The 72089-nt window shown below is 40.0% G+C and overlaps 1 protein-coding gene across 1 annotated transcript; it reads right to left on the reverse strand.

Moving 5' to 3' along the window:
• Window positions 1-13510: 13510 nt before the first annotated feature.
• On the reverse strand, window positions 13511-30438 carry WDR75 (WD repeat domain 75; the record flags this gene model as incomplete). The annotated part of the gene is made up of 21 exons (XM_079539169.1): window positions 30305-30438; window positions 30107-30236; window positions 29785-29850; window positions 29587-29680; window positions 28803-28927; window positions 28306-28376; window positions 27465-27581; window positions 26832-26920; window positions 25622-25780; window positions 25221-25280; window positions 25017-25132; window positions 24393-24562; window positions 23526-23689; window positions 22089-22272; window positions 20332-20426; window positions 19834-19929; window positions 18748-18917; window positions 17818-17877; window positions 16616-16756; window positions 16443-16534; window positions 13511-13718 (listed from the first exon to the last, which is right to left on the reverse strand). The coding sequence occupies exons 1-21, from the start codon at window positions 30388-30390 to the stop codon at window positions 13511-13513; spliced, it is 2493 nt and encodes an 830-aa protein (XP_079395295.1). The 5' UTR covers window positions 30391-30438.
• Between the last annotated feature and the right edge of the window lie 41651 nt (window positions 30439-72089).

A 72089-nucleotide genomic window follows, 5' to 3' on the forward strand; every position in this document is an offset into this window, starting at 1 on the left:
TTAGTTACTCATTACTTTGATCAATTGATGTTTGTTTAAATGCAAACACAGCTGTTTCATGTGTTTGGTTGGTTTCTGTTTCTTTCATGATGGACTCGTGAGATGAGCAAAAAATCGCGTTGGATTGACAAATCTTATTTCTTCAGAACACTCAACCCAAAATGACAGACATTTTGTTCTCCAAATGGCAGGAAAGGGAAAGAATTGTCACCTTATTAGCTGGCTTTTGGTTTGCAATTTAGACTCAAAGCTGTAAATGTGAACAAAATTGAACTCCCAGCATCTGCTTTTAAGATCTATCCAGTCTCCATCAATGAAATGCCAAAAGGCACAGACTTTTGCCCCCTTAAGAGTTTTTCTATGAAAAAGCACCAGAAAGGCCTGCTTCTCTCCAGTGACTGTTCCTTCCTACAGAGTACTTCTGCATTTCTGATTTAAGTTTTTCCACAAATGTCTAACAACCTAGCTGCCTCTCTTTAAATATACATTTCCCTCATTTCATGCTCCTCTTTCTTTGTGAGCACCTTCTTGATAGTTTGAACAAGCTGTAAATGCAGGATTAGCAAACTGGCACAATGGGCTGGTTCACATTTCTTCCTTTGCAGTGTGATCTCACTAATGAATAGTCAAAATGAATTTGGAAAATGAACATGGGATTAAAAAAAGGCTGCTTTGTACCTCTCAGATTCTACTTAGGAAATGATTAATGTTGACTGGGTTTCATTTAGTAGCTTTTAATTTATTACTTTAAATTGAATGTTTACTCTGAAATTCTTTGTTCTTCTAATTTCTTGAGAAATAATAATACCTAAAGATTCCGAAATCACTGCTGTGGGATCCTGCTGCTTTTGTTCTTAATAAATTCTATAGATCAGAGCCTACAGCTATTCTGAAACTTGAAAGAAAATGACAATTAAAGTGATTATTTAAGTAAACTATTAAGAAAATTCACCCGATCTCTACTATTAAGTGAGCAGATTTTCTCTTTCCCTATGGAGAAAAAATTTTAACAAATGCCTCATTAGAAGATTTTGTTTTCTGAGTTCTGTCAAGCTGTTTCTTTTTTAAATTTTATTTAGATTGAAACTAAGTTTGTATTGGTCAATATGTGTGGGTTTTTTTCAGTGGCTCTTGGATCTTAACTAAAAAAACTACTATAGGGATTAGGTTCCACAATGGAAGCAACCTACTTCCATGGCCCAATTCTGTTTTCTTGGTGAACAATACTGGGCACATCTAACAGGCCGTAGGTCTGTGTTTGATGATGGCCGTCCAGCACCGAGCGAACACTTGTAAATCCTTTGTGGCTATGGCAGTTGGTTTGATCAGTATACAGGTGCTTCTGCATGGGAAAGGTTTGCATGCTTTGAGAGAAGTTTGCTACTCCTGGCAGGTCTTTGATTGTGCAAGGGTAACTTGCTCATTGATTACAAGTACTACAGATAGGAGCTTGATTCCATGCAGGCATTAAAAGAAAATCAAAACACAGTGATTCCCAGATGCAATCTGTATCTTCCTTTGGAGACCCTTTTCTTCTCTGCAATGTTTTTCCTTTTCTGAAGATCACTATTTTGGTTTTCGTTCCTGTGATGATCAACTGGAGGACTGCAGACCTGACAGTTATTTCCTGCAAATGGGCTGAGGTGCCATACATTTCCTATGCTGCATTCCGAGAAGAACTCTGCTCTGGGAGCAGTGTCCCCTGTGAACCTATTCAAAATAACAAGACACTCATCATGGTTTTGGGTTACTTCTGGCTGAACACCTTGATGTTCATGTGAGCACAGTTCAGCTGGGCCTTGAGATGGGACTCTGGTCCCCATGCAGTAGCAGATGATCGTGCTGGTGCTGCAGGCAGCCCTGTGCAGTGTGAGGCACAACAGCCTCTGGCTTGGTATGACTGCTTCGTAGGGAGTTACATAAAAAGAAAGAAAACTGATTTCTACATTGGTTCCATTCAGAAAAGTGAAACTTTGTTGAATTCGTCTGTGCGCATCTCCCTCTTCTCCCCACCCAAATAACTTTGGAATGCTTTGGCCACTTGTCACCCTGTTTAATTGAGAGGCTGCACTCCTCTATGCTCGTTGGGATGAGCACTCAGTGAGAGGAAAGGTGCTGTGAGCGTGCTGCTGAAAAGAGCACCAGAATAGTCAGATGGAGAGCGCGAATGTTCTGTGTAAAGCAGCAGCTGGCAGAGCAAATGAAGCTCGAGAGCCCCAAATTACAGTGCTACGGGAAAACCAGCAGCACTTTGTCGTGCACAGAGTTTCTCTCCTTTAGAAGCTTTTAGGCATTGGTCTCTTATTTTGTCTCTTCCCCTCTGCTGTTCCTTGCAACGAGGGCAGGTATCTGTGAGTCTCCACAGATTTGTTCTTGATTGACTTACAAAGAGTTAAGCCTATAATCTGCTTAAAATATATTCATTTGGTGTTGAATTTCTGTATTGTACATCACACAATTGTGGGTAGTTTGAGAAACTGCTTTACAACTTAGGAATATTTTTTGTTGCAGGTGGGCAGCTGTTTGAATTGCTCCTATTTGAACTGATGGCCACTTTTAAGTTGAGATCTCAAGCCCAGCTGTGGTATATACATAGCATAAGATATTTTTGCAGGGTTATTGCCAGCTCTACTGGACAATTTGCCTTCACTATGTAACTGGCTTCTTGTCTGACTAAGCTGAGAAGGGCTGCAGGAAGCCTCCACCATTTTTATGCCGTAGTCCATCTTGAAATAGTTTGTAACTAGTTCTACTTACAGCGCACTATTTAAAGTTGGAATGTTTTTGGAACATTCTTTGCTGGTTAAATGGAAATGTTTCATTTATTGCATCCAGGTGATTTTTAGTGATGCATGTCCAGGGTGGCTTTCTGGGTTGAACTAAACCTGCTGATTTAGAAGTGGCTTTTTATTTTGCAAATAAGTTTTTCTTTCCATTCAGTCCTTGAGATCAGCTAGTAGATTTCACACACTGGCAGCTAAACTTTCTTTTTCTGTATCCCCAGTCAGCTTGCCGTTAGCAGTCCAGAAATAACATACTGATGGAGAAAGCAATGCAAACTTTCCTTTCCTACCATATGTGATAGTTCTCAGAAACCCAGCTTTCCTTTCCTCTACGGCAAATGAAAAAGGGCTCTTTTCAGCATAGGATATTTTGGGTTTTAAATAGTCTCTTTGTACTGACAGTGTATGTGCTCCTTTTTACATTTGTTCGTACTTGTGGGAATTTACATCTGATGATTTTTAAGTTGCATGGGAAACAGCAATCTGCAGTCAGTCAGTCTGTGAAAAATAAGAACTAGAGACTAAATCAGGGCACAGAGGTGCTTGCACATCTTGGCCATCTTGATTGCAGCAGAGCACTGCTGTTGGTCTGCCTCCCACACAGCAGAAGGTGGCAATTTCTCCTCTCTTCCAAGTTGGGCCTCTGATCCTAGGAGATGGTTGTCTTTCATCCTGGGAAGTATTATTTAGCGTAATTATCATGAATCCGCTGAACCTCTTGAGAAATTTAACTGAATTTTCAAAGTGCCAAAGTAGGAGGACTGTGACAGATCTCTCATCCCCCCCACATCTTTTCCTTAATAGAACCAGAGCTCAAAGCAAGAGAACTCACAGCCATAAGATACTCTAAGGACAGAGTAAACTTAACCTGAACAAAACCTTTGAGTGCAGAAGCATTCCACTTGGGATAAAATTGCATACTGCCTTAGAGTAACAAACCGCAGGACTACATGGCTGCTCTTTCCTTTAGTATTTCTGAAGCGGTGCTAAAAATGAAAGGGATGACATCTCAGATAATGGTGATGGCTTTCTTCGTTTGTGCTGCTGGCTTGGGGCAGAAATGAGAGCTCCTTTGGTTACTCAAAGAAATAAAACGGCCAAGGAAGCTGAAGCTTTGAGCACAGTACTGAATCTGAAATACAATAAACGAAGTAGCATTACAAACAGACACAAGTTGAGGCATGAACAGCATAAACTGGTAAGTTTTTATTATTATTTACTTATTTCAGTTTTTATTAAGGTATTTATTAAGGTAATTTAGAGTCTGTGCTTTTTTTTTTATAAATCGAGGAATTAGAAGTATAAGCAAGGCATTTTGAAAAATACACAACAGAACTGGTTATTCTGGGTAGATTCTGGGTAGTACCTTGTTTCCTAAAACCCACTCTCATGAAGAAATTAGACAAACTCACAGCTGTTCTTGCAAGATAAACCTAATTCTTAACAACACAGATGGAGCGGCGTAGGTCAGTAGAGGACAAAGTTCACAACTCCAGCACAATAGATACTTCATTACCTGCTTGAAACCTCATAATTCTTTAGCTCATTTTGTTTTAGAAGCTAAGAAAAGACTCCCTCTCAGCAGTTTAATGCTGTGACAGCATGAAAGTAGCCGCTTAGAATTACAAGCTGCTGCTCTGTATGGAATTTCTCTTCCCTGTTAGTGCAGTTAAGGTAGAAGAGGGTAGAAGAGGCAGTTGGGCTTTGCTGCAGCGCTGGGTTGTCCCCTCGCACAGACGCCCTGGGAACAGCCAGGGCCCTGGGTCTACAGCAGCACAGGGGAGAGGCTCTGTGTCACCATGAGAAAGGAGTGGGATTTTGCATGCTTAGCATGGGAACATGGTCACCTGAGCACAGAATAAGCTCTTGAAGCAGAGTCCTCTATTGTTCTCAGTAGAATTTGGCTGCAGCTCAGTGACCACCTTCATGCATTTGTGTATCATCCGGGATAGTTGAAAGCCAGATTTCTTCTGGGCTAGCTCAGTACAGGGCAAGGGAAGCTTGAGCCAGCACACAGCTGGCAGTGATGCGAGAGCAGAAACAAGCAGAGGATGTGAGCTTGAAGGTGGGAAGGCTTCTTTCCATGGCAGACATTCAAAACATCCAAGAAACCTGCAACCTCCGAAAGTGCTGAGCAGCACATTCCCAGAGCTGTGGTAACTTCCTTACACCTACATCTTATTTACCTCAAGGGCTTCAGTCCGTACAAGTAACTTTTCCTTAACCTAAGCAGCTGGAACCTATCTGTTTAAAACAGCATGGAAGAATTCAGTACTTGCTGTGTGTTTTTTGTGCCTCCGGGGTGTCAAGTCAGACTGGGCTTTGTCAGTGATTTTTGAAGAGTCAGGATTTCACACCGAACAGCTTCACAGTAATACAGTGTCCCCAAAGAAGTTCCCGAGGAGCATTACTGTGCTTCTGCTAACAGAAAACAACCCTGAAAGGCTGAGGAGCTCGTTTTTCCCCTTGTTGCTGTTGTTTAAAGGAAACTTAGAAGCACAGTGCCTGCTTCTACTTTTTAAAGATCAGTAATAAAGAAGTTTACAAAAAAAGGTGAAAGGAAATACATTTTGCAATGATAACACTACTTTTCTGAGAGTAAACATAATTGGAATAGGTAAGCATTGAACAGATGACAGACTATAGAATGACCTGCAGAAGAGATTCACAAAATCAAACAAATATCTATCAGAACTAAGTATTTTCTGCTTCAGGGGCAGTTTGCAGCAGTTTCCTGTCTCCCTGAATTATATTTCAAGCTGTTAATTTCCTCTTATTCTCTTCTGATTCTCCTCCTGGCCATTACCTCTTGCCTGTTACAGACTCCATCTCCATCTGCCCAATCCCAGTAATCAGCATCTCCAAGAGGCTCCACAAGGTCAAATAACCCAGCAATTGTTAGGCAGAAAGACATACAAAGCACAGTTCTGGATGATACTAAAACATCCCTGCACAAACTGTAGTTTGAACTTTTGCCCCGTTCTTGAACAATCGAAAAAAACCTCTGCAGCCACAGTTTAGTAACATCTAATAATAACCTCCTGGGAAAAACATATATACAGCTCTGGAAGGGAAATGGTAGCCACATCATCTCCTGCCCCTTCACAAAAGGGATACCACTGTAAGAACAATACTTCTCAGCCTCTGTGCAACTAGGCTTGCTGGGAAGCCACTACCAAGCAAATTAACATCACATTTCTTTAGGGCAACGTCTGAGCAGTGCAGCAGGAAGGCAGCACCACACTCAAATCCTGCTGGTGCAGCCTCATAAATCTGTTCATTTTTTATCAGACTTGTCATAACTACTGCGGCTTCAGGTCCCAGTGTTTAGCTGACCACTTGTCTCGGTGGAAAATGTTGGAGGCAGGCAATTCCTGCCCTGGGCTTCTGCCCATGCTCCCTGGTCTATGCCTCAGCCCAAGTGAAGATGTGACTACTTCTGTGAGAGTCTCTGACTAGAAGGGTGCCAGAGCTACTGCAGAGATACTGAACGCTGACCTCTACATAACACACAGCTATTGGGTACTTCTGGTGTTTCTGCTGTAATTGGAGTCACGAGATTAAACTCAGTAGTTTTCTCAATGTTCTTTTGTGTCAAATCTTTCTGATAAAGAATAGCAACATACTTAGAAAGAAAACCCTCACAAAAATAAACAAACAAGCTGTGGAGGAACAACAGGAAGCTATTTAAAACTAATACATTCTAAAGCAGCCACATTTGGAGCAGACCAGGCGTTTACGTTCCAGCTGCCTCTCTGCATTCTGCATTCACATAATTGCCATTTCTTTCAATAGGCTTTTTCAAATTAATCAGTAAATCAGTAGAGTGTGGCTACTAAATGTGGTAGAGCTCTGAACAGAAATGTACTTACAACAGTACAAAGTAAGGATGTGCTGTGATCCCAGTACATGCGATGTGCAGAGATGAAACTCATCAGGAAAAAATAAAAATAGATGAAAATTTTCTTAATGAAGATTGTTGATACGCTTCCCCAACCTGAATGCCATCTAAATTGTCTCCTGGTCATACCTGATTACTTAACAATATGACACTTCCACAAGAATACACAAACTTCAGAAAAAAAAATAACAACTTGCTAACAGATATTGAGATTTCCTTCTCACCTGTGAAGCCTCACCTGTTATCAGCACAATATAGAACTGGGCTGTGATGCAGCAAGAATTTTTGAAATAATGTGGACAGGTTCCTCTATTCATTTTCTCTATGCTCATTCCCCCCCCCCCCCATCTGATATCTGTTATTTAAGAAAAAGACTTTGCAGGCCTCTCCAGTATAGAGCATGCTTTGAAAAGGGGAAACACGTTGACCTAGCTTTCTTTTTCTCTGCACTTCCTAATTTTAAAAACCTCCAAGCTATCACAACTCCTGCCCTTTGTCAGTTGGACACTGAACACACTTTCTCTATCTGTTCTGTTGAAACTTTTAATTACAAAAAAAAAAAAAAATCTGTTGGGTCCAAGGTTCTGAAAAAGAAACATCATCTGTCCCAGATCTGTAAATAAAGGACATAGGATTGAAAACTGTAGAGTATCTGGAGAGCTGAGATTTTTCTTTTTGAGTAGCTGCACCCGACAGTTACTAAACAGCTGCTATTAAAAGGGAGAAAAACAACAGAAAAATGGCCTTAGCCACACTCTATCTAAAAGCAGCGTTGTGGTTCCTTTCTCCTCCTGTAAGTTTTCAAGATAGAAATAATGATACGCAAACCTTCAGGCAAACAGAACTTGAAAACTCTCTACAGATCCTAAAGTGTACAATTTCTCTGCCATACCAAGGGCTGTAAACAACTCTCAATGCCAAAAATATGAACAATTTTCTTCAATATTCAAATTCATAGTAATAGTAATCCCAACGTAAATAATCTGTGGTAGAAAAGAACACATTGTCTGCTGTCCCTCACAGTCGTAAGTAATACGTGGTCTGAAGAGCTACAGTGTACAGCTTTTGTATGAGGATGCAGAAGCCCTTTGCTGCCAAGCAACAAAGTCAACCCTGGCCAATTTAGTCCAAAACTGTAACAATAAATTACAGTTTTATCACATTAGTCTGAGGAGAAGAAAATTTAACTAGTATATAGTGCGCTGTTGGACACCTCATGGAAGTTCCACAAAACTCCTAATAGCACTGTAGGCAAAGCTGTGCCTTTATGCAAAACATTTGTATTTTCCACATTCACAGGTTGACACCCATCTGACTCAATTTGCAGAATTAAAAAATGCAGCCTTTTTCCCATTTTTCTAAACTAGTGAATTTTAAACTAATTTTGGCTTAGATTCAGCCAGTACCCAGATTTATTGGTAGATTTGTTTTTAAGGGTTGTTTTCAGCTCACAAGTGATTACCATGGAGGAAGTAGTTTTGTCTCCACCTGCTCTGAAACAAACACAGTGCTCATATTCATGTGCACAGAATCACTCAGGTTGGAAAAAGATCTTAAAGATCGAGTTCAACCACCTCCTAACCATACTACCCTAACTCTAACAACCCTCTGCTGAGCACCACATCCAAACTGTTTTTAAACACATCCACGGATGGTGACTCAACCACCTCCCTGTGGAGCCTATTCCAGTGCTTAACAACCCTTTCTGTAAAGAAATGTTTGCTGATATCTAACTTGAACTTACCCTGGTGCAACTTGAGGCCATTTCCCCTCGTCCTGTCACCAGTGAGAAAGGACCAACTCCGCTCTTGCTGTAAGCACCTTTCCAATACCAGATGAGAGCAGTAAGGTCTCTCCTCAGACTTTTCCCCAGACCGGACAACCCCAGTTCCTTCATTCTCTCCTCATAGGCCTTATTCTCCAAGCCCAACTTCACAAGTCTTGTTGCCCTTCTTTGGACCTGCTCCAGCATCTCAGTGTCTTTTCTGCATTGAGGTGCCCAAAACTGAACACAGTACTTGAGATATTTGGCTTTGGTGAGGCCTCATAAGGGCAGGATGACTTCCATAGTCCTGCTCACCACACCATTCCTGATACAAGCCAGGATACCATGGGTCTTCCTGGGCCAAGTGCTCATCTGCCGCAAGGATAAGCCTAGGACATCAAGATCAGCAAGCTGTACACACAAAGGCTCAAGGAACAGCTTTGGTTGTATAGCACAGCTGGAAGGCAGAGGATCTGCCCCTCTGCTGAGCAGGCAGCGCAGTAACTGGCCTGCTGGTGAGGCCCCAGCTTATTTATGACCCTGACAGCCCCAACATCCCCGCAAGGGACAAGGAGCCTGCCTACCTCGAGGTAATCCTGCAAGATGGCTACACAGGAAAGGGAGTGCCTGACCACAACTGTTCCTTTGCAGAACTCTGGTGATTTACAAATTTTGCCAGAACAGCTTCTGTACTAGATTTAACCAGGAAATAAGACCAGGGCACGGAGAAAAGTAACACGACAATATGGTGTTTCAACTACTTGATTGAAGAAGGTACCTGAACTGCTTCTGCTGTGCTTCAGCCCAGGTTTCTGACAGTTAATTTTATCTACTTTACTCTCCTACATGGAAGCTCTTTAACAGAGAAACAAGGAAATTACCACGTAACATTTTCCATTTTTCAGGATAAAGAGCTGTGTAGAAGGGGGTCCTGACTGCCTCCTCCTCATATCAGCCTGCTGTCTATCTGCAGCTTGACATACCTGAGGGATAGCACACAATCCAGAGTGACCTAGGCAGGTTTGAACAGAAGGCCCAGGTGAACCTCCTGAGGTTCAGCAAATGCAACAGCAGCGTCTTCAACCTGAGTTGTTTCAACTCTCACCATCAATACAAGCTGGAGGATGTAAGAATGGAGCACAGCACTGCCAAGGACTTGAGGGTGCTGGGGGATGGAAGCTGGATGTGAGGCAGCAACATGCCTTCAAAGCTCACTGTATCCTGGGTCAGAGGGTCCAAGAAGATGATCCTGTCCTCCCACTCTGTGCTGGTGTAACCTCACCTGGAGGTACTGCATCCAGATGTACAGGAGAGATGCAACCCTCTTAAGAGCACTTCCTGAGGAAGACCACAACAATGACCCAAGGGATGAAACACCTTCCCTACGAAGACAGGTTGAGAGAGCTGCAGCTTCAGCCTGGAGAAAAGAAAGCTCCAGGGAGACCTGACTGTGGCCTGTCAGAGTCTGAAGGGGGCTATAAGAAAGAAGGGGACAGATTCTTTGGCAGGGTCTGTTAGGACAGGACAAGGGGAAATGATTTCAAAAATAACAAGTGTGAAGACTTAGATTGTTGTAAAACAAAGAAACAAAAAAACAAAAAACAAAAAACACCAAGGGTGGTGAGACACTGGAAGAGGTTGCCCAGAGAGGTGGTGAAAATCCCAACCCTGGAGACATTCAAGGTCAGACTTGACAGGCCCTGATCAAGCGTAGGTGTCCTTGTTTGCAGCAGAGTAGGACTAGATAACCTTTAACAGTCTCTTCCAACACAAACAATTGTATCATTCAATGGAGTAACAAGTTAATATTACCCGCCACACTTCTGTCCACATAACCCAGCTTCACTTCTGCTAGGGTTGCATGGAGAAGCTAGTGAAATAACCACTTCTTCCAAACAACCCTTGGCATTTCAACAACACGTATTACAGACATAATTCAAGTAGCTTTAGGAGTTTGTTTGTCCTCTTAATAAAACTGGGCTCAGAACGAAGTACTCATTCCTGCCAGGATAGTTCCTGCATACAGAACCACAGAATGGTCAGGGTTGGAAGGGACCTCAAGGATCATCAATCTCTGCAGGGTCACCAACCTCCACATTTAATATAAACAAGGCTGCCTAGGTCCCCATTCAGCCTGGCCTTGAACACCTCCAGGGACGGGGCATCCACCTCTCTGGGTAGCCTGTTCCAGCACCTCACCACACTCACAGTAAAGAACTTCCCCCCCGACATCCAACCTAAAACTTCCCTCCCTCAACTTCAAACCATTTCCCCTTGTTCTGCTGTTATCTATCCTTTCAAAGAGTTGATTCCCCTCCTGTTTGTAGGCTCCCTTTCAGTACTGAAAGGCTGCAATGAGGTCACCCCACAGCCTTCTTTTCTCCAAGCTGAATCAACCCAGCTCCCTCAGGCCTGTCTTCGTAGGGAGGTGCTCCAGTCCCCTGATCATCTTCTTGGCCCTCCTCTGAACACTCTCCAACAGCTGCCTTCCTTGCACAAGGGGCTCCAGACCAGTATTCCAGATGGGGCCTCACAACAGCAGAGTAGAGAAGGACAATCACCTCCCTGTCCCTGCTGGCCACCCCTCTTTTGATGGAGCCCAGGACACCATTTGCCTTCCGAGCTGCAAGAGCACACTGCTGGCTCACGTTAAGTTTTCCATCTATCAAGACCCCCAGGTCCTTCTCCGCAGGGCTGCTCTCAAGGACCGCTCCTTCCAGTCTGTATGGACGCCTGGGACTCCTCCGGCCCAAGTGCAAAACTCTGCATTTTGCCGTGTTGAACCTCATCAGGTTCACCTGGGCCCACCTTTCTAGCCTGTTGAGGTCCCTCTGAATAGCATCCTTTCCTTCTACCACACCAACCACACCACTCAGCTTGGTGTCATCAGCAAACTTGCTGAGGGTGCATTCTATTCCCCCACTGATATCATTGATCAATATGTTAAGGAGCACCAGTCCCAAAACACTGTTCTGTCATTCTAAATAATCCTACAACATTTATCAAATGCTTTAAACAGATGTGAACAATTGCTCATAGTAAATAGCTGGCCAAACAACTACATACATATTAAAGTACAGAAAATTATCCTTACAGCAAAATCACCATACTGTCCTTTCCTCGATGCTTGATTAAGAATTAAGAGTAGTCCATGCACATAATGAAACTATAGCTTTTGTCAAAAAGAAGTTACCATCAATTACCTTTCTATTTCTGGCGTTAAAAAAGAAGATAAAGTGTCATCCACTTTATTTTCAACACAGTACTGAAATCAGTAGCTAAGTAGGGAAAGCATCACTTTCACTGCCAAAGAATATTTGAAGCATCATTCCTGTTTCCAACAGTTAATCTGAATATTCTTCAGCATGGCTTCTAGTGCTTAACCCAACTTCCAGCAGCTTGCCATTATATAGCAATATGACTGGATACCATATCCATGTTTAGCACCACACCATAGAAGCTGCAGCTACAGTGTGAGAGGCTCAGTAGTACAGCAGTCAAGAGAATCACAGAATTGTAGGGATTGGAAGGGACCTCTAGAGATCGAGTCCAACCCCCCTGCCAAAGCAGGTTCCCTAAACCAGGTCACACAGGTAGGCGTCCAGGCGAGACTTGAACATCTCCAGAGAAGGAGACTCCACCACCCCCCTGGGCAGCCTGTTCCAGTGCTCCGTCACCTCACCGTAAAGAAGTTCTTGTGCACATTGGTGCAGAACTTCCTATGCTGCAGCTTGTGTCCGTCTCCCCTCGTCCAGTCTCCACATACCACTGAAAAGAGACTGGCCTCACCACAATGGCCTTAAGCAACATACCTTAGATATTTATAGACCTGGATCAGGTCCCCTCTCAGTCTTCTTTTCTCAAGGCTGAACAGATCCAGTTCACTCAGCCTTTCTTCATAAGAGAGATGCTCCAGGCCCTTCACCATCTTTGTGGCCCTCTGCTGGACTCTTTCCAAGAGGTCCCTGTCTTTTTTGTACTGGGGAGCCCAGAACTGGATGCAGTACTCCAGATGAGGCCTCACCAGAGCAGAGTAGAGGGGGAGGATCACCTCCCTCGACCTGCTGGCCACGCTCTTTTTAATGCGCCCCAGGATGCCATTGGCCTTTTTGGCCACAAGGGCACACTGCTGGCTCATGGCCAACCTGTTGTCCACTAGGATGCCCAGGTCCCTCTCTGCAGAGCTCCTCTCCAGCAGCTCATCCCCCAGCCTGTATTGGTGCATGCAATTATCCCTCCCTAGGTAAAAGACTCTACACTTGCTTTTGTTGAACCTCATCTGGTTTCTTACTGCCCAGCTCTCCAGCCTGTCCAGGTCTCACTGAATGGCAGCACAGCCTTCAGGCTGTCAGCCAATCCTCCCAACTTCATATCATCAGCAAACTTGCTGAGGGTGGCCACTATCCTTCATCAAGGTCACTGATGAAGATGTTGAACAAGACTGGACGCAATTTCCTTCAAGACTGGAATGTAGTTTTCATTATGGCCAAATACACACAAGCACTATAAACACCAGTAAACACATTAAAACCACAACACATGAGGTAAATACATTCTAGACTCAGAGGTATTAAACCACCTGTCCACCATCTCAGAAGCAGACTAACCTCTAGGGAGACTTGTTACTCACCCATATACAGCACTTTTAAGAACTATCCCAGATTGCCCTACCAGATCTTGAATTAAATAGTCCAATTAAATAGTCCATTAAAAACTCAAGTTGTTTGCTGCTCTTCCTTGGGCCTCAGTGGCCCAGTCTCAGCCGAGGAGATTCGGTAACCGATCACAAGTCACATAATAAATTCAGTTTTGCTAGTAGCCTTTTAAATGCACTTGCAAGGGGAAAAACACGGGAAAAAAAAAACATTTTCTAAGCTCAGAGAAAAATCAGTCATAAAGCTAAGATCAGAGCCATTTTTTCAAAACTTTAATCCCTCCCCTCAGTTCTCTTTCCTTAGGGCAGTAAAAGTTGCTGAAATTCACAGCCAAACAACTGAAAGATTTCTGGAAGAATATTTAATCCACAAAGCTTCAACTTACACGGTTAAAAAAAAAGCATGTTTAGAAAACTGATATCCAACTAAAGTCTGTTTTTCTTATTTTTCGCAGTTCTTTTTCCTCGGATTTAGACAGTTTATGTGTTGTCTCTCCTAATGATTCCATAGGCATTGTATCATCTTGTTTCATTTCAGTAGCAGCGGTTTCCTCATCTGAATCATCCTCTGCTTCTTCACTTTCCATTTCTACTTCAGCAGGAGCCTCTTCAGCACTGTATAAGGATACGATTGGCAACAAACAATGATGTTAACAGACAGTTGTGATACTATAGACTGAGTTATTACAAAAATAACTTGGAGCACTGGAATTTTTGTTCTTAAATCTAAGACTTCTGAGAAACTACTGTACTTCTCTTGCCATCTCAATTACAAGGCTTTTTCCCCCCAGTAGCTACATTAAGTAAATTTAACAAGCATACATTCTCTTTCTCTAAAGCCAAAACAACTAACACCATCAGAACATGCAGATTAGTATTACATAAAATGTTATCACTTCAACCCCTGTAAGATTAAGAACAGAACAAGCCAGCAGATGAGACAATAAATAAGGAGGCCAGTCTCCTCTTTCAGTCCTGAAAAAGGTCATTTGGTCTTAAAAGTCACTACAGTACCTAGGATGCTCTTAGGAATTTTTATTTTACTTTATTTTTTTTGAAATACAGAGTGGTTTTTTAAGCAGCAGTTCCCTTCTGACTTGGCGTACTCAGAAGAGTTAGACAGAAAAGTTACCATTTGCAATGTGGTAATTATACACTATTCAAGTGTCTGTCGCTTAAGCCTTATTTTAGATACCATTGAAAAAGTTCTACATGGTAGAAGAATACTCCTAAATATCATCTGTTCTAATAAACTCATTTACCATGTGTAAAATCTAAACTGAAGGTACAGATGTAATACATTATAATTATACTTAAATGGCAAAGAGAAACATCAATCAGGAAGTTATTCTACATAGCTATCTACAGTTGCCCAACCCTCCAGTGCTTAGACTCACACGCAACTTTAAAAGCGCTGGTGACACTAATCACCAGTGTCAAAGTACGAGCTCTAGAGCAGCAAATATTTGCACAGGCCAATGAACTCCTAAACTCGAGTCCTGGAACTGCATGCAAATTTCTACATGATCTTTGTATGCGATTTTTACCACTTTTGTTGTTATCACAGTAGTTTTACTTGGGTAATCTCATAAGAAAGCTAGCCATACGAGCTACCACAGCAGAACTGATCACACTGCTGTAGGAGCAGAATACAGTGTACATGTAAAACGTACTCAAACCAGCATTTCTTCTGGCTCTATCAACCATCCTTTCATCTGCCTGCCAATTTCAGATGGCAGCTGATACCAGTGACATACTTTCATCTGCAGCTTGGTAGAGGATTATGAAACGCTTTAAAGAATAGATCATACAAGCAAGTAACAGAACTACCTGGTTGCATTCAGTCTAAGTGTCAAGATATTAAGGCAGCCTTATATTCGGATTAATAACCTTTGCGTTGGCATCCATTTTCTAGAACTTTACACTGATCTCAAAGGAGCAGGCATCCACACATTTTAAGTACTTATCGAATCACTGCATTAAACTGGGATTACAGTACTGTCAAACAAGCTTGCCTGTTTTCACAATCTTACTCTGTAGTTTCACTAGGAATGAAATTTGAATTCTAAACCTACTGTTAAGCGAAGACCTTAAGTTTAGGACTAGCATTGTTTAACATCTTCATTACAACATATTCAGCAGGAATGAATAGAAGCTTGGCAAATTTGCAGTCAGCACTAAGCTGAGTGAGGTTGACATCCTGGAGCAAAGAGAAGCCATCCAGAGGGATCTCATCCCACCTGAAAGCTGGCCCACACAAACCTCATGCAGTTCAACAAGGCCAAGTGTGTGGTGCTGTACCTGACTTGGAGCAAACCCAGACATGAATACAGCCTGAGCAGAGAATGCATAACAGGCAGCACTCTAGAGGAGGGCTTGCAGGCATCAATGAATGAAAAACCTAATATGAGATCAGCATGTGAACTTGCAGCCCAGAAGGCCAACTGTATCCTGGGCTGCATCAAAAGATAAGTGAGCAGTGTGAGCAGCAGGGAGGAAGGTCAAAGTCTCCCTCTATTCTCAGGAGACTCCACCTGAAGGACTGCATCTGGGTCTGGGGACCACAGCATGAGAAGGGCATGGACCTGTCAGAACGAATCCAGAGGAAGCCATGAAGATGATCAGAGGGCTGGAGTACTTACTTCTCTTACAGAGAAAAGTCAAAGGAGCTGCGATTGTTCAGACAGGAGAACAGAAGTCTTTAGGGATACCTTGTTGCAGTCTTCCAGTTCTTGAAGGGAGCTTAAGTTTTCCCACAACCTGATAATAAGCTAAGGGGGAACGGCTTTAAACTAAAAGAGGGGAGATTTAGATTAGTCGCCAGGTGGCAGTTCCTTTCTCAGAAGGTCACCACAGGCACTGGCACAGACTGCCCAGAGAAGATATCGATGCCCCATCCCTGTAAGTGTACAGGACCAGGTTGGATGGGGCCATGGGCACCTGACCTAGCGAGCAGCAGCCCTGCCCACGGCAGCAGGGTTGGAACTTGATTATTTTAAGGTCCCTTTCAACTCAAGCCATTCTAGCCTTCTACAATCCTTACCTGGAAATAAAGTTCAATTGACAAACAACTTTGGAGTATCTATGTATACGTTCTGCTTGAAAGTACATTATGCCAAACGACAGGATAACTAACAACAGCAATGAAAAGGCCCACATGTTAAGCAGCTGATCTTGCATATCTGAACTTTTTTTTTTTGCTTTATGTTGCCTCTATGACATGTTCTACTCGCCTGTATGAACAGAGTAATGAATCATACTAGAAAACCAGTCTTACACTTTAAATAAAGATGTATTTCACCTTAAATAACATGGATGAGTCCTTCCAATTTCTCTTACCTTTTCTTCTCTTTGGAGACAAGCAATGAATTAATAAATATGGGACACAAGAAGGAAGCAGATGGCAAAACATGTGCTGGAGTATGCAGGAGCTGAAGAGAAAAAAAAAGAGGCTTCATGAAAGTTTTTGCCTGCCATTATTTTGCTCATATTTTTACTGTAATGACTCCTACCTCTTTGACAGCAGGGGAATCTTGCTCATGGTGATGGCGAACAATTTTTCCAAGGTCTACATCCCCCTGTGACTGTTGATGTCTGTGCTTTCCCAACAGCAAGCTAAATGGGGTCACAGGAAGACTTTCTTCTACTGCCAGCTTGAAAAAAAAAAAAAAAACCAACATCTTGTAATTGAGAAAGGACAAAGTTTTAACTAGAACTTAGTAACACAGATTTAAGTTCCACCTCATTTTCTGTTACCAAAACTCAAGTAGAATTTAGAGTCAACCCAAGTGACAGAGTCTCATGCTCAGGTTTAACTCAGCTGAGCTATATAACACAGCTCTTTGTACCCATTCTCTCCCAGGCATCCTTTCCAATAAATTCCTCACAGAGCTAATAGAACTCTCTACAATCTGAATTTTTGCTCTTCTAGCAGTATGAACACCAGATGTTAGTGCACTGATACACCAACTAACTTCCAAAACCAGAAGCTGGTGCATGTGCCAGAAAAACTGAAATATGGCTTTTACATGCCACTTCTCACTGAAAGATCACTTATACCCCAGTATCTGCTGAATGAGCCAATTGCCTATCTTGAGGTACTACTTGGTAACTTCCCTTCTGCCATTTTTCTACATCAGCAACCCTCACAAACAAACATTGCTTACAACCACGTTCCAATTGAATTTTATCTAGGAAAGATATTAGCTTCTATTTTCATCTACTTTACCTAACCAATCACTCCATCGAGTGCCACTCTTTTATTTGTCTCAGAAGGCATGGAGCAATTCTTCAGTGTGAATTCATAAGACTGAATTTCCCATACTACCTCTCCATTTAAGTACATACTGAAATTATTTCACAGCTTTTTCCCCACTCGTAAAACAAAACGGACTGACAACGTTTTCACCATCACTACAAAGTTGCTAATGTGCCATATTCTAGATTCCAAGCATTAAAGAGACCAAATTAAAGAGCTTGCTTTAGATCAGGAAAATGAGAGTGTAGCTTCCTAATACTTGATTTTGTTAAGGTTTTATGAACAGTAATTCTGCCAAAGTAAAGTAAGAGCTGCCCCTTCAGATAATTGCCTGTGGCTTCATGCCAGGAAGTGGTATGTCCTTCAGTGACAAAAGGCATTTGAATCTGACAATTAAACACTAAGAGAATTTGGACCTGCTCCACCTACCCCTAAAAGAACTTTTGAGAAAGTTACCTGCTCGCTTGACAGCGTAAGTCTTTCCTCCAGAGACTTTGTGCTAACTGTCATTAGCTCCTAAAATAAACAATGATGTAGCAGAATTAAGAAACAGGAAACTGCTCTTTGTATTTCAGTAGCTTGTCTGCCGAAGTTTGACCCAAAAGCTTTTGTTGGTCAAGCAGAAGCAGCAAACGTCTTTATTTTAGAAAGAACCCAAAGGAAGCATGAATGGATCTAAAGGCTCTGGATAGCCTTTCTGGGTGGAATAGAAAGCAAACAAATAGCTAGCACCCAAATAAAACAGATAAAATGGATTATCATATGAATCATTTGCTTAACTAGCAATACTACTTCACATTTAAGTTTAACAGCATAAAGCTATAATGGGATAATAATAGCACAGTAGCAAAGTCACTGGCTGCAGAGAATGAGAACAAGCCCAAATGCAGCACCACAGATTCAGAAATAAAAGAGTTGCTTAACTTGGGAAGGCCTCTGGTAGGCAGGGATCTCCAGCTAAAGACTCCCTTACCTCCACTGCCAGCCCTTAAAATGAGGTCTGGGAAGGGGTGGATCCAGGCTCCTCCCCTCCCAGTCACTCAGGTGCATTGCTTACACCTGATCCTCCCTGGGTTGACCTTGTCTTCCCACCAGGTGCTCAATCACTGCTTCAGCCCATAACTTAGCTTTTCCACTACAAAAAGCATAGGCAGCATTCCCATGCCACTTAGTTTCCTGCAAGCACAAAGCAGTGGAAACTCTGACTAGTAGAAAACCAGTAAGTAATCAATGTTAAGCTATATTAGCATTGGAAAGTTTTTACATAAAAATTAAGTACAGCTTTTTCTTCTTCGAAATCATAAAGGTAAATTCTTACACTTGGCAGCAGTTGTGTACCTATTTATCCCCTAAGAACCACGTTCCCCACCAGTGACTATTTCTTACTTGCGTATCCGTAAGAAAAAATAGTTGGGATCTTCTTAGCCAAAGGTATTTATCTGAGCCAATTGATTCAGGTACATCTCTTGGAACAAAGGCAGCAAACTGGATCTTTTCCTTACAAATTTTTCTCTGGATACAGATTGGCCGTGGCTCATTTGGCTTAAATACAAACACTGCAAATACAAGAACATCTTCGTGTGAAGTCATGGCATTCTTGCCCTTCTGGAGAGTTGTCAAAGCACTGTGCATCAAAGCCAGAAAGTTCTGCACAGGACTGCCTTTAAACAGGAATTATGCTCAGATATGCTTAACACGTAATTTATGGTACTTGTATAATCAACGATTATACAGATGTTATAATTAAGATATATACAAGAGAGTTTGGCTAAGCAAGTTATTACACCAAAAAAGAATAGATGGAGGGCTTATCCTTATCCTGGGCTCACTGGAAAACTCCAAAAGGAGGGATCTCCAGAAAAGATCCTTCCCACTGGCAGTCAGCTCTTAAATGGGTCTAGGAGAGGTGCAGCCTGGCTCCACCCCCTCCTGCAGCACAGGTGAATTGCCTCCACCTGTGCTCCCATGGCTGACTCACTGCTCACCTCAGGCAATCAATCAGAGGTTCAGGCCACAAGTCAGCAGTCCCCATACAGTACTTTTCACATTATTTCAATCCCAAGAACATACTTGGAAATGAAGTTTACTGTAGAACAGTAGTTCTGGAAAGATTAATCTTCACTTACATCAGAAGTCTAGTACAAAGCTATGTAATTCAACCATGATTTTGAGCTTCAAGGTGAGAGTTGAGACCACACAAGACACTCATCCAGAGGACAGTTAATCTTACACTGTGCTGGAGACAAACTATTGAAAGAGAAGACGGGGAGCGTGTTGTTTAAATACTGGAATTTACCTGTATTTAATTGCTGCTTCAAAACATAGCTCAGTTTTCCCTGGGTCAGACACAGACTCAGGTCTGTTTAATGGCTTTAATGGAGCTGAATTCTAAGAAAATCTTTTATATAAATCATACTTTACCAGTTTTAAGTTCCACTGACTATTACTTGTCAAAAAAGCCTTTGTACTCACAGCTGGACTCTTTAAAGAGCCAGGAGAAAGCAGCAATATGTTCTGAAAAGGGATCAGGTTGCAGAACTACAACGTTGAGGTGAGTGCTCCATTCCACTGAAAAGCAAACACAGCAATAGCAGGATGTGAAAAAGAATTCTATTCAGGTGCTTTGCCAAATAAAACTTAAAATGGAAAAGACCCACAAGGCTTAACCTCTGCAAGAGCCATACAACTTCAGTTATTCTCAGATTAATGAAAACATGATCAACCATTTGTAAAAATGAAGGAAATACTAGCTGCTATTGGGTTATCCATCATCTAAACTAGAATTTGCTAAGCACATGCATACGGGGTGAGATACTATCTATACTCAGGTACAAAAAACATTACAACTCCACAGGCCATTTTACAGTGGGTCAATCTAGAATCAAATTAGAATTACTTTAAGTTATCATAGCACATTCAAAGGTTAAACATCATTACTTTCACTCTAGCATGCATTTAAGCTCATCTTACATGCACAACTGAGCAGATTCCAGCAACAGAGAAAGCCATGATCAGTGGCACCAATCAGGTATTTGGAACATGTTTGTCTCCCAAAGCAGATGGTCCTGCAGAAGTAAGAAGTCAAAACAAGTCCATTATCTTTAATTTCTGTTTCTCAATGCACTTTTGATTCACAAGTCACAAGAACATTCATTAAAGATTTAATTCTGATAGTTAATCAGGACAAGTTTGCATTTTGCTTTCACCTCCAGTAGCAAGGAACTTTCACACACAACTACCACACATAGATGTGGGAGATTTCAAGTATGCATGAATCTGTAAGGAGGACAGAGAATTTCGAACTGTTCATAAATCATTCTGACTTGAAGCAGCAATCTTAGGTTCATAAATTAGTAACAAATCTTTAATTACTATGAAATGTTAACACTGGGGTTAGGGGAAAAAAAAAACACCTCTATAACACCTAGCATTGTGCCAAACACTAGAAGAAGAGAAATGGAATAGAAATAAAATCAGTTACATTCTCGTAGGTTGCTCTGACTGAAGAAAACAAGCAATTTGTTTTCAATCACATGAATTTCTTGTTCTTGTTACACAACCAAACAACAGATTTCTAATGCTACATGAGAATGCTTTCAAATTCTCTTCATTAAAGCATAGCCATTTGAACTTACATAACAGTCATTTAATTGAGTACACAGAGTACCTTATTTTGTTTTAATACAGCATATAGCAAAGGCTTCAAAAGGAAAAATTCCCAAGGGAAAAACTTGCCACTGTACCAAGCTGCCAAAAGAGACATTTCCCTGAGATGCAATGGAGAGCTAACACGCTCTCATGTTTTTCCTACAGAACCCACTTTAGAATCATACTTCTCAATTACTACTCTTGGAGAATCAGTATGAACGAAACGGGCTTGTTTCAAAACTGACAACAAATCTCTTCTTTCAGTGATACTTTATTTCAGTCTTTAAAACACTGCAAATAAGCAGTGTTTTGCTTTTCATTCTACATGTTCTCTGAGTATATTTAGAACCTTTCACATTATCCCAGCAACTGTGTGGAGAGCTAGACAACAACTGAAAGAGAATGCTACCATTCAGTTGTAGCATCTTCCCCATTCAGAATTTATTTAGATATCTGGTACAGAGCTTAACTGGATGAAGCAGCGAGGCCACCTACTGGCCTATTTTTCTAAGACAACTGCTAAGACAGGTACTTTGCCTGGATCACAAACCACTGCAATAACTGCACAGCCCTAGAAAGCTTGTATAGAAGTTGTCCTATTCTTTGAGTCTCTACCTTTTTGCCTCACCACAGATGAATGCCATTCCTCATTATGTTTATAAAACAAAATGGTCTCTAGACCTTCTGGATATCTTTTCTTGTTGTAGCACCTAGCAGAAAGTGCTGGGTTGGTCTGCTGGGCAAACAGACTTTCCAGCAAAGGCTAGCAAGTCAAGACACACACACTGTAATGCAGACAATAACATCAGTACAGCTTTACAGTTTGCAAATAGGAGTTTTATCAGTATTCAAGAATAAAACACTAACAAGAGCATAAATTTAAGTTAAGACTTTTATTTTTTCAGTACTTGGATTCACCTCCAGATTAATAGGAACTTTTAATTATGCTTCCCTGTATATGAACTTAGACTATTAACTCAATGCTTATATGAACATATTCAATCTTAAAACACTACAAATCAATTCTTTCTGTTCTGAGAAGTTCAAATAAGAAAGAATAAGCCAGATGACAAACATACCTTATTTTTCCAGGTGGGTGGCAAAACGTACACTTCAGATCCCAAGTACTAGAATCCCATACAGTGACAGTTTCTTCAAAGCTAACGGCAAGCAAAGAGCCATCTTCTGAGAAACAGCAGTTGGTAGCCTGGTAGCCATGGTAGCTGCCTACGAAGTCACAGCTCCAACTCAAACTTAGCTGTGCTGCATTGAATAATTAAATTCATTACATTCAGGTCCATACACGAAGAGTTCAAATAGTAGCACTGAAAAATTGGCTCAAGAGAAAGTAAATTTTCTTTCAGAAGGCATAATTTTTTGTGAAGTACAAAGAACCTACAAGGAGCATCCAATAGGTTTTGCATCTCAACAGCGAATCCCATGATTGATATGGTACAGCATAAGGGTAGATTTAGCCAACAAACAGGCAGACAGATTAAAAAAAAGCTACTCCAGTACTCCAGTTCAACATATACTATTTTTAAGTATCTTGTTCTACCAAAACTGTAGCAAGAACACGAGCATTACTGGAAGTTGGAACACAGGTTGCATTTGATTCCAAGAAAGCTTGTGGCTCATTTGCACAAAGCTTCAGGATAGCAAAGCAACCTGTCAGTTTGCTTTCTTGTCTTGTTTAACCTGCCAGCCTGTTCTGCTTAGGTCCTTTTTCTACAGTTGATAATTACTCTAAAGTAACAGAAACAAATGGATGCATTTACAACCTAACACACATTTTGAGTATCAGCAAACTCGTATAGCCGACCTTAACAACTTACGAACAAGATAAAGAAAGGGAAGAAAATAAGTTCAGCCCATATTCAGATGTCCTTTACGTAAAAGCTGTGAGCTGGCACTGAAAAGACCTTCAAGGCCAGACCCAGTTCATTACTTTAACGGCACAGCGCCATCTAGCGGCACAGCGAGCAACTAGCTACAAATAAAAACATCAACACAGTCTACATATTAACTAGTTACTTTATCATTTGCTGAAAAAAAAGCTGTGACATGCCAAATCCTTCTGGCTACACATTTCTTTCCTTCCCTGGTCAAATACAAGGGAATTCAATATCCACGTGTACTTCTACGCATGCCATTGAACATAACTCTGCCCTATATCCTTTTTTGATCTGGATTCTAAATGACTATACCCACTCCAGTTTCCTAGAGTGGAGAAACCATGCTAAAAACAATCTTTTAAATAATGAATATAGGCTGCCATGCCCTCCTGCAGCAAGCTCTGTGAAGTCTTTATAAGGAGGTTCCTTACACTGCCAATCTCATATTGTAAAACTACGGCAGAAGTCCATGGCAGAGGATGCTCAGGAGAACATGCAATAGCATGAATAAATGGGTAGGAATAGATGACCTAGTTTTGAAGGGATTAACTTTGGGTCAGCATTTCTATAGCGTGTTATAAGGAGACAAATAAGAGCATATTATGCTCTGACCTTACTTACCCTCCGGATCAGTGTCTTCTAGTATCACCCAGACCTTAAACACACAGTCTCTCCCAGTTGTTACCAGCATCAGAGAGTCATCTTCCATTTCATCCGTGTCACGGAAGCACATCGCCGTTATGTGATCCTCATGAGGCATGCTTACTCTAGTATTCAGTCTAAAGCTGCAAATAAAGAATCAAAAAACTTCTAATTAGATAGCTGAAGTGCTATTGCATTTACAGATCCATCTTCTCTAATTAGTTTCACTCCTCTATAGACAGCATCCTAGCAGCCAAATTTATTACTTAAATGAACACCAGTCTCAAACATCCAGCCTGAAATCAGGGCAACCTTTTCCTTATTTAGTTGATCAGTCACACTTCTACTACTATTACACGCGTCAGCATTATTTTGCTTTGTTTTCTCTTTAAGGTAACTTTTAGACTACAAGGGAAATGTATGAACCAGAGGCATATTCGTTAAAGACGACCCAAAAAACTGAAGTAATTATTTCATGTAACCTAAAGGGACTGATCAATTAACAATGGACTTGAGAGGGACTGGAAAAACCAAATATATCCATTTCATCCAGTCCACTATTTTAGTATCAAATAAATACAGGAATTAAAGCCCCCAGATAGCCTAGGCAATTATTATAAGACAATTAAATTCAAAGCAAGTATTTACAATTGCAATTAATTTTGTTTATGGGCTTTTACAAATGTGTGTGACACACACGGTAATCCCTTCCTCAGGTCTTCTCTATAATGCCATCAGTTTATTTGGAAAACCTTGCCTTTTCAAGACAAGGACTGTATAGACATTTGCATGATACTTAAAAATACAAACTTTGACACCCACAGGGCCAGCTCCAATTATCATTACCTTTGTGTTTTCTCATCAAAGAGCCACAGCTTCAACTGTAACTCTAGGTCAGTTTCTTCTCTCTCTTCTACTGTTGCTAACCACTTGCCTTCAGCACTAAACGCAACTCTGGACAAGTCAGATTGGTTTAAGCCTGCTTGATGGATGTACTCTTGCTGAACAATATCCAACTGCAAAACCAATCAGAGTTTCAAAGTTTGAGTGCAGATTTATAGATACCATCCACAAAACAAAGGAGAAAGGACACCCAGAAAGCACCGATTAGAACTGAGCAGGCTGTAGTATAAAAAAAATTTGGGAAAAGCAATACTATAGCACATAAATAACACAACATTAAAAGCATACTGCATGGGAAATTACAGATTTTTTTTTTTTTTTTAAACATTGAACTTATGAGAGGAATAGGACATTAGCAGGTGAAAACATCTTTCCAAACAAGGTTTACCTTAAATACTCTTCTAGAATACAAGATTCTCATAAAGGAAAAAAAATCTCAGGCTGGAATCCAGTCCCATAGTACAGTTAATGGCTTTTCCTTGTTTGCTATATACAGTCCTCAAAGAAATTCTCATGTATAACTCGAATTAAGAAATGAAAAGGTTAGCACAGGCCTGCCCAACTTACACTGTATAGCTGTTTGTCACTTTGGAGACAGTAGAACTGCAAGTGGCCAGGCTCTCCATTCAAGACCAAAGCTTTGGTTCTAGGATCAACCACTAGACCTGTCTTGATATCCCTGGCTGGGAATGAAAACAAGGTGAAAGTGACCTCTGATTGGAAGTGACACATTCCACACCATCAGCAGAAAATAAACTTCAGTGCACATACCTTTAACTAGCCCTTGAATGGTTTTGGAAAATCTCAGGTTGCTGTTTATTATTGTAATTCCTGAAAGGAAAAGCATATTAAGTCTTGCAAAAAGTTTCCACAAAGTAACTGCATCAATGGTGGAGAAGGGACTGTAGTTATCTCTATTTAATCCTACATACACATATATATATGTGGGATAGACATTCATCTTCTCACAATCTGTCAGACTCCTGAATCAAGATGGGAAGCTAAGCTACAAGCAGACCTCACACAAAGACCTCAGACAAACGTGCACAACTAAAGAAAAAGCAAAACACTGCTTTAAACATCCATACACAACACCTTGTTAATTCACCCGAAAATAACGAAACAGAGCCCGTATAGATTTGCAGTAAGTGGTACTTAAAACATAGGCATACTGTTGTCTGCATGAGAGGTGCAATAGAAAGTGCCATCAGGTGAGATGGAGACGTATTCAATAGCAGATCCCAAGCGAGGAAGAAAATCCTTCTTGCAGTCTGATCCACTGTGCCACTGAACTAGAACAGATTCAACTCCTCCACTCAGCAAGCTGGTTCCTTTTCAGATCATAAACATACAGTTAGAGGTTTTAAGAATATCACCAGTTACAATGGCATACACACAGATTTCTGAAGAACATTTCTTAAACCATCACACATGGATGAATTATTCTTCATATCTAGCCTGGGCAATACACACAGGTAGATTTCTTGTTATCCCAAGGAAAACTGACACAAACTTACATAAATAACAAGAACTTCCGCCTGCAATAGAACTTAAAGAAACGCTTGGGAATATTAAATTCTATCACTTGTTGAATCTGTTGAGTATTGTGTTAGAACACACCTTGTTAGTTTTCCTTCTATAATATGTATTTTGCATTAAGAAGTACACCAAGAAATACATTCACATGAAAACTAAGTGGATTTTCACCACTAGGTTTAAGCTCAGTCAAGCCTGACTTATTTTGGATTCAGACAGACTCTGGAAAAGACTCATGAGTATTGCTGGTGAAAAAGAAGAAGGTGGTAGGCAGGGTAGAAGATATAACTGGTTAGATTTTACATTCTGTTAAAGGACAGCGTAATGCTCTCATGGGATGATAATAGCAGGGTGGAAAAGTCTCTGGCTACAGAAAATGCGAACGAGCCCAGATGCAGAAGCCACAGATGCAGAAGCGAGCAAAGAGAGCTACTTACTTCTGGAAGGCCTCAAGTAGGCAGAGATCTCTAGCAAGAGATGCCCTCACCTCCACTGCCACCCCTTAAATGAGGGGTGGATGCCATCCCCTATGAAGGGTGGATCCTGGCTCCTCCCCTTCCAATCACTGCAGTACACTGCATGCACCTGAGCTCCCCTGGGTTGGCCCTGCCTTCCCACCAGGTGCTCAATCACTGCTTCAGACTGAGCATTTCTATTACAGGCAGCTATTTGACATTATGAATGTTACAGTATTACAAAGAAAGCACGGCTGCTCTCACTCATTTCAGATCCACCTTCAACATATTTAGAATACTAGAAATTAGTTTGTTAGTAAATGGATTATTTTGAACTTCTGTTAATTTCTCTGTTTGTAACTCTTAATCTTTTAATGATTTTTGTACTCACCTTCTACAGAAAAAGCTAGATCCAGGACTTTATCGTGATGCCAGTGCAGTGTAGAGAACGTGTACTCTTTTTTGTGGTTGAAATTCCTCCTGTGGAGAAGGAAGAGAACAGTTCTTTAAAGGTAGTCATTGACAACAGAGCAAACAAATGCTAATAGTGAATACCATCCTTTTTTCCAATCTCTTGACTATAGTTTCATTTATGCACACGGTGCAAAAGGAAGGAATCACACCAGCAGCTTTCCTGATGCACCCTATACATCACTACCATACTTAGCAAGCTGATAATTCTTTACCACACAGTTTCCCTAGTGTGCTGTCACTAGGACTCCAGATGCCCACAACCACTAATTCAAACTGCTCTGACCTTTCCAAATACATTTTAAAATAGCAGTGTAGCTTAAAAGGAATATTTTCCCCCTTCATGTTAAACTGAAGCTGTACTCTGAAGTCAACATCAGTATTACGGGAAGTTACAGAGGATTTTCCATTCTTTGCTTTTTTTGATTTCTGAAAATCACAATGGTAAGAACTAACAGCTGCTCTGCTCAGGTTTCACTTAATTCCCATGGTCAGGGTACAAAAGTAAATAGTCAAATATTCTAATCAAATAATCAAATCAAAATAAGCATACCAGAGACGAATCTTTCCATCAGCGTGACCAGTTGCAATACAATCCTCCTGAGGATGGCAGGCTACACAAGTAAAGACATTGTTTCCACCTTTTTTATTTGTTGCTCTCAGAGAAAACCTTCAAAAGTTAGGAAAACAACAACTTCAGTTACACACGGTTTTTTTCCTTTTTTAAAAACAAAGCTTCCAAAGGACCAACTGATGCACAAATGCACATAAAAATAATTCCGAATAGCAAAATTAAGCGCCTCCAAGTTGTTATAAACCAACATATGTACTAAAAAAAAAATTAGTGACAAGTTTTTTACTTTATTAGATCTCCGTACTCAATCAAGCTGCAAGCCTTTTATGTGTTCCACCCTCTCTGCCTTGGCCAAACCATCACTTGTTTCAGCCCAACATCAACTTAAATGTTTACATACATACACCTCACCAGTAAATATGAATGTTATTACATCAGATTGAAGCAATACTTGTGTAACTATCAGAAAGATCAACACGATGAAAAGGTGATACAGGAAGCACAATGACAAAGGAATTAACATGACAGAAAGATGCTACCAAGGAAGGAAAAGAGAACTGCTCACCCATCACTGAAAACCCAGGCTCAGAGAGGACAACTCCACAAAGGAGAGAACTCCAGAAAAAGATCCTTCTCCAGTGGCAGTCAACCCTTAAGTGAGGTCTAAGAGGTGCAGCCAGGCTCCACCCCTTCTGGTCACACAGCTGAATTGCCTTCACCTGTGCTCCCAATGCTGACTCAGTCCTTTCCCCAGGTGCTCAATCAGTGGTTCAGGCCATGACTCAACAGTTACCATACAACTTGGCATCTTCATTCTTACCTGTTCAATTGCTTCTGTTTAAAGAAGTAAACTTGGAGACTAACATCTTTAACTGATGCCACATATTCACCCTGTTAAAATAAAACATTATTCAAGAAGTTAGAACATACAGATTGTGTACTCACATGTGAAAAAAAAGAGAAAATCGTGTTTCACTACAAAGTACTTAAAAATGGAGACAACATAGAAGCTGATGTTAAACAAATTGTTTCCTGTTATAAATTGTTTTTTTTTTTTCCTTTAAAGAAAACATAGTACTTAACAGATTACAAAATCATTTGTTTTGTCAAATGGAGCTTAAAAAGCTTGGGCAGAAATCAGAGCATGCAAATAACAGAATAGGGCCAAAGAAAGGTTCGTAAAATTATTATTTAAAAAAAAAAAAAAAATTGGATTAATGAGTCTGAAGTTCTGCTGTACTTCTATAAACACATAAATGGTATATAGGTTACTTGAAAAGTAAAGAAAGAAGCCAATCCTCCCAGAAGCGGATATACCTCTCTTCCAAATGCAGTACACTTTGGGGACGCATCCACACCCTCCAAAACCACAGACAATTCCTTGGCTTCCATGTCTTGGCCTGCTGCTTTTGTCAGCTTAACTGAGACCAGTTGGAACGTATCTGGCCAAAGGAAAATCTGTTATCCAAAGACTTCTACATACAAGTTTATGCATGTTCACTATAAAGGAGATTTGCAACCATTATACTGTAACACATTAGTACATTCAGTATTTTTGAACAGAATACTTTTTCAAAAAATAACTGTGTTGGAGATTCTAATTCAAACAACAGTGTTGAAGTTCAAGGTCAGAATAGTGGATTCTGGTGCAGCTGTGAGCAGGAAGCAAGAAACGCTGCATAACACGCTCTGAAGTGACGTGCAGAAACAGAGTAAGGCCAAGGTACGTTTATGTTTATTTCAGGAAGATCCCACGAAAAAACTATCTACATATGCTGTTAAATTGAGAGAGGAGTCTCGAATACTGTGTGTATGTACTGCCACAGTAAGGATTGTGTAAAGATTTGCCACATCTCCAACATCACATATGTGCGCTCTGTGCTTTAGAAGTGAGGATAAGCACTCTTGTAGGCAGGTACAGAATGCAGATCCCACAGAACAAAACTAAAACACGATACACAGAATATATAACAGCAGCTGTTCTGCTGTTCACAGAACATCAAGACTAATACATAAAAGCACCTGACATCATACCGCTCAGCCAGGTACCACAGCTCAGGCTGACAGCAGCACTGTAAGGATGAGCCAAAGCACACCGTACCTCTTGCACCCCGCTTTGGAATGATAACAAACACACAGTCCTCAGCAGCAGGCAGCACATACAGTGCGAGCAGCCGATGTCCTACAGTGAACGTCTGCGGGAGAAACACAAGTCCACCAATTACTACACGAGAGCACATCATCTTCTACAGACCAAGAATAACGCTGATATTTACTCAACAGGAACAGCTCAACGTACTTTAATGAGAATCCCATCTGTGAAGTCCCACAGCTTAATGGTGCCGTCAAGGGAGGAAGAATAGAGCTGAAAAAAAACAAAACCCAAGTTACAGCAATACGCCAAAGTCAGACTTTACATCAAATCCCCACTTCGCGCTGAAGCACCGATCAACGCACTGAGATTAGACGCGGCTGAACCACCGCAAACAGAGAACACGAAAAGCTCCGAGCCGCCATCGCAAAGCGCTCCTGCCCGCACAGCGGCCCGGCCCGCGGCTGCCGGCGGCACGGCGCGGCACGGCGCCCCTCCCGAGCGCTACCCCGCTGCCGGCCCGGCCCACCTGCAGGCGGTTGTGCGGGGCGAGCTGCACGCTCGTCACCAGGTCGCCGTGGCCTCGCAGCAGCCGCACCAGCTCCTCGGTGGCCACGCTGTACATCTTCACGAAGTCGCCGGAGGCGCACAGCAGGAACCTGAGAGGAAGGAAAGCCGTCAGCGTCCCGCGGGGTCGCTCGGACCCGGAGCCCGGCCCGCCGCTTGCCTGGCACCGACGGAGAAGACGGCCCGGGCGCCGTGCAGGGCGCTGCCGCCGCATCGCACCACGCGGAGCGCCGCCGGCGCCACCATCTTCCTCCAGCGGAACCGCGCGGCCGCCCTTCCGCCGCCGAGCTCCGCCCGCTGCGCGCACAGCCCTGCCGCGTGCGCGTGAGGGGCAGCGGGGCGGGCTCGGCGTCCCCAGCAGCCGCGCGCGAGAGCCGCGTCCGCGCTGAGGGACGAGGTGAGCGGGGCTCGCGCGTCGTGCGCGGCCGTTCGGGATGCCGCTGTTGCAGATCTGCGGTGAGCGTTTAGTCGGTTGCTAAACAGCCCGAGGTAAAGTAACGTGTGCGCTCGAACTGGAACGCGGGAAGTTCCGCACCAACACAAAGGACTTTGTTGTCAGTGACGGAGCCCGGGAGCGAGCTGCCCGCAGGCCTGGGTCCCTTCTCTGGAGATATTCAGGCCCGCCTGCGAGCTGCTACAGCAGGGGATGCACGGGCTGATCCCGCTGCTCCCTTCTCTCTGACCCCGACTCTGCTGTGACTCTGTCACGTTTTTATTAATAAACGTGTGCAACAGCAATATAACCCCATCACTTTATGACGTTAGTCATAAGCTCCAAAGATCTTGAGTAATAGACTGCACGGAGCTCCCAAAACCCGTTAAGCTGAGGTGATAAATAGCAGGCGGTGGCACAAGCAGGTCAGGGCAGTGCATGGTCAGAGCAGCCCTGTACGTGGGACACATTACTTAACAGTTAGTACGACTACATACAAAAATCTGCTATCAGAACTTCCACATGCTGTGGAAACGATGTCAACAGTGACTGTGTTACCTTCTGAATGGTGAAGGGTGACCAACTTGTACTAGAGGAATTAGGGAGCCCTGCACTGAAAGCAGTGACTGCGCCCTGGGAGCCCATGTTCCATACCAGTGGCTCAGTACTGCTGTCATTCCTCCTATCCCATGCTTTTTTTTTTTTAAAACTCCTTTCTCCTGTTTTCACACTTCGAACTGATATTTTCCATCTCCTTGGAAGGCTTCCTGCTACCACACTGTGAATCAAGCAATCTGATCCTGAAAGCCTCACCTCTTCAATTAAAACAGACGGTTGTGCATGGTACCTGTGGTCAGGTCTCACTTTGTGAAACCACTGATAATATTTTCCCAAAGTTTCCATATTAAAAAAAAAAAAAAAGTGAATATTGTTGTGTTCCAAGTCAAAGTGGTTGCCTTAAGTTCTCTGGTAGTCCTGTAAAACGTTTTCAGTGTGTTTTTGTTAAATCTATGTCATCTGGCTTTTTAGTTCAGTCTCATAAGGTGGTTTTTTTTTTTTTTTTAAAAGAGGCCAAAACCTGGGCTAAGCACCCAGATTGATGAATTTAAACAGACACAAGCAGAACAGCTACTTAGAATTTTGGGGAGACTTGGGGAGTGAGAGTTACCAAGATGTATCTGGGTTGTGGTTTTCAAATGAGCAAGGAGCAAAATCAGTCTCAGCTGTTGACCGTTCTAATTTGTGTTCATGTGGCTGAGGTGTGGCCTTTGTGTGGTTCTCTCATTTGTTCAGATTTACATAGAGAATATAAAATTTGTAGGCACATCTGCACAAAGCCAAAGGAATTTGCTAATGTTTCTTCTAAAATTACATCTTGGTTCTGTTAGGGACTGCAGTGCTTTCAGCAGGTTGCTTAGTTAGGAGGAGCTGCGACTTCCAGAATCAAGTGCTACAAGGTAGATCATTTTATTGTATGCACTGCAGTGAATCAGGAGAATAGTTGATACAGTAAATAGCCATTTGCATTTAGAATTCCTTGCAGAACTTCATGAGAAATGTTCCATAAACCAACTGGAGAAAATGAATTTGTTCTTAAAGTCTACATGTTGTATGGGGAAGTAATTGTATTTCTTTCTCAACTTACATGAAAACCCATCCAGGCAAAAGCACATACTAAATAGATAATGCTCGTTTGCTTTACCGAGTCTAGATTGTGTATTTGTTGTTTGCAAACTCGCTGCATCAACACCAAAACCCATGTTAATAGTACAGTGAACAACCCTGACTTTGGGCAGCAGAATGAAGTTGCTCAAGGCAACCACTGCAACATTTCAATGCATGAAGTCAGTAATACAATTAAGGGCAGAAGCTTTTGAAATAATAATTTTGCACTCCAGTTACTATTCAGCAGGTTTGCTTTTTTGAAAACTTGCTTTATTTCAGTCATGCAGCTTAGTAGGATGGCTAGTTTTGTGCCTCTCTTTGCTTAAGAACACTCAGAACACTTGCGGCTACAAAAAGCTCCCTGCTTGTAGCCTGCATGCTGCTTTTAAGTTTGAGCATGAAGGTCAGGTAGTCAGCACACTTCAGAACATGACACACTGTTCTTAAACTACACTAAGTAGTTTACTTAGTAGTAGAACTAAGTGGATCTTAGCTCTCTTATTGTCATAAATCAAGATCATAGGATGATATACATAATATTGACTGGTCTTCTATGCTTTTTTTGTACTAGTTCAAGGACTGTAAGGAGTAAAAGAGAATCTTACACTTGGCAGTCTTCATTATGGCCCGCTCCCTGGAAGCATCCAAGGCCAGGCTGGATGGGGCTGTGAGCAGCCTGGTCTGGAGGGATGCATCCCTGCCTGTAGCAGGAGGTTGCAACCAGATGATCTTCAGATCATCTTGAAAAATCCCTTCCAACCCAAATCATCCTATGGTTCTATGATTATCTCTTATAATTGCATTATTAAGGTGGAGAGGCCTAATTCCTTTGTTGTGTTGTATGAAAACTAGAACTTCATTGCCTTCTGAAAGAAAATATAACATGACAGATCAGAGTTAAGTATATAATAGGGGTATGTGATGTTCTACAAAGCTCCTTCAGTGGGGTAAATCAATAGTTTTTAATTGGGAGGAAGAGACTTCAGGTAAGATCACAATCTTTATAACTGTGCTTCAGGACTGCTAGGAACACTAGAGGGTGCTACAAGAATAACTACATTTTATGAAGTGAGTATTTTAAGCTAGGAAAGCAGAACTGAGTTGGGATGTCCCACAGGGACCTCTGTACTAGTGCAGCCTTTGCACATGTTTTACTTCCTACTATTACATCTGTCACTGTCAAAGGAAAGGCAAAACTGTGGTGCCATGTAATGATTTGGTCCAACAAAGTGCTCTGCTTCCTTCGTGTTCAAGAGATGATATGAAGTTTTGAGTGAAACCAAGAAAACAGCAACAACTCACTAGAATGAAAAAGGAGAGGAAGAATTAAAGCACAAATACTGACTGCAGCCCTTACAACATGCAGTGCTCCTGGCCGGGCTTAGAGACAGGCCTAACAAACACCCGAGACAGTTTTACACTGGCAAGATGAACGCAGCAGGCAAACACAACCCAAGAGCCTGCAGGTGATAGCACCAATTGATCGTTCTTGCCTTTAGAAGTACACCAGTAAGTTCTCATGTAAGCATCCTTTCTGCCTAACAAAGAAGTGAAAAACAATAGCTTTTGAACAGCCAAATCCCACAGCAGCTTGAATAACTAAAACAGGAAAAACCTGTTACAGACAAGGCTTTCCAGCACACTGCCCCACGTGGAGCCCTCACCATCTAAAGTGACTTGTCTGTATTATTTTCTTACACCAAGTGTCTTGAGTAGTACTTCACATGATACAACACAATATTTGAGTATCCCTCTTATTAAGAGAAGAGCAAATAAATGCCTCATGGCACAGAATACAACATTAAGATACTTACAAGTTTTTTTTTCCATGGCAGTACAGAATCATGTAGACTCCTGTTTTTTTCCTTGAAGAACTTACATCTTGAGACAACTTATGAACTGATAGACTAACCTAGCATATAATAAACCAAAAAAAAAGTGGTAAACCTTATACAACAAAGTTTAAATTATATGAATTTAAATCATCATAAAACAATTTTTAAAGCAACTACAATGGGATGCTAATAAAAGAATGGTAAAGACTGGAGGTATAGGAAAAGAAAAAGAGCCCAAGTACAGCATCAGCAGAAACAACAAAAAAGAGCTACTTACTTTTCAAAAAGCAACATTAGACACAAATGTCTAGCAAGAAAGGCTGCCATAGCTACTGCCAGCCCTTAAGTGAGGTCTGGGAAGGGTTGGATCCTGGCTCCTCCCCTTCCAATCAGTCAGATGCATTGCATGCACCTGAGCTCCCCTGCGTTGGCCCTGCCTTACTACTCAGCATTTTTGTTACACCTCTGAAAAAGGACAGCACGTTCAAAATTTTTAATATAGAATTGAGATACCAATTACTCTATTACACAGCTCACCAAAGACCAAAGGCAATTAAGAGATGTTTGGTTGCTGTAGTGCTGTAGTTGCTGCAGTGCTGAGTCACGGCCTGAAGCAGTGATTGAGCACCTGGTGGGAAGGCAGGGCCAACCCAGGGAGCTCAGGTGCATGCAATGTACGGCAGTGATTGGAAGGGGAGGAGCCAGGATCCAACCCTTCCCAGACCTCACTTAAGGGCTGACAGTAGAGGTAGGGGTTTGGACTGGTGGTCGCTGTGTAGTGGAGGTCTTTTAGGGTAAGTGAATCCTTTTCTTTTTCATTGTTTCTGTGGTTGTTGTGTTTGAACGTGTCTTTTTTTTTTGCTGTAGTTTAAGAATTTGCTGTTTTGCTCTTATTGCTGTGCTTTTTGTTGTGTTGGTGGAAGAAGTAGTGAGGCTTTTTCTTGCAGCATTTTTGTTTATGATGGTTTCTTACAGTAGCTTCTATTATTTTGTCAGGTTTGCACTTGTATTAGCTAGTAAAATCTAACTTACAAATGTGTTTATGTAGTTACTACTGGTGATTACATTTTTTTGGTTATCAATGAGTTAGTTATTCATTAGAAAGGTAATGATGTAGTGGGAAGACTTGTGAGCCTTTAGAGTAAAGAATTCCTATTACAGTCTGCTCGTGTGGAGTTCACTGAGTCTTTTTTCAGTCTCTAATTTTTTTTTTTTAATTTTCAAACAGTGAGGAAGTAGGAATATGAAAATGGACCTGAGTGTAACATAAAAGGTGAACAGCAGTTCACCTGTTGATAGCACAGCTGTGTGTCATTTGAGGCATTGTCTTTCAGTGAAATGTGCTGTTTTTTTTATGAATGACTTTCTGTAGAGACTTTCCATGAACTGTGAGGAGTGCTGAGCTCTTTTTGCCGCTTGAGCACAGATAAAACTCAGTGGTGAATAGCCTGTCTTGGCTTTTTAGTAAGGTGTGTGTTTCCATGTTGCAAGATATTGTTCTGTTAATGTCTGTGTCTCAAAGCTTGTTGAGGACACAGATGGACTTGTTCAAGTCCCGAGCAAGGATTGTGAAATCCTTTGTCTGAAGGACACAGGTGAACAAGTCTAGGCAAGTTCTGGGCAAAGGTTGTGAGCTGGGGGGGATGCAGATGGACGAGGCCAGGGGCAACGACAGCGAGGTGAGCTGCAGCTAAATAGCTGTGAAGTGTTCCTCTGTGTGGACCTATCTCCGGATGATAGCCATCTTAGGGGGTACTCAATGACTCTTGCTTAAGGCCCATCCTTGTCAGATAGGCAGGAGAACAAGGAGGATAAAAGAGGAACTGAAAACCACGAGGATAGGTTTCTGGCAGCAGATTCTTCGTGAGGTGACTCCTGCATGCTGTTGAATTCTCCCGTGCCTGCTGCCTGAGCGCTGCTGCTGTTTCAGTGATTGGCCCTGCGACTTCCTCGTCTACCTGCCTGCTGCCCAAGGCCGGCCATGCTGCTGCTCGTTGTCCCCTGCTGCGTCTGCCTGGGACCTTCAAACGCCGTGCAACAGGACCGCTGCTGGATCCTGCTGGTGATTGTCCCTGCTCTACGCAACTCCTGCTTCTTTCCCATCTTTTCTATTGCCCTCCTTCCCTTTCTCCCTGATTAGGTTTGGTAATAGACTGGCTGGAACAACATATGATCCGTTGTTTCTTAATCTCACACCAGGTATACGGATATTAAAAGAACCTCATCTCTCTCCTATAAATTGGAGCGAGACACATGTATGCATGCATCATCCCATACAGCTGCTTCTTACGAAGTTACTATGTTTTATTTGTGTGTTGTGCTTCTGTACGTGCATTACAGTCATAACAGTGCAAACATAGAGAACTGTAAGGGCTTCACATGGGGAAACAAATGTCTGGTAGAACAAGATGCCCATTTTCTGGATTTACTCAATGGAGCCAGGCATCATCCTCAGTGTCCTTACAGCTTTTTTTGTTTACTGAGAAAGCGACTGTGTGTGTTGAATGCTTCTGTCATATTAATGCTTTTCAAATCCTGTTGTTGCTGCTGTTGTTGCACTGTTCTCCTTTACACAAAAATGAAATCAGAGCAACTTTTACTTTCTAAATAGATGTCAAGTATTCTAAGGGTATGCTGGAAAATACAACAGAGTTTGCATCTTAGGTTTCTTTGTGAAATCAAACTGCAGAGAAAATCTGGTGTGAGAGACAACAGATGTGTGAGAATGTATGAATGTGTGTAAGAATCTTGTTTTGAGGTTTTGTTCTCTGGAAGTAGTGGCTGCTAGTAAGCAATAACTCTGTTTGAGTAGAGTGAGGCTCAAATGAGCCTTGTGAGCTTATTTTCCTTGAGCAGCTGCTGGATCTCCAGTGCTGTGACATGTTTTTCATTTTCCTTACCAGCAATAAAGTAGGCCAAGCTTTGTCCATCTAGGGAAAGTGAGTGCTGCTGTATAAAGAGGTCTGGATGAAAGAAGACTTTTAGTCAATTTAACTCTCCACTTGTAGTCCAACAAATGTTCATAGCCTTTCTTCTGATTCAAACCAGCTGTTACTATGTGTAAACAGTGTTTGCCTGCTCCTAGCCTTTCCAGCCACAAAGCAGCAGATCTCAAGCTGTACTGTTCTCTTTTAATTTGGCTTGTGCTCTTTCTTACTCCCAGTAATCACTGTCTTCTTTAAATCCCATCTTGTTCCTGCTGAAAGCAGCAGCAGTGGGGCCCAGCAGAGAGTTGTGCTCAGTTGCTGGGTGAGGCAGGCCAGAGTTGTTATGGTTTGGGTGGAGCTTTTATGTTGAGCAGAGTCTCACTGATAAAAAGAAAAAGAAAAAAAGAGTTCTTGGAGAGAAAAAAGGAACTTGCTTGCATTAGTTGATTAGGATTAGCTTTCTCTACTGCTTTCTGAAGGGCACTTCAGGAAGTTGCTGTAGGACTTGGTTTTTCAGTATTAAAAAATATTCTGCTGTGAGAGCTGTTTGTGGGAGAGAAAACTGAGCGGGGCCTCAAAGAATGATAGGAAAAATCAGGGGTGATGCCCCAGAAATGCTCTGACTCAGTTCATGTAATATAAAGTCAGGTCAGAACCTGCCTTCCTTCATCTGATATTGCAGTTAATAGGATTAACTGTTTTTTTTTTTCTCATTATTTCTCATGAGAAATGTATCCTTTGCTTTCTTCCAGTGTTTTGCACAAATGTTTCTTTCACACCCTGGCATTTGCCTAGTGTGTATTGATGCTTGTCTGAAGGGGATGTGTTGTTTCCTATTGCAGGACTTCTCAGAGATAAGCAGTGCCAACAAAGCTCTAGTTTGTAAGTGTATTCAAGCTGATGTAGAACTCAATTTTTCAAATGATTTCCAAAGATTCAAGTTCAGATATCTATTGGAAAGGATTTTCTTCCTGCTGCTGACAGGTAGATTGTTAACTGTTGCATTGAGTTTCATCGGGGCAGTCTGTTTTGTTGCAAGTGTTTGTGACTGTGGTCTCCCTTGAGAGGGGCACTGATCAAAACAGAAGGAGTCCAAATTTCCTGGTTTTTTTTTTCTTTGTGTTGTGATGTTTTTAATGCACAGTATTTTTCTTGTTCTGAGTAACTGCTTTTAAATATGAGAAAAACAACACCTCAAACCATGAAATAATACAGACAGGGCCTTTTTGGCTATTAGAAACAATCCAATCATTATGATTCGAGTTGTGTTGTACAGCATGTTGGGCTGACAGACATAAACTAACAGGAGTTAGTTACAATGCTTACATGCAATGAAGAAGGCTGAAGTGAATGTGCAAGTGTTTAAGCATACTGTGCAGATCTCTGTTGTGTAGATCCCAGGCAGTTGCTCAGTTGTCTTGCTGCATAACAGATTGATTCTAAGTGTAAGTTCTTAGGCACTAATTCTATCAAATGGTCTTATTACATGTTGTGCGTGTGTGAATCCACTAGGTACTTAACAAGCTCTTTGCCAAAGCTTGTTAACTGCAACTGGAGAGCTGTAAGACAAATCCTCTATGGGGAATTACAGAGCTGGTGGAATTTACCATGTAATTGATTGAACTTATATAACATTTAAATGGCAAGGATGCCCAATGTGCTCTGTGGAACCACACATGTAATTGGGACACCTTTATGTTTATGAGTGCTCTGTCAGTTTTCTGTTCTAAATTATACTTAATCTAGTTTGGTTCTTTCTGTTGGGTTTAAATGTCTTGGTTTTATGAGTAATCACCTCAGATTGTGTTCTCTGAGGCATCATAGGCAGTATACTGCAGTAAAGCAGTCTTAAATTAAAAATAGCAATCTTGTTTTTCTGAAGCTTATTGTTTTTACTGTGCTGCTATTGCATGTTTTCTGTGTAGACTTCTATTTTTCCTGGTAGTTTTCTTTCAGATTTTGAATAGTTTCTTGGTAAACGTGGGGATGAAATGAGCTAACACACTTCTCTTTAAGAAAATGTCCCACCTTCCACAGACTGGTGAATGGTTGAAATCTACAATAGGAAACTGGCTTCATTAGCATTTAAGTTCCAAATCCTATGATTCTGTGACTATTTGTTCTGCTCTTTTGCCTTTTTAATTGATATCTGTGTAGTTTAAGTTCTTTAACTGCAGTCTGATTCTGCTACGTGCCTGCTCTTATCAGGTTCATGAACATCAGGCTGGTATTTCCTAAGGTGAAATAACATTGTGTTTGAGAATGACAGTTATGGGTAGATGTTTTGCCACTGCAGCTGTCATCATTTGGGAGAACTTGACGTGACTGGCTGTGAAAGGCCAGACAGGGCTCCTGCTGGAGCCTTTCTAGTCTTCTCTCTGGCTGCCCAAAGAGAACTTGCTCTTCCTCAATCTGAGGCCCACCCTTTCCCCAGGGCCTGGGTATGTTATTACTGCAGTGCTGCAGTCACTTCTGCATGGAGAACTAGGGATCGCAACTGCTTTGTCTCTTGCATGGAAAAATAGGTGGAACTGAAGTACTTGGCTGGTGCTGTAGGGATTTTGATAAGTGCTTCATGTAAGATAAATGATTTGTTAGCCACATGAGGAGTTCTGTGAAACGTGTGCTTAGAGTGAGTAGAGGGGCAGAAGACCAAAACCAAAAGCTTGCTTTTGGTACTAAATAATCTTACAGAAGATGTGTAGCTTTTGAAATACCCGAAACAATCCAGGCTGTAAAAGGAAAAAATAGTGAAAGATTCTGCAACTTGGTCAGCAACTTTTATTCTTCCATTGAGCAACTATGTCAGTAGACAAGAACTCCTGACATCTGCACCAAAGAATGGCTGCCAAATGCAGCAAAGGTTTCTTGTCAAAACTAGAAAGCTGGGCTTCAAGCAGCTTTATGGTAAATGTTGAAGTTAACTTGCACTGCATTTTATTTGAATGGGTGTGTTTCAGGCTTGTGGAATTAACCAGTTGTTATCCATGTGGATTGTGTTATTAGTTTAAATTTAAAAAAATCCTGTAAGAACACAATAGAAAATGCTTTGATTTCATACAGTTGGCTTGGATGCTGTTACTGCTTGCATTGCAGTTGATTTCTGAGAAGCCAAATCAAATGTCCTGTAGTATTACTGCATTTCTATTTCTGTGGGCAATGCTGCATGTTACTTTGTCATGTGTGAGGTGGCAGGTGATGTCTTTGTGTTGTCTTTTAATGATAGTGTGACAAGAAGTGTTCTGTTTCTATCATGCTAGTTGCTGAGCTGTGAGACTCTCTTCAAGAAGCAAGCGCTTAGTTAAATTGTGAGGCCTTGGTGGCTTCTCTGACTATCAGGATGGCTGTGTTTCTCAGCAGCAGCACAAGTGACAAAAGGGAGGAAGCTGGATGGGGAGGATAGAAATTAAGTCTTGTGCTAATAAGGCAGCAGGTGAGTAGATGTTAGTGTATTGCAAAGGGAGGAACAAGTCTTGATGTGTATAGCAGTTGTCTCTGATACTTCAACAGTGCTATGAATTCTTAGGTGATCTTGAATGAAACAGTACATTTGGGGAAGAAGATTAGGCTTTCTAACGAAAAACACAGATGTTCAGAACTGAATATATTAAGCTGAATTACAGTATGAAAAGGAAGGCCTTGGGCTGAGACTTCCAGAGACTTAACTATGAGGAATGGCTTTCCTGGAGTGTCATCAGCCTATGAAGATGCAGCTGCTGATGTACAGAATCAGCAGAAGCATGAAGGACTAGAAGTGCTTGAAGCTGAACTGCTTGCATTTGACTTTTTTCCTAGGGGTGCTGAGTATCCCAGGATTTTGAGAATCTGTGGGCAGAGTGCTACTGCTAACTGGTGTGGATGTATGTTTATGTATTTGCACATTCTGCCTCTGCAGTTTGGGCTATCCTGGATGGAACAGGACAACAGAAGAAGGATTGCAGAGACAAATTTTTCTAAAGCTCAGTCTGCTTGCTGATGATGCTATTTACGCAGAGTAAAGTGGAATGACTTCTTTGGAAGTACTGAAAGAGAACTTGGTGATTATCCCTTTGGGGAAACTACTTTGCTGTTGACATGCCAGTGTCATGCAGACTGGGAGGATGCTACTTTTCAGAGAAGAATGCAGGAAGTGTCTGTTCTCATGGCATTCCAATAGAAACAGAAATGCTGGAAATGTTTTGACTGGGAATTATGCAGAGGGAAAAAGAATGCTGTTCTGGTTTATCTATAAAATACCTTTAATTTAAGCAAACTTAAGCCATGGAAAGTGGGACTACTAAATATGGGGAATCAAGTTTTAAAGTGTGAATATCAAACTACAAACTACAAATGAACTTGATAGTTGCATGTGCAGTCATGTTTTGATTTCTTGGTCTCTAATCCTGGTCCCCATTTAAGTTGTTACATGAAGCGTGTGGACTTCCTGAAGTCAGGTACCCTCAGTGGAATAGATTCTGGCTCAGTTGCTCTGAAAATGGCAAGGGAGTGCAATTTGGTTGCTGCTCTTTTTCCTGCAGCTTTTGCTGGTAGTTGTGTTGTCCTTGCAGGAGCTGTAGGGCAAAAGCTGTGGACACAGCTGGTGTGTGCTTCTGCAGCAAGCTTTGGAAGAGGCGGGCAAATGAGTGAGGTCACTGGTTTTTCCATTAAGCTGTTGAGCACCTTGTTTCACATGGATGATTAGAGTGAGCTAGTGGGAGTTACAGTATGCACAGTGATAGGGTATATGTTTACGTATGCATTGTAGGCACTGATGGCTGATCAGTGATTTGGCACCATAGCAGATGCTAAAGGATATCTCCTGTGTCTGAGCATTAGGAAAAGCACACCTGTGTTCTATGTCATGGAACACGTCAGATCATACCTGATATTTATTATACCTGATATTTATTAGTTCATTTTTATCTGTTTACAGGACTTCAGAATGTGTTCGTCTGCTTGCTTTGTGCCAGTTCCTGTTTTTGGGTTCAGGAGGCAACCCTTAGGATGACGTTTACATGAATTCAGCTTCTCAGTTTTCATTTTCACTGGAGCTGGTGGAGTCACCCAGATGGTAAGACTGAAGTAGATTGGTTAATTGAAAACAAAATAGTAGCATTTTGGTTTTGAATTAACTTGTCTTCTCATTTTCACAGCAGTGTCCTTGAACATTTTCTAATGGTTGATTTAAATTCCAAGAGATGCTGCTGTAAGTAAGGAGAGTGCTGGGGCTGATTTGCTTTTTGCGGAAGCACTTAACTTCATTCTAAGCTTGTCCACTGGCAAATTCAGAATCCACTTTCCAGAATGTGATAGCACTCTTTTAAGGGAAAGAAATGCTTATTACTCTTGCCTGAGCAGTCAGGTCTTGAAGGTAGTCTCCATTTAACATGACTGAGTTCCTGTTAGTCCTCTCTATACAAGACTTCTCCATCTAGAAAATTTCAAGGGAGTTTACAAACCCGGTGTGGTTACTTGATATTATGCATTTAATTCTGAAGAAAGAAGGTCTCCTAAAAACAGAAGCTCTGTATATGCCTGTGGACAAGTCTAAAATAAGCGTGTTTCCATTCAGCTTTTAGGAGTATGGCTGTGGTTTACTTCTCCAAGCCAAAATGCTTTTGGTAGGAAAAGTTCTTTACTTTTCTCTCTACTGAGATGTAAATGTCAGATTGTTCAAACTTCAATTGTTCAGTGTTTAGGGAAGAGAAGGTCAAAGCCTCCATGTCATCCTAGGTAGACCAGCTGCTTCTAGGTGTGTGTTACTGCTTTCTCCATTAAGTCCCTTTGAGGTCCATGAGCTGCAGTAGCTCTTAACAAGAAAGGTATTCTGTTCCTTGTGTTACACATGAATTAAAACAAATTATTTTTGAATAAGAAAAAGAAATGAGTTGTGCTGTTTATCTTGAAAGTAAAATTTCATAATAAACGAACTGGGAGCCTGTAGCTACACTGCTTCAAGTGTTTAGTGCAACAACATGCTTTCTACAAAGGCAGTTACCTATGTCAGCCTTGTGTGTATCTCCAAGTGAAATATACAGATTACCAGTATTCTACATACATGGCTTATTTAGGCTTAAAAACAGTTTCTTACTATGTTGGTTGTAGTAATTTTAAGCATTTTCAAGCCTGATTCTGTTTCTAGTGGTTACTGAGAGTGTATGCCTGCTAGAACTGAACCTTCCAGAGCGAAAGAAGTACCAGCCTACACTATTTTTAACGTGTTGCTGAAACCCATTTCAAAGCCAGTTCTTTAGAGGAAAATGAAGTCATAATTCACACACGGAACAGGAATACTTTTTCTCTAGTTACAGTGGAAAAAGCATTTCATCATGTTGTTAGACTAGCCAAGTGTATCTGACACATTATTAATCAAAATAACATGCAGGCTTTTTCAGTAGGAAAAAGAGAACACTTGAATTCCTGCTCAGGAAGGTGTCCCAGTGTTATAGCCGTACAACAAAATAGTATTTTGTTTCTTTGACTGTAACAGTGAGTGTGTAGGGGTTTAGGAGTGTGTTGCTTTTTTTCCTGGATATCAGAAAAAAGTCTCGACACTGGCATATTAGTAGAAAAGAGGATTTTTTGCTTGTTTTGTGTAGTTTAGACATATACAAAGTAATATCTGGTATCAATCACAACAAGACAAGTGTTTTTCAAGCAGGTAGATTAACTATGCCAAGTGATGCTTTTCTCACCCACACATGTGTGTGTATTCATTGAGACACATGACACCTATTCTGAGAACAAGGCTCTATGACTTAAGATTTCAAACAGGGATTCTGGCTCATGGTATTAAACTTCAGTGAGTAGCAAATTCCTATTCCAGTATTGTTGATCCACACATAGCTCTTCTGACTTCACTGTATTTTACAGCAATTAGCTGTAATTTTAAGCAAATTGCTGCATTGGTTTTGGGGTCTGATGATGCAACTATGTGTGTTGGGGATGGGAGTTGTCAGTATCTGCTGAATGACATCAGAAATGCTAGTTAAGTGTAGCACAGTAGGCAAATTGAATGTAAAAATTATGGGTACTCTGCATACTTCAGACTAGCCTGGTTGTGAAGGCGGTTTTATGGGTTATATTTGTGAGCAAACTCAGAAGAAATAACATCTAGGAGAAGCAAGACGTATTTTGCACAGCCATCCTCATGATGTTGCTCCTTTCACCTTGCAGTGCTCTTCTCTAAACTTCTGAAGTGACTCTGAAAGCAATGCTTCCTTTTTATTTCTGTGAACTACAAAACAGCTTATACAATCACAATAGTGCTACTGGATAGAGCAAATTGTCAGCTGCAAAGCATGCTTTTCCAATGTAGTCACCACCACTCGTGATGTGTTTTTTTGCCGGTGAGAAACAAGAACCTGTATGCTGTGCTTGTGAACATTTGCACTGCTATCTAGAATATGCCTTGTCTTTAACGTTACTGTTGTGCACTACCAACACTTGATGTGCTCAATCCCTTGTTTGGTCTCCATAAACACTGAGGAAGAATTGATGAATGTCACTGGGTGCCATTTTTCAGCATGGAAGAATTAAAACGCAGTGTTTTGCTTCAGATGCTTTTCCATGTCAGCTGTCATTTTGTCAGACTGCACCTCTGCTGCCACCTGTCCCATAGCAACATGTCACAGGATATTGAGAGGGTTCAACCTCTGCTACCATAGCAGTCAGAGACTTCATGGGCCGATGTAATGAAATAAGAGGTGCTACTTTTGGAGAGCTCTCTTATGTGCATGACCTTTGCAGTTCACAGACTGCGTCTGACTTTTTGTGAAGTGGTTTGGGGTTTTCCAGCAAAATGCTCTTAATGAAAATATTTTGCATTCTTGTTTCCATCCGGCCTTGGTCAGCAGTGGGATTATCTTCTCTTAATTCCTCGTGCTTCTTCTGAAAATACGGCGTTTTTAAAAGGGCTCTACTTGTTAGATACCTGAAAGAAAGGCCTCATTTTATACTTGAGAAATTTATTCGAATTCATTATTTAGTCTTTAAGAATGATTATTTCGGCTGGTGTTTGAATTTTTCTTAGAAGCTCACAAAATATGGTTGACTACAGGTAGTAATGCATGTCACTTTCTTCAGGTACCCTATTTGTACTGAGTGACTGAAAGTCTCCCACAAAGAGGAGTTTCGTCTCATGAGCATGTAGTAGGCTAATAAGTTTGTACCTGTGATTATTCTGTGACACGTGCTCTTGGTTTTGTTGGTGACAGGATAGATAGAGCAATATGTCCATCACTGTATTTTTATGTGTAATTAAAAATAATAGAAAAATGAGTCATCTGTGTCTTTGAAGAATCTCCAATATCAAGTCTGTATTTATTAGTATTCACTTTTTTTGGCCAGCTGCCCCTGAGATTTAGAAGTCAGGGACAATTATGTTGAATTTCCTGCAGAGTTATTCTTAGCTGAGAATGCAGAATGTGAATCATACGTGGATTCCTTATCAGCACCTGTTTAAGCTTTTGTGGACCAGTAGAAAACAGTATGTTCTTGTTCCTTGCTTTAGCTGGTATTCTACAATAGGAGGAAGACTGGATAACAGGTGAGCAGGGTTAACAGTTTAGCTGGCCTTATCATGGTTGAGACCTGTTCATCAGATTTCTTCGGAGTTAAAGGAAGCATAATCACCAACCATTTGCCAAACATGCCTCTGAGTTATTTCTGTCCATCTTTTTCTCAAATGTACATGTGCTGCAAAATGAGTGCTTAATGAATGAAAATGAACTTTTGGTGATTAGTTTTTGATCTGCATCAAGTGCATTTATTTAAGGCTTATAGTCTTTATGCAACATTCCTTAAGAGATTCCAATTTGAAAGAACTGAGTTTTCTGTTGTATTTTGGTTCCAGAGTGATTCCTGATTAAGCTATTTTTAAGCAGAATGTGTTTTTTTTTTTTTTAAATTTTGCTATAATGATTTTAAGTATTTAACTATTGAATGGTAGTTAAATAGTACTTCTCTTAGATTGCACTGATTCAGTGTTTTCATGGCTACAGTTGCAGTCAGAGAATGTCTAAAGGAGAACTGCTGTGCTTCTAGTGCTGCACCGTTGTTCTGGGATTTAAAAGCTCCTAAACTGTGTGCAGTTTGGCTAATACGTAGCATTGCTCTGTAAGCAGATACTGCACAGCAGAATCCATTTCTAAGGTGTAGCTCACTTTTACAGTTGTGTATTCCTGCTGTGGATAGCAGCTGAAGCTTTTGAATGACTGCCTTATTTTTAGTGGGTCTTCTGGAGTGGCAGCCGTGACATCAGTCCAAAGCAGGGTTACGCAGTCACTGGAAAAGGCACGCAGCAAACTGGCCAGCAGTGAGTGTGTGTTAGATGGTCAGTCAGTGCTGTGGAACAGATAAAAGGCCAAGTGTAGCAGCTGCCAGATAAATAACTTCTAAAATAGAGTGGTGAACTTCTTCAACTGTGGAGTCTGTTTTTCTGTGACTTTTGTAATATGTAGTTTGTTTTCAAAACACCACTGCAAAACAGGCAGCAATGCATGCTCCAAATGTGATCATGTTAATGGAGTTGATCTCAGTGTTGTTCAGAGCAGTATTTATTGTTAGTCTACCCGAATCTTTGTAAAACAAAAACCAGTGCATTTATTTCTTAGACCTATCTGAAGAGCCTTGGGAATCTGTGACACCTCAGATGCTACTGCTAGGTAATGAAAATGAGAGTGAGAGAGTCCTGGAGCTAGAGATGCCTTCTGAGGACTAAGAACTGGGTTGTCTGTGCATGTCTGTAATCACTGCTGTAGAACATGTGGGTATTTTTCCCCTCCCTTGTTCTGGATAGAGTGACACATGGAGCTCTCAAAATCTTTCCAGTTTATGGATAATTTTCCTCTTAATTTAAAAGGTAAGCTTTTTTTAATGTGAAAATTATGCAACTCCATCTAGAATCTATAGACTATTTGTTACTATGTTTTTTTTCCTATTGGTGGAAACAGATGTTAGGGAAAGGAAGTTGCCGTTGTTTCTGAATTGTGCAAAAAAATACAGATAAAGCACTTCAAAAAACCAAACACATTTCATTTGTATTCAAATTCTACGTGGTTCTTAATCAACTGCAACTTGCTCATGTTTTTGGCCGTGTTTGCAAAGAAAGCTTCGTTGTGGTGTTTCTCCTGCTACATTTTCTTCTGTGCCAGCTTTTGGAATGTTCTGTGCTATTTACTGAACTTTTTCCATCCACAGCGTTTTCAGTGGCACAAGATGTGGTGTTACAGCTAAAACAAAACCTACTTCTGATGCTGTAATCCCACTTCTCATTCCAGCAAAGCTCTCCATACAGATGAGAATTCAGACCTTACAAGTTTGTGAGAGAATCAGATATGAGAACAAGTTTTATTTAATAACTGAGCCTCCTGCTCCTTCAGAACCAGTTTCCAAGATCTCTTTCAAGTCAAAATGGACAGCTATAGCTAATAGCCTTTCATAGCCTCTTTTCTTGTGTGTGTAGTTTCATAGGCTTGATGGCACTTTGTTTTGCTCACATTAATGTTTTTTATTCAAGAACAAGGCCTTGGGGTTGTATCAGCTGACAGTGAAATCCCTTAACTTGATTATTAAGGAAGCATGTGCACCTGTGAACTTCATAGCAGTGCTTCAGCATTTGGAGTATTTCCCCTTCGGTGTGTAAACCCTTGTATATCTCAACTCTTATTCTACTGTCTTGCTTGGTCTCTCTTACATGAAAGTCTAGAGATTTTGTTTTTGAGCTCCTTTATTTAACCTTTCTATTGTCTTGCCCAACTTCTTCGCTCTTCTAAGGGTTTATTTTCAAACTACAGTTGATTTACATTAGTGCAAGTAACAATAACGCTGCTGTGGCTTGCTTTTCCCTGCTTCAAAGTTGCCTAACAAATCATTTGGATAGATCTGAAGCTCGGCACTTGGGAAAGCTTTGTTTTGAGGCAATGGAAGGGAGTGGTTGGTTTGTTTTTGTTGCTCCTCAAAGAGGACTATAAAACTATGGCAGAACAGGGAAAAAAAAAATAACACAACAAAATTTACATAAATACTTGTAGCTATTCCAGAAATTATATCCAGCTTGTACCCCGTAAAAAGAAATCAAAGAGCCATCTAAAGCTTTTTGCAGTCTAAGAAAAACACTCTGAAGTTCAGCTCTGATTGTCATTGATACTCCTTTGAACATGCTGCTTTGTAAATCAGTAACTTAATTTTCATCTTGACTTCAAGCTTCTGTAAGAGTTTGTGTCTGGAACAGCAGAAAACATTTCTGTGGGCTTCTGTCTGTCTTGCTCTAAATCTTCAGTGTGCCAGTGCCAGCTTATGCCGAGGAGAGGTGCTTAGATCTCTTCACCTTCTGCACTGTCTCCCTTTGCCACGTTAGGGCTGTAATTCTGAGTTGAATTCAGGACTTGCTAAGTATTTCTACTGTGCTTGTTATGAATGTAACTATTTTACCTTTGCTTATAATGAAACTGGCTGATTTCAATATAAACAGCTGTGTTGATGACTGCTGCCTTTTCATAAAAGTGCATTGCAGGACCCTTTCTTTAGAAAATGAGTTTACTGTCAGAAACACTGGGTAGCTGACCACTGAACTGCCACCACAGTAAATGGTCTGTGAGAAAGAAAAAATACAGGAACTTCTGGCAGATCTCTCCATCTGGTTATGCTTACCATCCTTTTTTGACAGTAAAACAACACAATTCTTTCATGTTAAAATTTTCCAGGAGAAAACCAGCTTAGTAATGTTTGTAAGGCTACATTTCTGCTACTGGAAATAGTTGGCAACCTATTAGAAACAAGCAGTTTCATACAGATGTAAAGCATTGTGGAAATAACTGCACCTAATAAGAAATAATCTCTGGATCAGAAATAGAGCTTTGAAATATAATTTTTAAGAAATTTTGCCTCTAGCTAGCCCAGGAAAACCAATGGTCACAGAACTTAGCTTGTGGAAGTACCAGGTGATATGAAGAATTACCAATCATACAAAATATTTTCTGAAATGTAAGGTGGGGTTCCTGGTATGTGAGATTGTGACTTCTGACATGACATGAACGCTTCAGTAGCTGTGTTAGCGTAGCAGGCACCTGTAGAACTTTGCATAGTTAGTTTCTGCAGATGTTAATAATATAAACTGTAAATGTAGGCTGAGTTGATTTGCACGAGACAACCTAATTGTTGACTCAGAAACCAACTGTTGAATCAAATACGTGTTGTTGGTTTATCTACCCCAAAACAATTCACTGAAAATGATGGAGAGGAGATAAAAATTGTACAGTATGAAAGAACAGAAAGGTCCCTTGATTTCTTGTTTTGCAGCCATTTGTGAAATCTGCCACCAAAGACATGTCTGTGTGTTACTGAGGAGCAGCAAGGGAAACTGTGGACAAATGCTTACCTGTGTAAACTCTCATTGTCCTGGAATAAGTGAGACTGAATGATTTCTGCCATCTATACTTAAAGAAGTATCTAGAAGCAGTTGTTGTTCTCTCCTGTTCTTTGTGTTATAAGTAGAAATGTTGATGGGATTCCCTTTGCATTGCTACCTGGAGCTTGCGTGTGCATAAGAATGCAAATAATTGCCTGGCTCTTGTTGGCTTTTATCTGTACTTCGTTTTTTTTTTTTTTTTTTAAAAGGCTGAACTTTTTCTAGGGAAATGAATATGAAGGCTTTATAGAAGATTTTCTCCAAAATTCCTTTCTTGTTAGTCTTTGTTTCCTATGTTACTGATACTTCAATGAATGCTTCATAAATTGACCACAGTGAAATTGCAACAGGACAGGAAAAGGTTTAAAAATTAGGCCGTGCTTACATGTCAGATGAGTAGGTCTGAGCACATTATTAATGTGGCACATGCTGTATATGGTTTTTCTCTTAAAACAAACAGAGCTCTAACTACAAAGCTGTGAAATATCTAATCTGCAAACCACATGTTGGATCTTTTCGAAGTTTTGTTGTTAGAAGCAGACCACTAATCTACAACAGAATTTTTATAGAGATGTTGCAGAGCAATCAGTTAAAATAACATTTCTTAATCTGAATTGATTTCCTTTTTTGGTTCTCAGTAAAGTTAAGCTCTAGCATTGATCACATTTGTTTCAATTGGCTTTCTTATATCAGAAGCTTACGATGGGGTTGTTCACTTGACTACTTAGTTACTTATGTTTTGGTTGGAAGTGACTTATGTATTTCAGCTTATTCTGTTGGTCCTTCTCAAGGCAGCCTACAATCATGTGTAGGTGAAACTTTTAATCTCAAGTGTTATTCTGAAGTGAAAACTTTGAGTGCTTGAGAAAGTGTGTGTGTATAAGATGGGTGAAGAGGAAATGCAAGTCACAGCTTGATGCAGTGATTGAGCACCTGGTGGGAAGGCAGGGCCAGCACAGGGAGCTCAGGTGCAAGCAATGCACCAAGATCCACCCCTTCCCAGACCTCATTTAAGGGTTGGCAGCAGAGATAAGCGGGTCTTGCTGGAGACCCTTGTGTACCTGAGGCTTTCTCAAGGTAATTGGCTTCATTCTTTTATTTCTGTGCCTGTGGCATTTGAGCAAGTCCTCACTTGCTGTTGCCTTGGACCTTGCCACTGTGCTGTTGTTGCTGTGTCTTCTGTTCTGTTACATTAAAACAGGAGAAACAAATAGGCAATTTTTTCTGCTTTTAATACAAAGCAGTAGAGCCTAATCATTTCTCACAGCCTGGATTGCAGTGTCAACCTGACTGACTTTTCTAAATTTTTTTAACTTCTTGCAGTAGCACTCTTGATTTGTAGATTTGAAACTCTTGATTTTTGTTTGTAGGAGGCAAGTGTAGCAGTGGTGTATTCAAATGGAACAATTATTGATGTCATTAATTAGCTTGACTTGAATCATTGCTTGTCTTAACAGCATGGAGTGTCAAGAAAACAGCCTTCAAGTTCTCACCTTTTTTCAGGCAACAGAAGTAATTTTTTTCTGCAGACTGATGAATAGCAAATGGGAAACTTGAAGGGATGTCTCTGGACCTGAGAAATGAAGTAAATGAACTAGTTGTTGATGTACATGAATATACTCTGCTAACTTAATTTTATGTTTTAAGCTGTCAGAATGCTTTTGGGCTTGTGTAGTATGTTGAATTTGAAATCCTGTATAGAAAGATGCAATGGCTTAAAAATTACCTCAAAACATGCATGATGGATTAGTGATTGTTACAATAGATACAGGTTTTTTTTTACTTGCGGTTCTCTGGTATCTGGCCACAGAAATATAACCCAAGATTTCCTTTCATACTTTAGATCAAAACATTTGTAACAGCGGTGTGCTTCTAAGGATTACCTCTTTGAGATATAGTAACAGTCTTAAGTCATTGAATTGTCAGTAACCTCATGGATCTGCAGATCGATTGACATGTTTTCAGTTTAAACTCTTTCAGACTCTTCACAGGATTTGAATGAAGGACTTCAAATATGTATCTCATAAATTATATTTTGACCAGAGGAAATGTTTTTCATCTGTCTTTCAATATTCTCTTCTGACCCTAAGTTTACACTAATTGCAGTGTTTTTGCAGGTACTAGGAAAGTGTATTTAATTTTTTCTAAACTCTAAATTGAAACAAAAGTCACCAATGGCTTGATAATTTATGTGGAAAATGGAATTGTTTCTCTGTGTGCTTGGAAATCGAGTATTCTCTTGGAAGAGTAAGTTGCTGTGTTGTCCTTAATGACTGTTCTATGTAAACGTCTGTGCCAGGTAGCTTTGTGCTTTTAAATAAGTTATGAGCTACTCTTGAAGGTGGTTTTAAAGGAAAGTTGGCTTGAATTCATGTTATTTTAACCTTCCTTAGAAAAATATGCATACAATTCCTTAATAGTAGTGGCTGCTTAATCTTATGGAACAAGAACAATTCCTGTCTATGGTGGATTACAGAGGACACACATGGTTTACATAAGGAAAAAAATCCATTGTTTTTCAGGCTTTTTTTTTTTTTTTAGGCAGCCTATAACAAACAAATCACAGACTTTTTTTTCAGGCTGCTATTCAAATGTCAGCGTAAAGCAGGAGGAATGCATGAATGGTTGTGGCAAAAAATCCAGTGTTACGTTATTTAAGTCAGTATTCTTTACTTACACTGGAGATTTGTTTCTTGTCAGAAAGGGCAGATGTGAAGGGATAAGGAGAGAGATGTTCTGATAGTTTTAGAATCAAACCTAGAACAACTCCAGCTATTCTCTGCGTGTGACTGTGTTCATGTGGATGTAATAAACCTTTCCAGGCAGATACACTCCAGGCTTTCATCCCCACCATTGAGCTTAATACTCAAGACTCTTGCACAGCAGACTTTTACTGTTGCTATCAGCAATGTGGTGGCATATATTGCTACAATCAGCCCACCTGTTTTGTTTGAAAGTAACAAGGGGACACTCTACAGCCATTATATTTCATCAGCCACCCAAACTAATTGAAGCAACTGTAAGATTTTTGTATGTATACAAGTACATACATGTATGCATATGTATTTTTTTTATTTTTGAGGTGTTAAAAAGCAAATCTTTAATAGAGTGGGGTGTTTTTTCTTTCTGCGTGTATAAGGGTGCTTAAAAAAAAAAGTATTGGAGAAAATGCTATGCCTCTGACTAAGGAGTGCAAAGGTTTCAAGGGTGGCAGACTCTTGGTTTTTCTCTGGTAATCTCTTCTAGGTTTCATGTTCTTGCCATGGAAATTACAGTTGAACTGGCACGCGTAAGGGAATGCACGGTCTGTTGATAAAAGGTTTTGGAGGGAAAGCTCCCTGTGTTTTTATGATCTGTTTTGTGTAAGTAGCCAAAAAGAACGTAGCTGCTGCTTAGTGGCAGTCAGGGACCAGCAGAGCTCTGGAAACAACTTTGGAAGTCTGACTTACAAATGAGATTGGGGCAAGGTAAGTGGTATAAATGGTAGAGGCACTGGAACCATTTCTTTGCTTATAGTAACTTCTAGAGCAGCACGGCTGGGAGTTGCTCCTCCTTGGGGTTTGAGTTGGGCTGTTATTTACAGCTACTTAAAATCCGTGTGGTGTCACAAAGCATTTTAGGCCTGATTACTGGGTGCCCTACCCAGGCTGATGTTTGGTCTTTGCAAACCATGAAAAGGCTAGAAATGCAGATTAAGTACTCGAAGTACTTGCTGGAATTAGCTGGCTAGCAATTGTATGGACTGATAGAGCTATATTTTTTTAAAACTCATATAGAAATTTAAGTAGACTGCTGAGGGGAAAAAAATGTGTATGTTTTCCGATGTTTTCTTGGAATGGATATTACTGAAGTATTATACTTAGAGCTAAAATCATGTCCTAGTAAACGGCACTGAAGCCCATCAATTTTATTGCTGATAACAAGTTCACATTTAACCAAAATTAGTGAAATTTCAAGAAATGCAGTAGAGTGAAGTCGGTCTTGGGATGCTTACTATGATTCCTATAATTTTATTTCAAACACGATTTGTATATTTCATTTAATAGTATTTAGAAACTGGCAGTTGCACTGCAGAGGCAGTAGAAGGAGCAACAATATTCGTGTTTCTTCAGTAGCTCCTGTGAAAAGTTCTGGTCAGTAAAAGTTATGTGTATATTAAACCTTAACTCTTGAAGACCTTTGTGCTGCCGAGTATGAACAAAATGACATGTTTTGGTCTTGCATTATGCTTCTGCCCTGCATTGTTTAAAATCTTAGTCTCTTTGGGTCACCTTCATGCCAGTTACCTTTGTGGTGGCTACTTATGAGGGTGCAAGGCAGAGCAGCATCTGTCACCATGGGATGCTTTATCTTCCCTGAGCTGTGTGTGTTACAGGGAAGGTAATAGAAGCTCTGTGCAGGTACCTTCGGTAAGGAGCCAAGCTTGTGTGTCACAGCACATTCAGGAAGGAGACAGTAAACAACTGTTTATTACAGTTGCTGAGTGTTTGGTAATGTTCTTCAGTAACCCAGGAGGACTTCAAGAGGAAGCAAGGGAGGGCAGCTTTCCTGAATGAGAATTCTTCAGATGCAGATGTATGCTAACACTACACACTGGGTCAACTCTGCATTCACTGAGCTTTTCGCTGTTGTGCTGGAGGCTGTCCCTCTCTTTTCCTAGTGAACTCAGTTGAAGTCTGAGGACAGTTCAGCATTAGTTTGGTCTCCGGCTGGCACAGAAGGTACACTTATCCCAACCATCAATCTTGTCCTAGTAAATAACTGGAAAAAACCCTACATTTGTTTTCTCCTAAGTGTAGTATTCTTACGTGTAGGATCTAGCCTTAAGAACAGAAGACCACACAATACTTCACTTCAGGGGACTGCACAAATCTAGAACTAATTGTCCTGAGTTTCCACGTGTACTGGTAGAAAAATGTGGGATTTCAAGAATAGAAAAATGAATGCAAATCTGTGGCTCAGTGTTGTATTTTTCACTGCCGTGTCCCATGTTGAAGCTCTCTTTCACTATGCTTGAGTATTGTATCACAGGGAACCTGACCACGTGTATATTTCTGAACATATTTATATTTATTAGATTTAAAGATGTAAAAGTCAACAAGCAGTGTGCAAGTGAAGGAATAATTCTAAAAGATGAGTTTCTTTGGCACTGACAATGCTTTGGGAACATTTTGTAGTGAGACAAATGACTGAAGAGCCAACTATGTCTGCTTGTTGGTTGAACAAGTCATTAAGTAAGCAAACAAATGACCTACCCAGCTTAGAAAACTGCTAGACTGACAGTAAAAAATCCAGAGGAAAACAAACCAAAGAGGATAGGTTGAGTGAGGTATTTGCATACTGCACTGTGATGGATCTTTTTTTAAACTGCACAGTAAACTTTTGCATAAGATATGGTGGGTTTTTCATTTGGTATTGCTTTCTGCCCATTAGTTTGCTGCTGATTAGTATAATTTCTCTACTGCAATCAATTCATTCTCTTGTCTGTTACATAGGGTATAAGAATTTCACTTTATTTTCCACATCCTTTGAGTTAGCTATTCCAAAGAGGCTGCATAGACTTCCAACATGGGGCTTAAGACCATCCATAATTCAAGTAGTATTCTCATAAAGGCGCACACAGTTTGACAAGTAGACAGATGAGCTGCTGCAAGCTAATGTACCTTCTTCTATACTTTTTCTTATAGCAGAAGTTAGAGATGAGAGAACTGAAGTGTATTGGCATCTTTTGCAAACGGGGAAATCAAAACCATCCATGCCTTCTGAAGCAACTATGGTACTAAACAGACTTTACCATCTCAGTTAAATTGAAATCAAAGCTAATCTATATCACTTTGCACTGGTATGACAAAGCACGCCTGGTTTTCAAGGTTTATGGTGTTGTGCTCCCCTTCCCTAAACACACTCAGGATCCTTAATAGTTTCCTGTGTTTTCCTCTGCAAAAGTTAGGGCCCTACATAGTTCTCGGGTTTCACTGTTCCAACAAAACTCTATCTTAGTTTCTCTCGCAATGAATGCTTTTCCGTTCATGAGACTTCAGAGCTTCTTGCTGTTTCTCCGACACTTTAAGCAGGTAGGGTTACAGGAGTTACCCGAAATGTCTGCTCTGTGGGGATGGCCAGTGTAGTTCTAGAGGTCCCGATAAGGTATTTGTTTTAAAATCTTTGCGTTTCTTAAGGGTAACACAAACCTTTTTGTTTGAAAGCCACAAGTTTTAGAAATACTGAAAGCCAAAATGCAGCTTAGGAAAAGAAATAAGAAACATCTGGTTAGTTAGGATTCTTTCTGCACTGGCACAAAGATGCAGTAATAAAAGCCTTTATTTTCCAAGTCTGTTCTTGCAAAAAATATTATTACAACAGTCTGGCTGCAGAGCGTCTTATGGGAATGAGAACATGCTGCAAAGATAATGCACAGAACAGCTACGCTTTGGAAACAGTTCTCCATTGGCTGGTTACATGAGAGAAGAGTGAGGCTGGCATGGAACTGTGGCAGGTTTGTGCATCTGTCCCAAACTTTTGGGATAGCAGCTAGTAGTGGAACCAAGTGCAATATAAACCCTTGCTTGTTATTAAGTAAGACAGTCATTGTACTCTGTAATTGTTTATTCACAGTATTGGAAAAGTCACTGAATTACTGTGGGGAACATATATATCTCTTTTTCAACCTGTCTTTGATATTCCTGATAGTAGGCTGTTTCCTGTAACAGAGCAGGCATTGCCTGTACTTTGGAAAACCTGTAGCATGGTCAAAATGCCCTTAGGGTCAATGCTTAGGGTCAATTTGCCTTGGAGAAGTAGCCAAAATTCCTAGCGTGGTGATTCCTCTGGGCACAAACTATGGATTGTAGTGGCTGCAGCAGGGTGAGCTCATGGCAGCTGCGGCCTGAACCTTGGTGATCTGAGCATGGACCACTGCTGCGCCTATCTGGTGTGTAAGCTCTGTGCATCCTGGCAAAGGCTGTCCTAGTGCTTTTCTCACAAACGTAGTGATCTCTTGATTTTTAGCTGCAGTTCAAATTGCTTTAGAGTATGACAACCAGTACCACTATTTTGGAAAAAGTATCTTGCAGGAGAACTGCTGGTGCTTTGGGTGCTCACTGTCTTCTGGTTTTTACTCCCTGGTGAAGCAGTGCTGCATCTCACAGTCAGGTAAGCATTAGAACCCATCGGTGGGCTGTAACGTTGGACCCATGCCCCAGTGCAAATGGCTCGGTTGGCACCAGGGGTCAGTGTCGGTTCGTGCTATCAGCATCTCCTCTCTAAGGCTGGTCTAGCGCCTCCGAGTGGGGGTAACGTGCTGCTGGGCAGCTGACATCGCCTGGAGCTGAGCTATAGGAGGGAAGTGCTACTGACATGGGGTGACCGCGATTTGTGAACCAAACTGGGATTAAAAATGATATCTTCTCCTTTGCTTGACCTTTTCTATGCTCCCCTAAATAAGATAATCCTAATGATTCAGTTTTAATTCCAGTACCAAAATAAAATTGTATTCTAATATTTTCCTACCAATCTTTGGATTTATTTAGCTCAACTGCTTGAAGAAGCTGTATTAATAATGTCATAACTTCATTTCAATCTAATATGTATAATTATTGCTTGTGTAAAAACAAGTGTAAAAAAACTAGCACTACACAGAGTATTTTCAGTGTGTTCCCCCATGCCTATAATAACCTTTAATAGAAATGCTTGTTCAAAATAGACATTTTGAACATTTTAAATTGGCTCTACTAGCAGACTAAGCTTCTTGCCTTGAGTACTTTTCAAAAGTGCTCAATATTACTCATTAGTTGTCTGGTTTCAGCAGATAACCTTCCAGTAGACTCCTCGTACTCAGATGTTGGGGTAGAATTTTGGTCATCATCATGTAAATAAAACAAAGGTTAAAAAACATTTTGCTATGGAAGAGACAGCTTATTCAATAATACTTGAATTCTTCAGATCTGGTAGAACAAAATGTAACAGTAGATACTTTTCCTAAAATTTCAATGTTTTTATCTGTCTGCATGTAAACAAAACAGTTCAGCCTTTTTGAATGAATTAAAAAAAAATCCTACTAGCTTGGAAATCATTAAGTTGATTTATTATCCCTAGTAAACAGAGTAATTTCAATTTACATAACTTCAGTTGGTTATAATTTGTTTTGCTGATCTCTGCTTAGGTGTTGCTGCTCAGTACTCTGAAACTTTCTCATTATGAACTTGTACTGAGTTGAGAGGATACAAGACCAAGGCTTCTCTGTACGAAGTACGGCTGAGATGCCAGATTGCCACTGGCACACCTTGATGTTGCCTATGTGCTTTCAGGCCTGATTGCTTGCAGAGTCTGTTGCAGTCACTCAGGATTTGTATAGAACTCTGTGCCATGTCTTTGTGTCTTTTGCACTTGCAGGTAGGTAGTTACAAGAAACTGTGTGCTAAAACCCTTAAATTCTCTTAAATTTGTGTTCTTAATGTTAGTACTCTTGTTATTCCAATAGGACTACAAATATCTTAAACAATTGTGATCTTTTGTTATTGCTTTCAATGGAATAGTACAGGTAAGTGCAACTTTTCTTATTGATACGTGTGTTTGACGCACAAGAGTCTATCCTGATTTGTTTTTGAAGCCTTGTGATAATTAAGTTGATTAATGTTGCTTTAAAAGGATTGTTCATTATGATATAACTTGTTTAAGCAGTGATTTGGTAATTTGTATCAATGAAAGTACAGCTATTTCAGTAGAACTGCACATCTGCAGTTAAAGGGAACTGTTGTGATATCGCCAGCTCTAGGTGAGTCTTACCTGCAGCTCCTGGAACTATACCAGAAGTGCAGCCTATGAAAATCCCCAGGGATTTTCGCTGTTTTGCTTTGCTAATTTTTCATAGGCAAATTTTGACTGAAATGACAAAAACAGATAATGGTTCATATACTGTTAAGGAAGTAAATAGTTGTTTCTGTATGTTAATAATCCTGATATAATGAAATGGAAAACGATACAAGTGCATGTGTGGTGAATAGATGAAGGAAGAATCGATCTCCTGAGGCCAGTGACAGAAACTGATTTCTGAATGAGATGGTTTTACTTCAGGAAGGACTGTGGAGAATTCTTTGGCTTCTGAAAAAGGACTGATGGAGCTTCTAGCAAAGCTTTGCCAGGGAAATGTTGTTCTGTTTCATGGATGTTTATGTGGGCCGTAACTTTAGTTTTAATGGCCACTGGGATGTGAATCCTGGTGATGGTGTTGTGCTGGTACTAGCTTAACAGTCTGCTGCATTTATCTCCTTTAATATGTTTTGAGTGTCCTCATTGATGATGTTACTTCTAGTTCTTTCATTGAAAAACAAACGAACCAACCCATTCCTGTCTCTATATATCACCCTCTTTCAGCCTATTTCCACAGTACTCTCTTCACTATTTCATATCAAGCAAAACTTCGTGGTTGTTTCTGACTTGGAGGCAATTTAGCATGTCTGGTGAAGTTGCTTATGTTCAATAGACCATTTAATTGTTTTTTTTCTTTCCCCATCCAGACACTTCTTAATATTCTTCTTTTAATCCTTTCCTATTTTTTTCTAGAGCTATACGTTATAGCTGCTTTTGTAAATGGGAGTGGCTGATTTAGATTTATTATGTATATAATGTGCTTTTATAAAACAGCCTTATTTACTTTATCAGTATTGCATTTTTCAGGGCCTAAGTTTGTCAATTGAAAATGAAATGCCTGCATGAGTGTGCCACAGTGTGAACAGCAGAATCTTCCTGTAGTAATATCTGAATACTTTACAGGTGATTCCTTTATATTAACTGTGAAGAGGAAAAGTAAATAATCAGTGGTGCTATTAGCAGTGCCAGGAGATAGGACCCTATCAAAATATCCCAGTCAGTTGTTCACACCTGGCAATTTTGTTTTCACTGGCAGAAGACAATTATCATCCCACAGGAGCCAGGCTGTGAGTAAGGAGCAACTACGGCATAGCTTTTTCCATGACTGGTTGTGGCACAGAGGTAATTAATTTTAGTCGCTGTAATTTTATGCTCATTTGTTCTTTGCATTAGGGAAGACACTTTTGTATGTATGTATTCCGGTACTCAGTTCCAATAGTAGCACCAATACAGAAAGCACTTCATAGTGTCTTTAAGTGCTCTCTGTATTTTTGTTTTACCAGTGCTCCTCTCTAAGCACGTGGCAACTTCATGGTTTAAACTTAAAGTTGTTTAGTGTTTAGCCTTTATCCCAAATCTACTAAGAGGGTAATGCCGTAAGGATGAGCAAGTTCCAGCACACACCTTAAGCTTTCATCAGTCTTCATAAATGGCAGCTGATCAGTAGGTAAATGTATTTTGAGAGGGGTGAGAAGCAGGTTTTAAAAAAGTAAAATTCTGACAGTGTATTACATACAATTCTAAACCTTTCTCTTGCCTTCCCTTCCCCACTTTATTATCTGTCTTCTATTAAACTGAAATGCTATTAATTCCTTGTGTGAATGTATTCGTATTAATAAATGGATTAGGTTCCTTAGGGAAGGAACACTATGAAGAAAAAGAAGGCAGTAAGTTTAGCTTAGTGTGACTAAAAAAAAATGCCTTTGGAAAGAGAAAATTCCAAGAGAAAGGATTGGAACATTGCTTTAATTGAAAAGAATGCTAAGCTGATGTTTATATTAGAATAAATTACTGGAAAACATTAAGACAAAGTATGAAGGTATGAAAATATTTCTGGACTGCAGAGTCAAAAGAGACTAAATTTTAAGAGGATACAGAAGGGAACCTGAAACTTCCTGTTATTCTCCTAGGTTAGAATTGTAATAGGAAAAAAAAATGGTCTTAGCTAGAGATGTATTTCATTAATTCCTCTGCCTCTTTGCATGCTACCTTGGACAACTGTGATGAACAGTAAAATAAGAGGTCCATATGCCCTACCTTATATGTTTTGGTGTTTGTATTTATTAATGGAAGTGTAATCCTGATGATGTGAACTATGATGCAAAATGTTATGAAAATTTTTCTCCTAGTTTAAGCTCCATACTCACCTGCCAGATCTGAGCACAGAGCAAATGCTCATGGCTCAGGGATGTGAAGGAATGGAAACAGTGGCACTTAGTGGAGAAGTGTCAGCAGGTTTTATTTGATATTCATGTCCTCTGGGAGGAGGGTGTGATTGGCTATAGATTTGGATTTTTAAGTTTAAATGTGATTTCTGTTAGCTCTTCCATATTCTGTACAAAAGGCAATTCCATTTAACTTGAGCTATTTTTAGTCAAACATCCTGATTTCCCATCTTTTCGTAGTGAGAGGAAGCAGATAAAAAACTTCACAAAACCAAAAAAGGAATAAGCAAGTTAATATCATGCCATGATAGTAGTTATACACATTTTACAGACTAAAATCAATGGCAGCACAGTGTTTTGGTGTTTTTTTTTTTTTTTTTTTTTTGCATCCAACAGCTGGTTTTGTGAGTGTTTTATTGGTTATAGAGATTGCTTCTGGGTTATTTCCTTCCAAATGAATCCCGTTTATTCTCCTTTTCACTCAACTAATTTAATTTATTTCTAATCAGCGAAGACAGTTTGTGTCATTTGCTTTTTCAGATAAGTTTCTAGGCTGGAATATGCAATCCAGGATTAAAAGAGCTCCTAGATGTGTTGCCTTTTGAAAATTATATTCTGTAAAAATTGTCATGAACTATTTCTGTGGCAATGAAGTGATGACATGGCAGTATTGATGTCAATTACTTAACATAATTATTGAAGATTTGGTTAAAAAAAATAAATGATAGGAACAGAGCAGTTCTGGTAAAAATGGCATGTGTGTTTAGAGAGAAGTGAGTCCAGCCTGTAATTCCTTCCAGTTATTTTTGATATGGCGTTATGTCTTTATCTCAAATGAAGGAATAAACTGCATCATCTCAATATTTAAGTTTGCTGGTGACTTTTATGGAGTAGAGAATATTCATTTGAATGAGGCTGACTGTGTAAAACCCACTTAAATTCATGTGCTGAATTTTAGTTATGTAAAAGTTTTGAAAATGATACTTGAAATGCATGAGTTAGACTTGCACATATGGAGAAATTTGGAACCCTGCTGTGCAATGTAATAAATTTCATATGCAGAAGTCTTATACTATTTTTCATTTTTCTGAAGAATTGAAGGAAATAATGCCTTAACTGTTTTAAAAATAAGTGTAAGCATTGCTATTTGTCAGTAATTAGAATATTCCATGTGAGTTGTCCAAGACTGGATATCAGAGTATGATCTTGCAAACATCTTTACAGTGTTTGTTCATAGAATTGTGGAATTGCTAAGGTTGGAAAAGACCTCTGAGATCCTGTTTACTGTCTACCTATCACCAATAGTTCTCACTAAACCACGTCCCTCAGTACAACATCTAAATGTTTCTTGAGCATGTCCAGGGGGGTCTGTGACTCCACCTCCCATTTCTGAGATTGTCCTAGAGAACCTATTGTTATCTATTGCTATTTCTATTGCTTTTAAACTAGAAAGCAATTTATCTCCTATTTATTTTTCTGTTAACTTGTAGTTCAGTTCCATTAAAGTGCACGTCGTTTCAGCCAAGTTTTATTAACAACTAAAAATTGCAAGAAGCTTTAAGCCTTATGTTTAGAATTTTTGATAAAATCTCATCTGTACTATTTGTACTGAGCTCTCTGCCTTCCTCAAAGCCCATCGTAACCTAAATCATAACAAAATAAATAAAAAAGACTTGCCATGATTGTAACTCCTCTCAACTGTAACGTACCTCCAAATACTCAATCTTTGGCCAGTGGATTAGCTCTGATGTGAAATTGTCTTATTCTCTCTGCTTATTCCCTTGTTTTGTCTGCCATTTGTAGTCTCTCATCTGTGGCTGGCGCTCACTCCTACTTCCTGTTCTTACCATGAAGCTGTGAAGTCATAATCCTTGACTGGTACTTCTAAATCCTTCTATAAAAGAAAGAACAGTCATCTGCCTTGTAAGCTTATTCTGACAGCAGTATCATAAAATATGTTACAGCTGTAATAACTTGGTTAAGAGGGGAATATTGGCCTATTTTTGAGATATGCTGAAGCCAAAAAGCACCACAAAATATATTACAGTGTATTATTATCCTTAAAAAAATTACAACCTGCTAGAGTATTTCTAGCTGTGTAGTAAGCCTACATATGAAAGATTCCGTTTACACTATTTTTCTGCTTGGTGGTAGTAAGACCAACTGATGCTATGGGAATGGTATTTTAATAATGCTTTAAGAGATTACGTAGTACTTTGATCATTTAAAGAGATGGTCTTTCTGCAAGTATTTTGGTTTTGAAATACAAAAATATCTCTAATTTCTGTGGGGTTTTCATGTACTTCTTCCAGGAAAAATGAGCAGTACAAAGATACTGTCATCCTATAGCTCAACAATACTTATCCAAATCCTGTTTGTCCAGGAACTTTCCAGTTATTTCTGTGCATTTTGCACCAGGTTCTCAACAATATATATAAAAAATCCATTATACTTCCATGCAAGTGAACAACTCATCTCTCAAATCATGATTCTCATCATCATTGGAAGTCAAACAAAAAAAAAAGGCTGCTTTATAGTTATTGTGCTGTTGTGTATGATTTTTTTTATCAGTTTTTTTTATTCTGCGTGAAGAGTAATCAAGGAATTGTCTTTCTGAAGGTGATGGCTAATGAGTTCCATGCTCCTCATTCTTCCTTGGTGAGCAGACAGGATTCTTTCTCTATGCCCAAGGCTGCCCCGTGTGGTGTCTTCCCAGGAAAAAAGACAGGAATGTGGAGGCTGTGCTTAGGGCACTTCCTCACATTTCCATTTATAATAGTCTGTGCCAATTTTTTATTTTTCTTTCGCTGCATTTACTCCAATTTTTTCATCGTGAATAGAGAATGCTTCTTGAATCTTACATCTGTTAAATGAATCTATTTGTGTGCGGCAGACTGCTACACTGATTAATAATTCCCATTTCAGTGTGGACAGTTGATGCAAAACACAGAATAACATACTTGAAGCTGCACGTTTCCAACTGGGATCATATTAGTCATTCTTTCTAGACAAAAATGAAGAGCCATGTCTGCACTCAAAGTGATGTTACTTAAAAAGCAGACAGAAAATGGTAACAGTTCACATTTTCAGAAATATGCATCAATGTATGTAGCTCTAAAAAATTCCAGGGTGTGGATTTTTTTGCTTCCTTCTGGAAGAAAGACAGATATTTGAATGTTACCCACAGCGCTCGTCATGTTTTCCAGCTTGGCTTCCTAGATCAACTGACTTTCAGTCTATGATATCTCAGGGGCTCCTCTTCATCAGCATCTGGTGCAGTTATTTTATACAGTTTTGTAATTAATTTCCCCATTTGAAATGCATGTGCTGTTAAAAATGTTAAAAAGGTCATGGTATATGTTACTGTAGAAAGGGAAAAGGTTTGGGCTGCAAAATGCCACAACTTCTTTAGTGGTTAAATGTCAATTCTTAGTTGCTGGATGTCAGAAAGTCTTGCTGTAATTTACCTTTTTTTTTTTTTTTTTTGCCTATGTCTGTGTGAGAACCTTCATCAAACAAGCAGTGATCAGAAAGGCTTCTGAAGAAATTTATTGATGAGATGGAACTGGAGTCAGATCAGAAGGGCTTTTGAAGAAATAAGTGAAAGACATTTGTGGTTCTTGTTGTTTCTACTTAGGAGTAATTAAATAGGTAACTTACCCATTTGTTGCTGAGTTTTGAGCATGATACCAATGTGTGTGATGGTGAATTCGTGACTAGCAGGAGTGTGATGAAATCACAGCTGACAAAAGGCAGCTCTGTTCATGATCTTAATTTTTGATCTGGACCTATGTACATCATCAGCTTGTAGCACCCAAAGTGCAATCTCCTTTTTTAGCTGTAAGTTTGATGTCTCATTTCTGTTGCCTTTCCCAACTCCTCATTTACAACTGCGTAACTTTAAATCAATGATTTTTGATTTCTACTTGTGATTTCTTCTTGTCCTAACCTGTTCAGTCTCATTTTCTTTGATTTGCAGTTCTGTGTGCTATGAATCTAGTTAGGGGAGATCGCAAGGTGATATTTCCCACTTTAAGTGTCTGGACTGCACACAGTCATCTTGCAAGGACTCAAAGACCACAAATTCTGCATGACTCACTCAAACCTTAATGTGGTGACTTCCAGGAATGCTGCTGAAGAGAATATACCCCTGTCACACAAATGAAAAGTTTTCATTTTAGATTATGGAAGAGAAAAAAGTGGCTTGCCAAGCTTTTGTGTTTTCATTTAACTTTGTTTTAGCTTATTGTATAATTGTAATAAGTGATCTAGAGTCTTAGAGGTACACCAAATGCTCCATTTGAAAATCTCAGTCGTAACTTGAGTCCCCTACATAAATCCAGAAAACATTTTCATTGCAAAGAATGTACGATTAAATAATAAATACATGTCATGCTCACAAATTCATCCCAGTTATTCCACTGGAATTGTTTTGCTTTTTTATCAACACCAGTATTCTCAAAGGTTTGAGTATTTTGAAGGAATACTCAAACCTTAGAGTGTTCTCAAAGGTTTCTGATTTACTGTTCCAGCCAGTAACATTTGCCAGAATTTCTTACTGTAGTCATTCTTGTAGCTGCAATCATGGCAATGTCTCTTGTCCTCTGCTCCCCTGAGAGTGCCTCTTATTGGGATTCTTAGAGAATAAATCAGCAACAGTTTCAGCCCATGTTCTAGTGCGTGGAGGACCTCTGTATCCCTTTGGATTGCTCAGTAGTGACTCATAAGTTTTGGCCAATCCTGGCTTACTTAACAATTTCGATTCACTGCGGTTGCAGAACAGGATTCTTTTTTCAGTAGTCCAGATGTAAGCACATGGAATTCTGTTTAGAATAAACTAAGTTTACTAAATCTGTAAATCTGCTAGGTTCTTTGTGTGGCTGTTAACTTCATTTTCCTTACTGTGACTTTGTTTGGCAACTTATCACTCAGAGTAGCTAGCAAACAGTGGGGAAATCTTTCTGGCTATCACTCGCCTGTATGTGTGCCAGAGTATGGAGTGTGACCTGTGTTGAATGTGGGTTTTTTTTATTTAGTTAAATTTTAAGAGTTTATAATATGCAAAATGTCTTTTTTTTTTTTTCTCTCTTCACTTTCTGAATGCAGTTGGGCAGCGTGTAGTCACTTGGGCTGTGTCAGCTACCTGGGCTCTTATAAAACCTGTCTAGGTCTGTATGGGCTGTCCAACTGTAGCTGAAGATTTGGACACACTTTTACTTCCCCCAGAAGATTTGTCAAGTCCTCTCTCCTCACCTGGAAGGAGACCAAGCAGTGGCTCTGTCTTCCTCTCTAGGATGGTACTTCTAGTTCCTTTTCTGTCTGTAGCTCAGGTTTAGATACTGGACTGCCATATTGCTGGCAAAATCCTGTCAGACAGAACTAGGTACTAAATATTATGGCATTTCTTGTGAAATGTAACTTCCATCTGCTATGCTGAAGGTTTTGCTATCCCAATGATTGGTTTCTTTTGTGAAATGTTAACAACACATCTTCTGACTGAAGAACACAATTCATAGTCATTTATACATTCAAATTCTGAAAGTTGTTTTGTGTATAAACATTTCCATGCTTCCCATCCTACAAGAGGAAGACAAAATGTATATATATTTAATATAATTTTGTAATTGGAAATTCTATTTATTTTTTTATTAACAGATTTGATGAAATCTGCAACTGCAGACTGTTTCTGTCATGAAGGCTGGATCTGAGAGACTTTATTCAGAAGATTATATGTAGTAAGTAGCAGAAATATTTTGTAATTCCTAATGTATTCTTAAAACATTTCGGAGCCCATTGTAGTGCTGTAGATTTGTTGTTATTGATGCTCAATAGCACAAGCTTCTGGAATGCCTAAGACTCAGTTTCTGAGAAGGGTAACCTGTCTGAACTTAAGATTCCTTTGACTTTTCCAATTAAAATTAAGAATTAACACTTCTGAAAAAAATTTTTATAGCTTTGCTGATTACACCCAGGGCATGATGCATTCCTATATTTAGTGTACGTGCTGCATTTTTCTATCTTTCACTTCCATGGATTGGGTGAAAAGAGAGACTGAGTGAAGCGGCATTAATAAATTTATAAAGAACGGTTCTCAAAGATGGCTCAAGTTGAATATCTGAACATAAAGGGTTGCTAAAACCAAAGGCATGCATTTCATTGTCAGAACCAGCCTTGAATTTCATGTTTCATTTTTAAGTGGTACTTGAAATACTACATCTGCACCCTGCTAAAATTTGTTCTTCAAAAATACCTGAGAGCCCAGTTCAGTGTTTTCCAAAAAGCTGGTGCAAGTTTGATTTCTTAGCAAAGCTGTGGTTACATATTGTATCTTTTAAGAAATAACTAGCAATACTAAGAAAATAAACTTTAAAAAAGATAAAGTAACACATGATAATACATTGCCTTCTAATGTTAACAAAAGCCAGACTTTTTGTGTCTATGGCTAGTTACATTTCTGTGGTTATTTTGTGCAGTGGCCAAAAAATGGGTGCTCGCTTGTAGGTAGAAATTTCAGTAACAGCTGTGAGTTATTGAGGTTATTAACAGGTTAATTCACAGACCTGGTAGTTTGAACAAATGGTTTGCCAGGCTCTGTTGGAGCTTTCTGATGTGAAGGAGGAACCTGAAGTAGGATGCAGTTGAATCGGCTGAAAATTCACTATGGTAAGTAGTAGCTGTCACGGAGAGTCCATAAAAAAATTTCGTGTATATGCTGACTTGCATTCTTAAATGTAAATACTAAGTAGGGGAGTTGATGTCTGTTTGTTTCTGAGAAGTGATTTTGTGAGGAGGAATTCAGTGATGCTCCTTTGCTTTGCTTCATGTGCACTTGCATGCCAGATGCCTTTTTGTTCCACTGCCCTTCTGCTGCCATCTGCCACATGGCAACAACATGTAATGGAATATTGGTGAGATGGTTCAACCCCTGCTGACATACTATCAAATCCTCCTCTCATGTTGTGGGTCAACATAATGCAATAGTAGGCATTACTTTTACAGCAGCCCTCATGTGTATTTGCTGAATTTCTGGGACATTGCCCTTGATGGGGTCTGTGTCAGAATGAGGGATCTGCATTTTCAAATCTTTTGCTCTTATGTTCCAGGGATAATAAGGTTGGTAGGTAAGTAATTCCTAGCAATACAGCACTTAACTTATTTTATCCCAATGAAGTAATCACAAAGACAATTTCTGCAAGATTCTATGTGTTTTGGTATGTTTTACAATAATCTCTAAGAATTGGATTATTTGTTTAAAAAACAAAAACAAACAAAAAAAAAAGGAAAAAAAAAAAAGGCAAATCCTTAAGATTCAAGAAGTCTAGAGGAATTTCGAAGGTGTTGCTACCAACAAGTCAAGGTGTTTTAGTTGAAAATATCTGTTCTGGTCTCATCTATTGTTATTGTGAACCAACAGATTATTGGAAATGGGCGATTTTAGAGGTTTGACCTTAGTCAAACTTTGAAGCATATTTTCGTTAAGTAGTAATCTAAGTTTAGGGGAAATGATAGCTATGATTTTGGAAATCCTTTATAAAGTGAATTTTATTTGCAATTAGAGAGGACTGAAAATTCATGAATTTAAACATGAGTGAGGGAAAGCTAAGTATGAGAAATTGAATCATGGCCATAGCTGTTGTATTCCTCTCGTGTCTGAGAGGTTTTATGCGGATTGTTTGTGGATATGTGCTGAGCGTAACTGGCACTGAGGTTTCATTTCCATTATTTGGTTCTGTTGGAGCCATAACAGACTATGCTTTCTTGTGGTGAGCAAAGTAACGTGATTTTTTTGAATTTCAAAAGTGACTTCACCATACTTCTGAGGCTGGTAAATCAGTCGCAGTCTTTTGAAAGAACAGTTGAAAATCAACAGTAAGACCTGTAAACTATAACTAGTAGTCAGTATTTTTGGAACTGCAACTATTGATGAGTTGATGAGTTTTTGAACAGTTAATCTAAATGGAATTGTTTGAACTACATGCCTGATTTTACATGCAGGTGTGTGTATGGCAATAGTCTGGATATCTATACAGATTTTGCAAGGTATAAAGGCACAACTTGTTATATGAGTAGTATTTAAGGTTGCATTTTATTAATTCCAAAAGCAGTAAAACTGCACAAATTGTTTGCCTTAGCCTTTGAAGTCTCTGCTTTCTTAACATCCTAAATTCTCCTGTGGCTTCTTGGCTCTGTGACATAATAATGATAGTAACTGCCCTTGACCCCATCTGCTCTAGTGAATCTAGTTTCTAGCATGTGGTTCTTAAGACACCCATAGAAACAGTAATTTAAAGTTAGTGAGAATGAAGGAGTCTCACCTGAAGCATCAGCAGTAGTAATTCAATGGTTGCACCTCCTGCCTGTTTGCAGGGTTGGACCTGTATGAGTTAGCTTTGTCATTATTCTATGTAGAACGGAAAATTGAAAACTTTATGCTTTATAGATTCAGGCGATTAAGTTTGAATTCTTTTATTCCCCCAGCCCACCATCTGATTTCTAGCTAACAGACATTTGAAGCATAGTAATGAAATGACTATAGGGTTCATGTTCTTCCATGGTGCATAGATGTGGGTTTTTTTTTTTCTTAGCTGTTTTTCTCATCATGTAGTTTGGACTCTTTACTAAAATGTGTAACAGAAAGGAAAGTGGAAGAGGCTTGGGAAAATGAAGAAATTTGAGTTTAAAACAAAACAATAAATAGGGAAAAATAAGAGCAACTTACTATTGTGATGTTATATTTCTCCTTAGGCTATTAAGATCTTTTTCCACTCTGACAGAGTTCATTGAAAATTCCTGTGAAATGTGATATATAGCAAACTTGATTTCTATGTTTACTCTAAAACTTTTTTCTTTTTCTCTAAATGAATGACTTCTATGCTATTTCCGAATTCCAGTGGGTATTATAAGAGAGATTTTCACAGCTGTGTATAGTGAGGTATTCTGTGGTTTCCATTCAGATGGAACTGCACATGACCACTGAACTCCTGTTCTTTGAAACCTTCATACAGTACTTCTGAGTACAGGGAAAGGGCTGCATGGCTCCCTGTGTGTTTGTGTGATGACTGAGCAAAGTAGCTTTGTTTGCAGCTTCTAGGAGCATTAGTTGTGGAAAAAATGTGGTTAAAGATGTAAAACTGTTCAGAGAACTACACTGATGAACATGTACCACAGAGCTTGTTAAGAAAGATATGAACTTTGAAATGCTGACATTGTCCTGAGCAATTTAAAGTTTGACACAGTTTAAGTTTAAACAAGTAAAATCTCCAAAGCTCTATGATGTTGCAAAACTATCTCATGCTGTTTTGAATGTGAGCTTTCTGTTTGCATTGAAAACAGTTTGAGATGGTTTTATAACGTCATAGAAGCCAAATCTTGTGTTCTCCCATGGCAGGTATTTCATAAACACAGTAGCAAACAAAACTTATTTCTTTCCACGAGTCTGGTGAACAATTGCTCTTCCCAAGTTAAAATAATGAACCAATAACTCCGTATGTACTTGGGGTTCCAGTTTCACAGTGGATTGAACCATGTACTGAACATCCTTGAAAAGTGAGATTTAAAATTTATTTCTGGGGGGAGAAATAAGTGTTCCAAGATTGTCTACAGCAAAACTGGCAATGTGGAAATACAGGAGAGAAATACTGTGGCAAACCAAGTCAACTCATAAAGGGACTTCCTTTTCTTGTCAGGAATATGGTTACTCTTGTAGGCTTGCCATATCAACTCAACGTATGAAAATTGCAGACCACTAACCTTAGAGCCATCAGAAGAAAAAAATTTTGAAAGTACTGTTTCCTTTAGTTTCCTGCTTGTACACTAGGTATTAGCAATTGAACTTGGAGTTGACCTATTAATTATGTGCCTTTGATGTAATGCACTGACAACCCATATGGGTTGTGGTCTCCACTTTTCTGATGCCTGGCACTTTGCCCCAGCACGTGTTTTCACAGGTAGACTCTAGAGATGAAGTGGTTTTTTTTTTTTTTTTGTGCAGCCTGGAAGAATGTGTGATGTGTTGCTTCTGGTATGCCAGACAAAGACTTACTATGCTTTGGAAACTATAAGGAAGGAATATTGTGAATATTGTTACCCCCCCTCTGTCAGGTCTCAACAGTGGTTTTGGTCATTGCTGTGGAGAAATGCTGCATGTTCTGCTGCTCTGCTAGCAGCAGCCAGAGTTTCTACTAAACTTCAGGGTTCCTCTGCAGATCTATAGTACTGTTGTGTAGAACATTAGGGAATTTGGTCTTGGACTGTAAACGATGAAGTAAAACAGTAAAAAAAAAAAAAAAGGACCTAATGAGAAAAACAAATGAGGTACTACTAGATATGGTTTAATGAGGAACTAATGTCTGCAGGTGTGTGATTGGACTAGATGATCTTAGAGGTCTTTTCCAACCTTGGTGATTCTGTGATTCTAAACATGTTCACAGCTTCTGCCTGCTTCATCCTCTGCTGTAGTCTGTGCTTGTCCTTCTGAGCAGCCAGTAATAGCAGTGTTCAGTTTTGTTAGGTTTGTGCAAGTGCTTTACTGACAGTCACCTTGTACAGGCAGGAAAAATCAAAAAGCTACCACCATAAATTGAGATGCACAGCTCCTGGGAAGATGCTGGAGATTGCTCTGGGCAACTATCCTGAGCTCCTTAGTGTGTTATTTGAGCTTATGGAATCTGGATTTTTCTTCAGTAGTTTGGACAGCTGTTGTCTTATGAGGCATGCATAGAAAGCAGAATTTAGGTAAAGAATGTAAAAAAATTTTTTTTTTTTGTGGTGGAAATATAAGAGTAGAACTGTTTGGAAGCAATTGGAGTCTACAACATTTATGATGCCATAAAGATTTTGTGATTTGGAAACTATTTAGTACTCCATCAGGCTAAACCTTCTGGCAACTGAAGACATATAGCAGTTGCCATATTGGGTGTGAAGAGGTCTAACACTATATCACAGAGCAGAAAGTGAGGTAAAGAAGTGATATAGTCAGAGACTGATCTGAGGAGAAAATGTAAATCTAGATCCTGAAGATAAATTCTGATTTCACTGTTTATATGCAGTGTATTTGTACACATGGGATAGAATATAAATACATATGTGCTACACTCTTTGTGTTTTGTGAGTACCAAGTGTATTTGTAGTCTAGAGAATATTTGCATTCAAACTGTTAGCAAATGCAGCTCTATGGGAACTTTATTTACAAAAGAGGTTTAATATTAGCTAGAAATCCCTTAATGATAATATGTAACTATGTACCAAATTGGAATTACGAATCAGTTGTTTTGGAAGAAGAAACTCAATGTGGAAATAATTGCTGTGGTCTGTGAGAAAGTACTTTCTATTTTGTAAATTCATAAAAGTGCAAAATATGTTGCTTTATTTTTTTTCCATTCCTTTGGGGAAGAAGCACTATGTGTCTCAGTGTCATCAGCTAAGGGGATTTGTTGACTATTTAGAGTATAATCTGAGATGTGAGAATGTCTGTGAGCTGTCTGTGGCCAGTTCTAGATGCCAGCTTCCTTCTGTGCTCAGGGATGTTGCTTCTTGCAGCAAGACTGGGAGAACTGAATGCTGTATTTCAAACTTAGTTTTCAAAGTTGCATTTTTAGTGTCAGCACAAGGAGCATCTTGCTTGGGATGGCTTACTCTTATCTGTTGCTCCTCAATGGAATTTAG

The sequence above is a fragment of the Tetrao urogallus genome (assembly GCF_951394365.1).
Source record: "Tetrao urogallus genome assembly, chromosome: 8".
NCBI classification, from domain to species: Eukaryota; Metazoa; Chordata; class Aves; order Galliformes; family Phasianidae; genus Tetrao; species Tetrao urogallus.